The 72,089-nt window shown below is 38.6% G+C and overlaps 2 non-coding genes across 2 annotated transcripts; one reads left to right on the top strand and one right to left on the bottom strand.

The window, feature by feature from the left end:
• Positions 1-34,796: 34,796 nt before the first annotated feature.
• LOC112713883 (small nucleolar RNA R71) lies at positions 34,797-34,904 on the bottom strand. The gene has a single exon (XR_003158843.1). It is a non-coding gene; the product is annotated as a small nucleolar RNA R71 (small nucleolar RNA).
• An 8,261-nt stretch (positions 34,905-43,165) lies between these two features.
• LOC112713993 (small nucleolar RNA R71) lies at positions 43,166-43,272 on the top strand. Its single transcript, XR_003158952.1, has one exon. It is a non-coding gene; the product is annotated as a small nucleolar RNA R71 (small nucleolar RNA).
• The last annotated feature ends 28,817 nt before the right edge of the window (positions 43,273-72,089 follow it).

Below are 72,089 nucleotides of genomic sequence, written 5' to 3'. Positions count from 1 at the left end.
ATATTTTTATTAGTTTTTAGTTAAAATTCACTTTTCTGGACTTTACTATGAGTTTTTGTGTTATTCTGTGATTTCAGGTATTTTCTGGCTGAAATTGAGGGACCTGAGCAAAAATCTGATTCAGAGACTGAAAAGGACTGCAGATGCTGTTGGATTCTAACCTCCCTGCACTCGAAGTGGATTTTCTGGAGCTACAGAAGCCCAATTGGCGCGCTCTCAACGGCGTTGGAAAGTAGACATCCTGGGCTTTCCAGAAATATGTGATAGTCCATACTTTGCGCAAGATTTGATGGCCCAAACCGGCGTACAAAGTCACCCTCAGAATTCCCAGCGTTAAACGCCGGAACTGGCACCAAAATGGGAGTTAAACGCCCAAACTGGCATAAAAGCTGGCGTTTAACTCCAAGAAGAGTCTCTACACGAAAATGCTTCATTGCTCAGCCCAAGCACACACCAAGTGGGCCCGAAAGTGGATTTTTATGTCTTTACTCATCTCTGTACACCCTAGGCTACTAGTTTTCTATAAGTAAGACATTATACCATTGTATTTTTAATCTTGGTATCTTTGGATCTGAGATCATCTTGGTTCTTCTGGTTCCCTCTCTGGGACCGAAGCCAATGATCACTCTTGTTGTTATGTATTTTCAACGGTGGAGTTTCTACACACCATAGATTAAGGTGTGGAGCTCTGCTGTACCTCGAGTATTAATGCAATTACTATTGTTCTTCTATTCAATTCCGCTTGTTCTTGTTCTAAGATATCACTTGTTCTTCAACTTGATGAATGTGATGATCCGTGACACTCATCATCATTCTCACCTATGAACGTGTGACTGACAACCACCTCCGTTCTACCTTCGATTGGGTGAATATCTCTTGGATTCCTGATACACGACGCATGGTTGATCGCCTGACAACCGAGTGCTCGCCTGACAAACGAGCCAGCCATTCCGTGAGATCAGAGTCTTCGTGGTATAGGCTAGAACTGATAGCGGCATTCAAGAGAATCCGAAAGGTCTAACCTTGTCTGTGGTATTCTGAGTAGGATTCAATGATTGAATGACTGTGACGTGCTTCAAACTCCTGAGGGCGGGGCGTTAGTGACAGACGCAAAAGAATCACTGGATTCTATTCCGGCCTGATTGAGAAACGACAGATGGATAGCCGTGCCGTGACAGGGTGCGTTGAACATTTCCACTGAGAGGATGGGAGGTAGCCACTGACAACGGTGAAACCCTTGCTTAAGCTTGCCATGGAAAGGAGTAAGAAGGATTGGATGAAGACAGTAGGAAAGCAGAGAGACGGAAGGGAAGGCATCTTCATACGCTTATCTGAAGTTCCTACCAATGAATTACATAAGTATCTCTATCTTTATCTTTATGTTTTATGCGTTTATCACCATATCCATTTGAGTTTGCCTGACTGAGATTTACAAGGTGACCATAGCTTGCTTCATACCAACAATCTCTGTGGGATCGACCCTTACTCGCGTAAGGTTTATTACTTGGACGACCCAGTACACTTGCTGGTTAGTTGTGCGAAGTTGTGTTTATGCCATGGTATTGAGCACCAAGTTTTTGGGGCCATTACTAGGGATTATTTGAGTTGTGAAAAGTATTGATCACAATTTCGTGCACCAATGTGCTGGTTCATTAGTTGATTTATAAACAAGGCTGAATGTTGGCATGACTTTGTGATATGAATTTGAGTTAAATTTCATGAGACTTGACATATGAAAAAGGTCCAAAATACAAGAAAGAAAATGCAAGAAAAAGAAGCAAAAAGAAATAAACAAGATTGGGCACCAATGGCTTAAGATTTGGATATATACCTGTGATGTTCTTGTACAAAGATAAGCTTGGATAACTAGGTTCTAAGGGGTGCTTCATCACCCGGCAACTTGGGTTAACTAACCTGGGATTGCCAACCAAAAAACCACCATCAAGAGCTACTTTGAGACAAAGCATTTAGTAACCCAAAGAGGTGCTGGGCATCAATTTCCAAAAAAACAAAACAAAGCTAAATGCCTGTGATGTGTGTGTGCTAAAGAGAGGCTTGAGCAAGAAAGCCCATAGGGGTGTCTCAACACCTAGCATCTTGAACCAACTGAGGCGGGAATGCTGGCTGAAAGCTTACTCTAAAAAGCTACCTTACCACATAGCATTAAGCCTCAACCAAGAAAGAGAACAAGAAAAGAACTAAGGACCAAGCAATAACAAGTCTTATTTTTTGTGTAATTCAAGTAAGGATCCAAAAGAATGTTGATGACTCAGCCACAGAATAAAAATCCCTAAGATACCATGCATGAAAACCCCATTTATCAGTATTCAATGTCTCCCAATAAAAATCTTATACACTTCTCTGCTTCTAGAATTTTTTTCTTATGTTCTACTGCTTGCTTGGGGACAAGCAAGATTTAAGTTTGGTGTTGTGATGACAAGTCATCTTAGGCTAGTTTCACAAGCCTTTTTCATTTGTTTTTACTTGGTTTTCATTCATTCTTAGGCAATACGTAAGTGTTTGGATGAGAATTCATGGTTGTCTTGATTTAATCAAACATTGCTAATTTTATACATTTTCATAAGATTTATGCAAGAATTGATTAGTATTATGAAAGATGCAAAATCTTGTGATTATGCCAAGGCTTTTGATAAATTTGTTTGGTTGATGATTGATGACAAGTCATCATATACCCATTTTTCAAGCTAATTTCACTTGTTTCACTAGTCTTTATGCACTTTCTTACATCCTAAGTAAGTAAATTGGAATGAAAATGCATGACTTCTTTAAATCAAACAGCCACCATTAAATTGATGCTAAATCATGAGGTTTGAACTAAAATTAATTGATTTTTAATGAATTATAAACCTTATGAGTTTAGAGATACTTTGATTGGTTGTTTTGGTTTCTTGTAGGTGAAGAAAGGAAGAAAAGAAGAAAAACGTGGCTTAGGAAGTGTGGCCAAGAGATAAGCAAACACTGCCCTCCACAAGAGCACATTGCCCTCCAGGAGAGCAGCATAATGAACCAAGCCTTGAAAAGCATCACTGCCCTGCCCACAGCAAGGGCGGAGCACAATTTGATGCCAAGGACCAAAGGAAGCAAAAACTCTGCCCTGCCCTCCTCAAGAGCAATATTGGGCTGCATCCAAGAATAATTCAAAAGGAAATTGCTCCCTAGTGCTTCCTATGGGTTTCGAACCCAAGAACAAGGAGGAAAGGAGTAGCGCTCAAGCACTAGGAAAACAAGCAAAAATTGGCTTGCTTTCAATCTCCCAGGATCGAACACGGCTCCATGAGGAAGCAAGGAACTAGGCCTTACTTTGGTGCCAAGAAAACCAAGGAAAAGGAGCAGCATGTGCCTCCACCGAGTTTTGAACGTGGGACTTCACCATTGGCAACATTGCCCTGCCCTCCATAAGGGCAGGGCAGCATTTTGTGGTGCATGGCCAGCGCACAAAATTGACGCGCACCAAGGGAGTCTCGGCCAGCAGCAGCACGCACGGGCAGCACTTGGCGCACCATGGCAACTCTGCCCTGCCCTTCACAAGGGCAGGGCAGCATCCTGACGCATCACACACACCAAGCACGCACGCAATGAGCCGCATGCACCATTTCCTGCTCTGCCCTCCACAAGGGCAGGGCAGCCTCCTGGAAGCTAATCTCTCATGGGCTGAAAATTGGATTAAAAATCCAATTTAATTCATTTCTTCACCAAATCAAAAGCCCATCCAAATTCCAAAATCCAAGAATAGAAAGTGTATAAATAGGAGATAGTTTGATGTAATTAGGACCTTTTTTTATTTTGGAGAACCTTTTCTTTTGATTTTGAATTTTTACATTCGGGAACTTCATTTTCTTTGAGAGCTTGGAACTGAGATTTAGAGAATTGGGAAGGAGAATTGATCTCTCTTCTTCCTCGTTCTTGCTTGAGCACTTTTTACTTTTCTTGTTTGAGTCTTGGGTGTGAAGAATTGAGGAATTTCTGTCTCACTCTCCATTCAAGATCTCTTTAATTTCCTTTCTGCATAATTGAGTTGAATTCAATTTCCTTTACTACTTCAAACTTCAATTTCTCTTTAATTGTTTTGTGAACTTGGATCTGGGAAGGCAATTGAGATCTAGACTTTACTATCTAGTCTCTTGAGTCCTGAGACCCAATTTTCTTTTTGGTTCTTCTGTTGAACCCCTGCTGCAATTAAATTTCCATTCCTGTTTGAATTCTAGTTATTTCCAATTTATCTTCTGTTTTATTAATTGCTGCAATTCAATTTCCCTTGCTTAAATTCTGAATTCCCAGTCCTCAAATCCCTTTTCCATTCAAGCAATTTATATTTCTTGCACTTTAAGTTACTGCAATTTACATTTCTTGCACTTTAAGTTTCAGTCATTTAATTACTTGCACTTTAAGATTCAGCCTCTTTAATTTCAGTTCTCTTTAATTTCTACAACTCATCCCTCTCCCTTTACAATTTCTGCTATTTACTTACTGTTGGATACAAAATCACTCAACCAATACTTGATTCGCTTGACTAAATCAACCACTGAACTAAAATTGCTCAATCCTTCAATCCCTGTGGGATCGACCTCACTTCCGTGAGTTTTATTACTTGATGCGACCCGGTACACTTGCCGGTGAGTTTTGTGTTGGATTGTTTTCCACACATCAAGTTTTCGGCGCCGTTGCCGGGGATTGATTAGATCAACAATGATTAAGTGGGTGAGAAGTCTAGATCAAGCATTTTCTTTGTTTTTGTTCTCTGTTCTAAGTTGAAACCAAGGTGTTTGTGTTTTTGCCTCACTAAGAATTTCTGTCTCTGTGACATGAATTTCAATTTTCATTAATGTTGCATTTTACAAAGTATAAATGGAGTTCAACTCATCTTATGGTCAAACAAAATTTTACGGGATATTGCCCACCATCACCAACTTCTAATGATAGCTGGGAATACCACCAAGAGAATACACATTCTGAGCACTCCAATCCATGGAGAAATGCTTCAGAACCACAAGATGAGCAAGAAAATCAAATGGGATATTTCTCACTACCACAAAATGATTCAAGTCATTATTCTCATGGTGGCTGGGAGTATAACCAAGAAACTGCAAATTCTGAGCAGTCAAGTCTAATGAGAAATTGCCCAACCTCACCCTCCAATTCTACATTTGAAAATTCTTCATCAATTAACTATGCCTCAACACAAAATCCATCCCATGACTCACAACCAACACAAACTTCCACAAGCCAAGGACTCTCAAGGATTGAGTCCATGCTCAAAAGATGTTGGGAGGAGGAAAAGAAATTTTGGAAAAGAAAAAAGAACTTCTTCACAAACATGGAAATGCACTTAGCTCAATTGTTGAGTGCAACGAAGAAAGTGGAAAGACAAGATGAGGAAGCCTCTGTGTCAAGCAAAATTTTAATGAAAAATGAGGTGGAGGAGGCATTTGATCCTGAACTTTTACATTCACAAGAGCCACATGAGATGACAATGAAACATAAAGATTCCTTCCCAGAGGCATTAATGAAAAATCATGAAGAAGAAAGGGAGGAAGACACTCAAGAGAAGTCAAACTCAAGTGAAGCAGAAAATCACATGAAGGAAGGGGTCATGGAACCACCAATTCAAAAGGCTCTAGATGAATATGAAACTCCAATAATCACACAGCAACCAAATCTTGAATCCAAAGAAGTGAAGGCAACTAGCAAGAACACCAATTTTGTCCCTAATCTAGCAAGCAAGATCAATCAAGCCATTTGCAAAAGGAAGCTTGCTGAGGAAAGGCCAAGACAAGGGACACTAGCTGAATCTTTCCCTCCTTTGAGGTCATTCCTCTTAACAAACTGGAAGAAGAGGAAGAAAGTGAAGAACAACATGTCAAGCTAATGACACTAAAAGAGCACTTGTTGGGAGGTAACCCAACCGTAGGTAACATTTCTTCTCTGCTTTGTTTTCTTTCTTTGCTTTGTTTAAATTCAATAAATTGGCATATGGTTACATTCTAAGTTTGGTGTTGCCTTGCAACAAATTGTTTTCAATCTTTTTGGATGATTGCATCAAATCAAAAATTGAAAGCGACACACCAAGACTCTAAGTTTGGTGTGCCACTTATTTTCTATGCAATTTATTCAAGCAACACTACTTGTTTGCATAATCATAATGCCTCTGCAATTTTATTTTTCTCTTTTGGTTTAACATTTCAGTTTCCTTTTTGTTTTATTCATTTACTTGTTTTTAATGCTTTCTTTTGTCAAACTGTGTTTGTTAATACATCACCAAGAGATCCTTATTCATGACAAATCTTGGCTTGGTGATTGTATTCAACAAATAACAGCTTCTTTTGTTTAGTTTTAGTTCAAATAAATTGACATATGGTTGCATTCTAAGTTTGGTGTTGCTATGCAACAAAATTTGGTTCTAATTCTTACAAGATACTTGCATTAATTCCAAGTGAAAGTGTCACACTAAGTTTGGTGTACCACTTATCTTTTATGCAATGTATTGTGCATACCTTCTTATCTATGCAATCAAAATGTCTCTATCTCTTGTGCCTTGATTGTTATCTTTAATTTTGCTTGCTTAAAACACATGTGCTACTAACATTTCATTGTGTAAGACATTCATGATCCATCTTAGCCCCATAGCCATTGTTCTAATTGTTGCTTGAGGATGAGCAAGCATTCTGAGTTTGGCAAGGGAAAGAGGAAGAATAGAGGAAAAAGGACAACAATAGAGAAGATGGACTACAAGGTTGTAAAGTTCCTTTTCCTCTCATTTGTTTCCAGCACTTAAATTGCATGATTGTCTTCATCTTTTCTGTTTACATGTGTGTATGAATAAAGCATAGCTTGAATCTTGATTTGTAACATGTTGCTGTGGCATTATGACTACCAACTTGAGTTTTGTGAATTCAAAAGCAAAAAAGCATCATGATCATAAACAAACAAGGAATTAAAGAAGAATTTAGCATGTGCATACAAGTATTGGAAAGCTAGTATAATTGATTGTTGCTCAATTGCATTGGATTTCATTTAATTGAAGTTTTTCATCTAGTACATTTTGTGAAATCTTTTGAAATCATGAAAACCTTGAAGAATCAAATACAATTAAAGCAAGAAAAGAAAAAGGGAAAGAATGAGAAAGCTGAAGGCTCTGAGTACCAATGGCAATTTATTTGTTAAGTGCTTGTGGTGTTTATGTATCAAGCCAAATGCTTGAAAACAAAACACTTAGAAGTCAAGGCTAGGCTCAAGTGTAAAAGCACTCCCTCAAAGCTCAAGGCTCTGAGCATCAATGATTAGAGAGTCAAGAAAAGAAAAAAAATGATGAGCTTAATGAGTCCTCTAATTAAATGCTTGTGGTGCTTATGTATCAAGTGGTAATACTTGAAAACAAAGCATTTAGAAGTCGTAGCTTTGTTATTAACTCATGGGGCAAAGCACCCAAAAGGAGAAGCTAAAAAAAATCAAAAGCTTGTTTCAAGGAAGAAATATAAGTGAAAGATTTCATTAACTTGTAGTTGCTGCCTTGTTGATAGTATCCTTGATTCGGGCGATCATAGAAATTCTGAGTAGCTGCCAAGGTGTTGTCCTCATGTTGGAGTTGTGAACACTTATCAGTGTAATGACTATAATCAGCACATATTCTACATACTCTCTGAGGAACCAGTTGATGACTCTGTTGTGATGGGGGAGGCTGAGGTTGTTGTTGATTCAGGTGTATCTGCTTTAGTAATTTGGTCATCTCACATAGACTCTGTGTGAGAGCGGTAGTCTCACTGCTAGAGGAGACCTCCACCATAGCCTTGGGATGGTTGTTTCTGTACTTGTGATTCCGAGCGGACTCAGCAAGCTCGGCGATCAGTTGCCACGCTTCTTCTGTGGTCTTGTACTTTTTCAGAGAACCATTGCTTGCACCATCTAATGTAGTCTTGTCCTGAGGCTTCATGCCCTGTGTGAAGTAGCTGATCAATACCAACTTGTCAATCATGTGGTGGGGGCATGCGTTTAGGAGATTATTGAAATGCTCCCAATACTCGTAAAGAGTTTTAGATTTGCCTTGAATAATCATTTAAATTTCTTTCCTCAGTCTATCAGTAACTTCAGCTGGAAAGTATTTTTCCAAAAATTCTCTCCTGAGCGTGTCCCAGTTAGTAACAACTGCTTCAGGTTGAGTGTAGTACCACTCCCTCACCTTTCCCTCAAGAGAAAATGGGAAGGCTGCTAGCAGAATAGAAGTCTCAGTTGCACCATTGCGCCTAACAGTAGAACAGGCTGTCTGAAAATCTCTGAGGTGCTTGAGAGGCTCTTGAGCAGGTAAGCCATGAAACTTTGGCGGTAGATTGATTAGTGCAATCTTCAGTTCAATATCTGCACCCAGATTTGGATGACGTGCTTGGAAAGGTGGCAGTGTAAAGTCCGGAGCTCCAGCTTCCTGGAGAGTAATCCTCTTGGGGCTGCCATATTCTCTGCGCTCAAATCAACCAAATCAGTAGAATGGGAGCTAGTTTCTTCCTTAAATGACGTTTTATATTCTTCCTCAGACAGGACTAACCGATGCCAAGCATGCCGTATACGTGAAATAGTTCTTTCAATTTCAGGATCAAATACGGGTAAGCTCGGATCAGGTAGTGAATGCGTCATTCAATGAAAGAAACATACAGCTCATCGTAGTAAAATAGAAGAAAGGAAAATGCGAAGAAACAAATTCCAACCAATAAATTAGCACACTGTTGCAACTCCCCGGCAATGGCGCCAAAAATTGACGTGGCTAAAATTGCCCGATTAAGAATTTATAGAGAAAATAGCATTGCAAGTACAGTTCTCAACCGACTAAAATCCGCTTATCAATTTAGAAGGGGTTGCCACAAAAATTTATAAATAAAATACTGGGAGTATAAATCACAGGTCGTCTTCCAATGAGCTGACAAGCGAGTGCTATTTTATTGATCAGAGGTTTTTCAAGGATTTTTAAAAGTTGAAGAACAGAGAGATAAGTGGTTGAGAATTTATATAATTAAATAAAAAGCCTTGACCAGGGGTAGATTAATTGGAAGTTCTATCCTTATTGGAATTTCTCAAGTGTAGCTTCAAGAGGTTGTTATTTTCATTTAGTTAACCTTTACTAAATAAAGGAAAGTCAAGTGATTGAGCTAACTCTTATTTGCAAGTCCCAATCCTCTCCCTCGGGAAGAATTAGCGTTAGTAAATATAGAATTAGCCAATAACTTCCAAATTAACTAATCGCTTGGGTATTCCAACTCAAGGGTCTCCTTTTAATCAACCCCCAAGTCAAGTGCGAGTTCTACTCCATCGACATGAATATAAATTTCACAGAATTAAGAGAGGAATAAAAGTGAGACATGATAAACAATAACTAAAAATTAATTAAAAGTAAAAATAGTTCTTGCATTAATAAATTCTAAAAACAATCCAATTGTAACTCTGGATAAGGATTAAGGATATGGAAGAGTAAGGGACAAAGGAAACAAACTGGAATAGATGAAACTTTAACGGAGGTAGCAACTCTTCTCAATATCCCAATTAATATCAAAAGCAATAATGTTCTAAGAACTATGAATGTGAAGAAAACCTAGAGAGAGAAGTGGAAATCTCTCTCTAGATTCAAAACTAAAACTAAAACTATGCAGAATGAGAATGTCCCCTTGAGTCTCTGTTGTTCCCTGGCTCTAGTCTGTATTTTTAGGCCCAAAACTGGGTCTAAAACTGGCCCGAAATCGCCCCCAGCAATTTCTACAATTTCTGCAGGTCGCGCATGTCACGCGTGCGCGCCAGGTGCGCACGCGTCGATTGTGCTTTTTGCTTGTTGCGCGTCCACGCCAGGTGCGCGTGCGCGTCGATGTGTGAATGCGCTAATGTGCGCGTGCGCGCCAGGTGTGCACGCGCGCCACTCCTCGCTAGTTAGCTTCTTTGTTTCCTTGCGTTCCTTCTATTTTTGCAAGCTTCTTTTCCATCCATAAGCCATTCCTGCCCCCATAAAGCCTGAAAACACTTAACGCACAGATCACGGCATCAAATGGTATAAAGGGGAATTAAAAATATATAATTTAAATGTCTAGGAAGCAAGTTTTCAACCATAGAATAAAATTGAGAAGGAATTGTAAAGTCATGCAAATCATATGAATAAGTGAGTAAAGAGTTGATAAAAACCACCAAAATTAGCATAAGATAAACCATAAAACAGTGGTTTATCAAACACCCCTAAGAATATACTTGCACATGTCTCTCTTCTTGACATATATTCACCACAAGCATCAACTAGGATCTTTGGCTCTCTTGAGCTTTTTGTTTCTTTCTTTTGTCCTAGTAGTTGATGCTCAGAACCTTGGGTCTCTTGCTTACTACTCCTTGGTTCTATAGATATTCAAGGGACACCTCTAGCATTTACTTGTTATATCCTCTAAGTTTAATTGTTCATCATGACTTATTTTCTTTAAAATTCATTCAAGGTTCTATACTTAATTCCTATCTCTTAATTTTGAATCATCTAACTTGGTCTTAGTCTCTTTTACTCTTGTTTTTGCAACAACTCACCATTGACTAACATGCAAACAAACTTTTCTTTCATTTGATGTTAATGAAACTTAAACAACATTTTCTTTCTATAAATTAAAACATAAGCATAAAGGACTCATAAAATACTTCAAAACATAAAGAAATTAAACACAAACTATCCTAACATTGCAACTATTATCAAACTACTAACAGAAATTCAGAATTTTAAATTTTAAAATTGTCAACCATAGAACTCAACAACCTTTGATCTTCTTAGAGCAGCTTCAGTTCATTGGCCCTTTTTCCTTGTCTTTCTTCTTGGAGGAAGGGTCATCACCATCATTCTTGGAGGATCCTTCTTGTGCTTTGGTGTTCTTGGGTTTCTAAAAACCCAACCTTCTCATGTAGGCCCTCTCATCTTTTTTGTGCTTGGCCAATATCTCTTCTTGCCTAGCACTTAGCTCCTCCATTCCTTGCATGAATGTGGTGTATCCGGGGTTCAAGGCGGCCACAGCATTGCACAAATGATTCAGTTTTGCTTGTGTATTGATGTCATACTGCCTCCTTGAAGTAGTTCTAATATCATAAAGATGCCTAAACTCAGCAAGGTTCCTCTGCTGCCATTTTTCTTATTCCATGATTTTGTTGAGGATGCCTTGCATTTTCCCTAGTTGAATTGGCCGTGTTGCTCCTTCATGTACTCCATGCTTCCTTGGAGTTGTTGCATGCTCTCCTGCACTTGGTCCCAGTGTTATTGTTGTTTCTTGAGTTGGTTGACATCTTCTCTCAAATGGTGTATATCTCCCTTCATTTGGTGGATGTCTCCTTGCATTTTTTCCCAATTGAAGCCTTCATGAAATTGTGGATATGGTGGTGGTGGAAGTGGTAGGTATTGTGGTTGATCTTCAACCTCTCCTTCTTGTTGTGTTGGCCCTTGTGGTTCATGAGCATGAGCTCTGTGCTCCCTTGCTCTTTGAAGTGTGTTGACAGCCACCACTTTGGACATCTTTTTTACAGTTATAGGCTTCTCTTGGTCCACCAAGACTTCATCAATGATCTTTTCAACTCCAACCTCATCACATAGCCTTTGGATAATGCTTGGGAAGGCCAACCTTGTGTTATCCTTGGGGCTCTTCAGCACCCTATTGATATTGTTGGCAATAATCTCCCCAACATTGACATTTTCTCCTTTCATTATGAAATATATGAGCACAGCTCTTTCCAATGTTACCTCTGAAGTATTGGATATAGGGTTGAGAGACCTTCTTACAAAGTCTAGCCACCCTCTTGCTTGGGGGCTCAAATCCCTTCTTCTCAGTTGATTGGGTCTTCCATCTTTTTCATTTATCCATTGTACGTTGAGGACACATATCTCATTCAAAATCTCTTCAAATCCTAGGTCTGGTAGCTTCACCATCTCTTCATAGTTCCTAGAGGAACTAGTAGGTCATACCATCAGCATCCTATCTATGTTAGAGGGGCTATAGTCAATAGCTTTCCCCCTTACATGGCTTAGATAGCCATAAGGTTGCCCAGGTTGTGGCATGGCATTCGCATAGAAATCTTTGACCAAGCTCTCCACCACCTTCCTTGGTGGGTTGCAAAATAGTGCCCATCCTTTGTTGTTGATCTCTCTATTAATCTCTGGATGCTCATTCCTTCCAAGTTGGAAGCCTACTTCCGGAATGATTTGCCTCTCACTCACCCAACCATAAAATTAGTTTTGGTTGAATGATGAGAGGAACTTATACTTGTTAAAGCTTTGAGAGGATCCGGAAGTAACTTCCTTAGTCTTTCTTTTCTTTGATGAGGAGACTCTTGGAGGTGCTATTGGAGGAGAGAGGACGGGTTTGAAGGATTGAAGAAAGGAGCAAAGAATGAGAGCAAAACAAGGGTTTGCTCCACACACCAAACTTAGGACTTGATTGTCCCTAATCAAGTAAAAGAGAATAGCAAAGACAAAGAAAGAAAAGAGAAGGGGGAGTGCAAGTGTCTTCGGGTGTGAAGTTGGGTTTTAGTATGTGAAAAAAAAGGGAAGGTGAGTGTCTTTTATAAGGGTGAAAAAGATAGTCTGGAAGTGGAAAGGTGGGAATTAAAAAGCAATTCAATGTTTCTCACTTGGGAGTGGTGCCTAGCATGGGAAGAGGTGCCAATCCTTATCCTTTTGGATTCCTTCAGATGTTGAGTTCCAAAGTGTAAGTACACTTTGACTCCTTATCTCAGTGAACTATCAATCAAGTGGACCCCACCTTTTCCTGAAAATTGAATCTAAAACCCCATCAGTGATGAAAAAAAAATGCTTCATATTCATGCAATTAAAATGTAATTGATGAGTGTCCGTTGGGACACCAAACTTAAATCCATTGCATATAATAAATTGGTTTCATCATTGGACTTTAATGTGTTCATAAGGGGTGGAATAAATTTAATCTTTTCACATTCCTCATCTTCCACACCCTTCGTACACATTGAAGTAACTCTTTATGCATAACCAATTTACTAAATGCTTTCAAACTTAAACCATGTTGGGCTTGCTGTGTGAATTTTTTATGGTGGTGGCCACACCAAACTTAATTTTTTGGCTTACTTTTCAGAGTTAATTCAACCAATAAATTGTAAGCCTAAATTAAGTGGGTTAATGGCCACACCAAACTTAGCTGTTTAGCTAGTTTCTTAGCCCATTCAATCACCTTCAATTAGTGTGTTCAGCAACCTTGCACTTGCACTTCCAATAGATAAAAGAAAATAAACCAAAGAACTATCAACTAATACTGAAATTTAAACTACCTAAATTCATAATCATAAGCTACTTTTAGAAAACAGAAAAAAATTGAAAGGATATGAGTGTTGCGGTGCCTCCCAACTAGCGCTTCTTTAACGTCACTAGCTTGATGTTCCTTCCCCCTCAGTTGAGGTTATAGATCACTCTCTGCTCATCTAATGAGTCCCCCAAGTAGTGCTTGAGTCTGTGGCCATTGACAGTGAAAGTTCTATGTGTCTTGTCCTCCATAAGGCTACATAACCATAGGGAGACACCTTGAGGATTGTAAAAGGTCCAGACCATCTTGACTTAAGCTTCCCTGGGAAGAACTTGAGCCTTGAATTGTATAGCAGCACTTTTTGACCTTCTACAAACTCTCTTCTTGCTAGCTTTTGATCATGCCATTTCTTTGTGTTTTCCTTGTAAATCTTGGCATTCTCATAAGCTTGATTTCTGAATTCTTCCAGCTCATTAAGTTGTAGTAGCCTTCTTTCCCCAGCAGCATGATTATCAAAGTTCAACATCTTTAGGGCCCAAAATACTCTATGTTCAAGCTCTACTGGTAGGTGACAAGCCTTTCCAAACACCAATTGGTATGGAGACATACCAATGGGTATTTTGAAGGCTGTCCTATAAGCCCATAGTGCGTCATCCAGCCTTTTGGACCATTCCTTTCTTGAGTTACCAACAGTTCTTTCAAGGATTCTTTTGAGTTCTCTATTTGAAATCTCAGCTTGCCCATTGGGCTGTGGATGGTATGGGGTTGCCACTTTGTGCTTGACTCCATACTTCAGAAGGAGTGCTTCAAGTTACTTATTGCAGAAATGTGTCCCACCATCATTAATAAGGGCTCTAAGAACTCCAAATTGGCTGAATATGTTTTTTCTCAAGAAACTTATCATAACCTTGTCATTTGTTGATGTAGCTATTGCCTCTACCCATTTTGACACATAATCCACAGCCACAAATATATAATTTTTTGAGTATGAGTATGAGGATGGGAATGGTCCCATGAAATCAATCCCCCATACATAAAAAAACTCCAACTCCATGATGAACCTTTGTGGCATCTCATTTTTCTTGGGTAGGTTTCCAGCTCTTTGACATTCAATGCACCTTGTTACCAACTCCATTGCATCTTTGAATATTATTGGCCAAAAGAACCCACACTGTAGCACCTTGGCTGCAGTTCTTTTTCCACTGAAATGGCCTCCATATTGGATCCATGGAACTACCAGAGGACCTCTTGTTCTTTCTCATAGGATATGCATCTTCTCAGGATTCTATCAGCACACCTTTTAAACAAATAAGGCTCATCCCAAATGTAGTACTTAGCATCATTGATTAGCTTTCTCCTCATGTGTTTGTTGATGTTGCTGGGTAGCTCCCTAATAGCCTTGAAATTAGCTATATCCGTGAACCAGGGAGTTTCTTGGATCATCATCAGCTGCTCATCAGGAAAACTTTCATTCACTGCAATGTTGTGTGCTTTATCTTCTTCAAATGGGATTCTAGATAGGTGGTCAGCCACTTTGTTCTCTGCTCTGTTTCTATCTTTAATCTCTATGTTGAACTCTTGAAGTAGCAAGATCCATCTTATCAGTCTAGGCTTAGATTCTTGCTTGGTCAGCAAGTATTTGATACCTGCATGATCAGTGAAAACAATGACTATAGAACTAATGAGATATGATCTAAACTTATCAAAAGCAAAGACTATGGCTAGGAGTTCCTTCTCTGTAGTAGTGTAATTCCTTTGATTCTCATTAAGAACTTTGCTAGCATAATAAATAACATGTACTAGCTTATCTTTCTTTTGTCCTAGAACAGCACCAACAGCAAAATCTGAAGCACCACACATCAATTCAAAAGTTAAGTCCCAGCTTGGTGGTGCTATAATAGGTACAGAGGAAAGTCTGTTTTTGAGCTCATCAAAGGCCAGCAGGCATTCTTTATCAAAAATGAAAGATATATTAGAAACAAGTAGGTTGTTGAGAGGTTTAGCAATCTTTGAAAAATCTTTAATAAACCTCCTATAAAACCTAGCATGTCCTAAGAAACTTCTAATTGCCTTGACATTGCAAGGTGGAGGTAACTTCTCTATCACTTCCACCTTGGCCTTAACCACCTCTATGCCCTTTTTGGAAATTTTGTGACCAAGAACCACCTTTTCAGTGACCATAAAATGACACTTTTCCCATTTCAAAACTAGGTTAGTTTCTTGGCACCTCTTTAACACTAGAGAAAGGTGATGTAGGCATTTAGAATATGAATCACCAAATACAGAGAAGTCATCCATAAATACTTCAATAAACCTTTCAATCATGCCAGAAAATATGGAGAGCATGCACGTTTGGAATGTTGCAGGTGCATTGCACAATCCAAAGGGCATTCTTCTATAAGTAGAGACACCATAAGGACAAGTAAAGGAAGTCTTCTCTTGGTTTTTGGGGTCTACTACAATCTGATTGTATATAGAGTATCCGTCCAAGAAGCAATAGTACTTATGTTCTGCAAGTCTTTCTAGCATTTGGTCCATTAAAGGTAGGGGAAATGGTCTTTCCTGGTGGCTTCATTGAGCTTCCTATAATCTATGTACATGCACCAGCCAGTCACTGTTCTTTTTGGTATTAATTCATTCCTCTCATTTGGTACCACAGTGATCCCTCCCTTCTTAGGAACTACTTGCACCGGGCTTACCCAAGGGCTATCTGAGATTAGGTAAATTACCCCTGCTAGCCACAATTTCAGCACTTCTCTTTGGACTACTTCATTCATTGTTGGGTTTAGCCTTCTTTGTTGTTGTCTTGATGGCTTGGCACCTTCCTCAAGGAGGATTTTGTACATACACATTGAAGGGTGGTGCACGAAATTGTGATCATCAACAATGGCACCAAAAACTTGGTAGCGCTCTCAAACGTGAATCACACTTTGTCACAACTCAGCATAACTAACCAGCAAGTGCACTGGGTCGTCCAAGTAATACCTTACGTGAGTAAGGGTCGATCCCACAGAGATTGTTGGTATGAAGCAAGCTATGGTCATCTTGTAAATCTCAATTAGGCAGATAATAAAAGGTTATGGAGTTTTCGAATAATAATAATAAATAAATAGAAAATAAAGATAGAAATACTTATGTAAATCATTGGTGAGAATTTCAGACAAGTGTATGGAGGTGCTTGTCCCTATTGAATCTCTGCTTTCCTACTGCTTTCATCCAATCCTTCTTAATCCTTTCTGGTGCACGAAATTGCAATCACACTTCTGCAATTCCGCACAACTAACCAGCAAGTGCACTGGGTCGTCCAAGTAATACCTTACGTGAGTAAGGATCGATCCCACGAAGATTGTCGGCTTGAAGCAAGCTATGGTTATCTTGTAACTCTTAGTCAGGATATCAATAATTCTCAGGTTTAATTGTGAAAAGTAGAAAAACATGAAATAAATACTTGTTTTGTAGTAATGGAGAATAGGTTGAGGTTTTAGAGATGCTCTATCTTCTGAATCTCTGCTTTCCTACTACTTTCCTACCGTTGTCAATGGCTACCTCCCATCCTCTCAGTGAAAATGTTCAACGCGCTCTGTCATAGCATGGCTAATCATCTGTCGGTTCTCAATCAGGTTGGAATAGAATCCAGTGATTCTTTTGCGTCTGTCACTAACGCCCAGCCCTCAAGAGTTTGAAGCTCGTCACAGTCATTCAATCCTTGAATCCTACTCAGAATACCACAGACAAGGTTTAGACCTTCCGGATTCTCTTGAATGCCGCCATCAATTCTAGCTTGTACCACAAAGATTCTGATTAAGGAATCCAAGAGATATTCACTCAATCTAAAGTAGAACGGAGGTGGTTGTCAGGCACACGTTCATAGGTGAGAATGATGATGAGTGTCACAGATCATCACATTCATCAAGTTGAGGAACAAGTGATATCTTAGAATAGAAGCAAGCGTGATTGAATGAAAAACAGTAGTAATTGCATTAATCCATCAAGACACAGCAGAGCTCCTCACCCCCAACCATGGGATTTAGAGACTCGTGCCGTAGAAGATACAATAAGAAACATGTAATGTGTCATGAGGTAAAGATACAATGTCAAAATATCCTATTTATAGTGAACTAGTAACCTAGGATATACAGAATCGAGTAAATGACGTAAAAATCCACTTCTGGGGTCCACTTGGTGTGTGCTTGGCCTGAGCATTGAAGCTTTCATGTGTAGAGACTTTTTCTGGAGTAAAACGCCAGCTTTTGTGCCAGTTTGGGCGTTTAACTCTAATTTTTGTGCCAGTTCCGGCGTTAAACGCCGGGAATTCTGAAGCTGATTTGCAACGCCGGTTTGGGCCATCAAATCTCGGGAAAAGTATGAACTATTATATATTGCTGGAAATCCCAGGATGTCTACTTTCCAAATAAGTTAAGAGCACGCTAATTGGATTTTTGTAGCTCCAGAAAATCCACTTCGAGTGCAGGGAGGTCAGAATCCAACAGCATCTGCAGTCCTTTTTCAGCCTCTGAATCAGATTTTTGCTCAGGTCCCTCAATTTCAGCCAGAAATTACCTGAAATCATAGAAAAACACACAAACTCATAGTAAAGCCCAGAAAAGTGAATTTTAAATAAAAACTAATAAAAACATACTAAAAATAACTAAAATGTACTAAAAACATACTAAAAATAGTGCCAAAAAGCGTATAAATTATCCACTCATCATAACACCAAACTTAAATTGTTGCTTTGTCCCAAGCAACTGAGAATCAAATAGGATAAAAAGAAGAGAATATACTATAGACTCCAAAATATCAATGAAACTTAGCCCCAATTAGATGAGCGGGACTTGTAGCTTTTTGCCTCTGAACAGTTTTGGCATCTCACTTTATCCTTTGAAGTTTAGAATGATTGGCATCTATAGAAACTTAGAATTCAGATAGTGTTATTGATTCTCCTAGTTAAGTATGATGATTCTTGAACACAGTTACTTTATGAGTCTTGGCTGTGGCCCAAAGCACTCTGTCTTCCAGTGTTACCACCGGATACATACATGCCACAGACACATAACTGGGTAAACCTTTTCAGATTGTGACTCAGCTTTGCTAGAGTCCCCAATTAGAGGTGTCCAGGGTTCTTAAGCACACTCTTTTTGCCTTGGATCACTTTTTATTTTTACCCTTACCTTTTTGTTTAAAGGGTTATTGGCTTTTTCTGCTTGCTCTCTCTCTCTCTCTCTCTCTCTCTCTCTCTCTCTCTCTCTCTTTTTAATTTCCTTTTTCGCATATACTACTTTTTCTTGCTTCAAGAATCAATCTTATGATTTTTCAGATCCTCAATAACATTTCTCCTTTACCATCATTCTTTCAAGAACCAACAAGTTTAACATTCTTTAATCAACAAATTCAAAAGACACATGCACTGTTCAAGCATTCATTCAGAAAACAAAAAGTATTGTCACCACATCAAACTAATTCAACTAGTTTCAGAGATGAATTCGAAATCCTGTACTTCTTGTTCTTTTGTGATTAAAGCATTTTTCATTTAAGAAAGGTGATGGATTCATAGGACATTCATAGCTTTAAGGCATAGACACTAAGATACTAATGATCATGTAGTGAAGACATAAACATAGATAGAACATCAAGCATATAAATCGAAAAACAGAATAATAAGAACAAGGAAATTAAGGAGCGGGTCCACCTTAGTGATGACGGCTAGTTCTCCTTCTTGAAGATCCTATGGAGTGCTTGAGCTCCTCAATATCTCTTCCTTACCCTTGTTGCTCCTCTCTGATTTCATGGAGGATAATGGTTGCTTTTGTTGAGGTCCATGAGTGGGCTCTTTTGTTTGCTCCATCCTCTTTCTTAGTGATGGGCTTTTGAGATGAATCTCTCCATCTTTCATGACTCGGAGTTGGAAGCAACTACCTTCCCTTTCCTCTTCCTAGAGGTTTCTCCGGCCTTAGATGCCATAAATGGTTATGGAAAAACAAAAAGCAACGCTTTTACCACACCAAACTTAGAAGGTTTGCTCGTCCTCGAGCAAAAGAAGAAAGAAGGGAGTAGAAGAAGAGGAAATAGAGGAGATGGAGGGGGGCTTTGTGTTTCGGCCAAGGGGGAGAAGTAGTGTTTAGGTTGTGTGAAAATGAGGTGGTGAAGATGGGTTTATATAGGGGTAGAGAGGTATTGAGGTGATTGGTGAGTGGGTGAAGAAGAGAGAGAGTGGTGGGGTAAGTGGGGATCCTGTGGGGTCCACAGATCCTGAGGTATCAAGGATAGCTAATCCCTGCACCAAGTGGCATGCAAAACGCCCTTTTCTGCCAATCCTGGCATTAAACGCCAGGCTGCTGCCCATTTCTGGCGTTTAACGCCAGCTTCTTATCCATTCTTGGTGTTAAACGCCAGTCTGGTGCCCCTTTCTGGCGTTAAACGCCTAGAATGGTGCCAGACTGGGCGTTAAACGCCCATTTGCTACCCTTACTGGCGTTTAAACGCCAGCAGATTTTTCCTCCAGGGTGTGCTGTTTTTCTTTCTGTTTTTCATTTTGTTTTTGCTTTTTTAATTGATTTTGTGACTTCACATGATCATCAACCTACAGAAAACATAAAATAACAATGGAAAATAGATAAATATAACATTGGGTTGCCTCCCAACAAGCGCTTCTTTAATGTCAGCAGCTTGACAGTAGGCTCTCTTGGAGCCTCACGGATACTCAGAGCAATGTTGGAACCTCCCAACACCAAACTTAGAGTTTGACTGTGGGGGTTCAATACCAAACTTAGAATTTGGTTGTGGCCTCCCAACACCAAACTTAGAGATTGACTGTGGGGGCTCTGTTTGACTCTCTTTTGAGAGAAGCTTTTCATGCTTCTTCCCTTTCCTGTCTGCAAACAATGGTACTTCCTGAATGGCAAGAGTTGCTCATCTGGAAAGGTTTCAGAGATCTCAGTAGGAGGGAGGGATGCTCCTGCTATTGGTTCTATCCGGGACAAGTGATCAGCTACTTGATTCTCTGTCCCTTTTTCTGTCTCTTATTTCTATATCAAACTCTTGCAGAAGCAACACCCATCTTATGAGCCTGGGTTTTGAATCCTGCTTTGTGAGTAGATATTTAAAAGCAGCATGGTCAATGTACACAATCACTTTTGATCCTACTAAATAAGATCTGAACTTGTCAATGGCATAAACCACTGCAAGTACCTCCTTTTCTGTGGTTGTGTATTTCTTCTGTGCATCATTTAGAATACGGCTGCCATAATAAATGACGTGCAGAAGCTTATCATGCCTTTGTCCCAATACTGCACCAATGGCATGGTCACTGGCATCACACATTAGTTCAAATGGTAAGGTCCAGTCTGGTGCAGAGATGACTGGTGCTGTGACCAGCTTAGCTTTCAAAGTCTCAAACGCCTACAGACACTCCTTATCAAAGATAAATGGCATGTCAGCAGCTAGAAGATTACTCAGAGATTTTGTAATTTTTGAAAAATCCTTTATAAACCTTCTGTAGAATCCTGCATGCCCCAAAAAGCTTCTGATTGCCTTAACATTGACAGGTGTTGGTAATTTTTCAATTACTTCAACTTTAGCTTGATCCACCTCTATTCCCTTGTTTGAAATTTTATGCCCAAGAACAATCCCTTCAGTCACCATAAAGTGACATTTTTCCCAGTTTAAAACTAGGTTGGTCTCTTGGCATCTTTTCAGAACAAGTGCTAGATGGTTAAGGCAGGAGCTGAATGAGTCTCCAAATACTGAAAAGTCATCCATGAAGACTTCCAAAAATTTCTCTACCATATATGAGAAGATAGAGAGCATGCACTTCTGAAAGGTTGCAGGTGCATTACATAGACCAAAAGGCATCCTTCTGTAGGAAAACACTCCAGAAGGACATGTGAATGCTGTTTTCTCTTGGTCCTGAGGATCTACTGCAATTTGGTTGTAACCTGAATAGCCATCCAAAAAGCAATAATATTCATGACCTGCTAGTCTCTCTAACATCTGGTCTATGAATGGTAAAGGAAAATGATCCTTCCTTGTGGCTGTATTGAGCCTTCTGTAGTCAATACACATACGCCACCCTATAACTGTTCTTGTAGGAACCAGTTCATTCTTTTTATTATGAACCACTGTCATGCCTCCCTTTTGGGGACAACGTGGACAGGGCTCACCCAGGGGCTATCAAAAATAGGATAAATAATCCCAGCCTCTAGTAACTTAGTGACCTCTTTCTGCACCACTTCCTTCATGGCTGGATTTAGCCGCCTCTGTGGTTAAACCACTGGCTTAGCATCATCCTCCAATAGGATCTTGTGCATGCATCTTGCTGGGCTAATGCCCTTAAGATCACTTATGGACCACCCAAGAGCTGTCTTGTGTGTCCTTAGCACTTGAATTAGTGCTTCCTCTTCCTGTGGATTTAAAGCAGAGCTTATGATCACTGGAAAAGTGTCACCTTCTCCCAGAAATGCATATTTCAGGGATGGTGGTAGTGGCTTGAGCTCGGGTTTAGGAGGCTTATCCTCTTCCTGAGGAATTTTCAGAATTTTTTTTATTTCCTCTGGTTCCTCCAGGTCAGGCTGAACATCTTTAAAAATGTCCTCTAGCTCTGATTCGAGACTCTCAGTCATATTAACCTCTTCCACCAGAGAGTCTATAATATCAACGCTCATACAGTCATTTGGGGTGTCTGGATGCTGCATAGCTTTGACAGCATTCAACTTAAACTCATCCTCATTGACTCTCAGGGTTAATTTCCCTTTTTGGACGTCAATGAGGGTTCGTCCAGTTGCTAAGAAAGGTCTTCCTAGAATGAGAGTTTCACTCTTGTGCTCCTCCATTTCCAGTACTACAAAGTTAGTGGGAAAGGCAAATGGCCCAACCTTGACAATCATGTCCTCAATTACGCCTGATGGATATTTAATGCAGCCATCAGCAAGTTGGAGGCATATTCGGGTTGGTTTGACTTCTTCAGCCAAGCCAAGCTTTCTGATAGTGGATGCAGGTATTAGGTTGATACTTGCCCCAAGATCACATAGAGCTTTCTTGGTACAAGTACCCTCTAATGTGCATGGTATCATAAAGCTTCCAGGATCTTTAAGCTTCTCTGGTAAGCTCTTTAATATGACTGCACTGCATTCTTCAATGAGAAAAACTTTTTCAGTTTCTCTCCAATCCTTCTTATGACTTAAGATCTCTTTCATGAACTTAGCATAAGATGGTATTTGCTCAAGTGCCTCTGCAAACAGAATCTTTATTTCAAGAGTCCTTAGATAGTCTGCAAAGCGGGCAAATTGCTTATCCTGTTCCGCTTGGCAGAGTGGTGGACGAAATTGTGATCCTCAAAGTTGGTCTCTTTGTACTTGTATGAAATTTAAATATTGGCTCTATCAAAAATACTCCAAAGAGATCATGGTATGATGAATTGGGATCTTAATAATCCTTGGTAATGGCACGTGTGATCACAACTCCATTCAACTAACCAGCAAGTGCACTAGGTCGTCCAAGTAATACCTTACGTGAGTAAGGGTCGATCCCACGGAGATTGTTGGTATGAAGCAAGCTATGGTCACCTTGTAAATCTCAGTTAGGCAGATTAAATGGTTTATGATAAGTTCGAAAATAAATAATAAACAGAAAATAAAATAAGATAGAAATACTTATGTAAATCAATAGTGGAAATTTCAGATAGGCGTATGGAGATGCTGTGCTCCTCTTGAATCTCTACTTTCTTATTACATTCATCCAATCCTTCTTACTCCTTTTCATGGCAAGTTGTATGTAGGGCGTCACCGTCGTCAATGGCTACTTTTCATCCTCTCAGGAAAATGGTCCTATGCGCTGTCACTGCATGGCTAATCGTTTGGAGGCATCACCCTTGTCGATGGCTACATCCCATCCTCTCAATGAAAATGGTCCTATGCTCTGTCACAGCACGGCTAATCATCTGTCGGTTCTCAATCAGGTTGGAATAGAATCCCTTGATTCTTTTGCGTCTGTCACTAACGCCCAGCCTTCAGGAGTTTGAAGCTCGTCACAGTCATTCAATACCGGAATCTTACTCAGAATACCACAGACAAGGTTAGACTTTCCAGATTCCCGGAATCCTATTCGGAATACTGGTGGACGAAATTGTGATCACTACAACTTCGCACAACTAACCAGCAAGTGTACTGGGTCGTCCAAGTAATAAACCTTACGCGAGTAAGGGTCGATCCCACAGAGATTGTTGGTATGAAGCAAGCTATGGTCACCTTGTAAATCTTAGTCAGGCAAACTCAAATGGATAAGAATGATAATATACGAATAAAACATAAAGATAAAGATAGAGATACTTATGTAATTCATTGATAGGAATTTCAGATAAGCGTATGAAGATGCTTGTCCCTTCCGTCTCTCTGCTTTCCTACTGTCTTCATCCAATCCTTCTTACTCCTTTCCATGGCAACCTTATGCAAGGGTTTCACCGTTGTCAATGGCTACCTCCCATCCTCTCAGTGGAAATGTTCAACGCACCCTGTCACAGCACGGTTATCCATCTGTCGGTTCTCAATCAGGCTGGAGTAGAATCCAGTGATTCTTTTGCGTCTGTCACTAACGCCCCGCCTTCAGGAGTTTGAAGCTCGTCACAGTCATTCAATCATTGAATCCTACTCAGAATACCACAGACAAGGTTAGACCTTCCGGATTCTCTTGAATGCCGCCATCAGTTCTAGCCTATACCACGAAGACTCTGATCTCACGGAATGGCTGGCTCGGTTGTCAGGCGAGCGCTCGGTTGTCAGGCGATCAACCATGCATCGTGTATCAGGAATCCAAGAGATATTCACCCAATCTAAGGTAGAACGGAGGTGGTTGTCAGGCACACGTTCATAGGTGAGAATGATGATGAGTGTCACAGATCATCACATTCATTAAGTTGAAGAATAAGTGATATCTTGGAACAAGAACAAGCGGAATTGAATAGAAGAACAATAGTAATTGCATTAATACTCGAGGTACAGCAGAGCTCCACACCTTAATCTATGGTGTGTAGAAACTCCACCGTTGAAAATACATAAGAACAAGGTCTAGGCATGGCCGAATGGCCAGCCTCCCAATGATCTAAGAACTAGATGTCCAAAGATGAAAATACAATAGTAAAAGCTCCTACTTATAGAGAACTAGTAGCCTAGGGTTTACAGAGATGAGTAAATGACATAAAAATCCACTTCCGGGCCCACTTGGTGTGTGCTTGGGCTGAGCATTGAAGCATTTTCGTGTAGAGACTCTTCTTGGAGTTAAACGCCAGCTTTTATGCCAGTTTGGGCGTTTAACTCCCACTTTGGTGCCAGTTCCGGCGTTTAACGCTGGGAATTCTGAGGGTGACTTTGAACGCCGGTTTGGGCCATCAAATCTTGAGCAAAGTATGGACTATCATATATTGCTGAAAGGCCCAGGATGTCGACTTTCCAACGCCGTTGAGAGCGCGCCAATTAGGCTTCTGTAGCTCCAGAAAATCCGCTTCGAGTGCAGGGAGGTCAGAATCCAACAGCATCTGCAGTCCTTTTTAGTCTCTGAATCAGATTTTTGCTCAGGTCCTTCAATTTCAGCCAGAAAATACCTGAAATCACAGAAAAATACACAAACTCATAGTAAAGCCCAGAAAAGTGAATTTTAACTTAAAACTAATAAAAATATACTAAAAACTAACTAGATCATACTAAAAACATACTAAAAACAATGCCAAAAAGCGTACAAATTATCCGCTCATCAAATACCACAGACAAGGTTAGACTTTCCGGATTCCCATGAATGCCGCCATCTATCTAGCTTATACCACGAAGATTCTGTTGGGGAATCTAAGAGATATGCGCCCGGCCTAAGGTAGAACGGAAGTGGTTGTCAGTCACGTGCGTTCATAGGTGAGAATGATGATGAGTGTCACGGATCATCACATTCATCAAGTTGTTGTGCAACGTATATCTTGGAATAAGAATAAAAGAGAATTGAATGGAAAATAATAGTAATTGTATTGAGACTTGAGGTACAGCAGAACTCCACACCCTTAATCTATGGTGTGTAGAAACTCCACCGTTGAAAATACATAAGTGAAAGGTTCAGGCATGGCCGAATGGCCAGCCCCCTAAAATGTGATCAATAGTCTCTTAAGATGAAGAATAAAACAAAACTGAGACCAAAGATGAAACGTGGTCAAAAGACATCTAATACAATAGTAAATTATCCTATTTATACTAGACTAGCTACTAGGGTTTACATGAGTAAGTAATTGATGCATAAATCCACTTCCGGGGCCCACTTAGTGTATGTTTGGGCTGATCTTGATCTATCCACGAGCTGAGGCTTCTCTTGGAGTTGAACGCCGAGTTATAGCGTGTTTCTGGCGTTCAACTCCAGGTCGTGACATGTTTCTGGCGTTTGACTCTAGACAGCAGCATGTACTTGGCGTTGAGCGCCACTTTACATCATCAATTCCCAAATAAAGTATAAACTATTATATATTTCTGGAAAGCTCTGGATGTCTACTTTCCAAAGACATTGAGAGCGCGCCATTTGGAGTTTTGTAGCTCCAGAAAATCCATTTTGAGTGCAGGGAGGTCAGATTCCAACAGCATCAGCAATCCTTTTGTCTGCCTTTTTCAGAGTTTTGCTCAAGTCCCTCAATTTCAACCAGAAACTACTTGAAATCACAGAAAAACAGACAAACTCATAGTAAAGTCTAGAAATGTGAATTTAACATAAAAAATAATGAAAACATCCCTTAAAGTAGCTTGAACTTACTAAAAACTACCTAAAAACAATGCCAAAAAGCGTATAAATTATCCGCTCATCACGGAGTTTCTGAGGATAAGGCATCTTGGCTTTATACTCTTCAACCTTAGTTGCTGCAGGTTTATTTCCTACAGAAGTGGTTGGAGAAGCCTTCTTAGAGGGGTTACTATCAACACTCTCAGGTGTCTGATTCCTCATTGGCGTTTGAACGCCAGGATTGGGTGAGGAATGGGCATTTAACGCCAACTTTTCCCCCCTTTGCTGGCGTTTGAACGCCAGAACTGAGCAGGGAATGGGCGTTTAACACCAACTTTTCCCCCCTTTCTAGCGTGTGAATGCCAGAAGTATTCCTCTCTGGGCTCTTACTGTCCTCAGAGGGATTTTGGAGAGTGATTTGGTTATCCTCTGTCAGTTGTTCCTTTCTTAACTTTCTGCTGCTTTGAGTTGATACATTCAATGTTTTCCCACTCCTTAATTTAACAGCTTGGCATTCTTCTATTATCTGTTTAGATAGTTGCTGTCTTGTCTGATTTAATTGTGCTTCCATATTCTTGTTAGCAATTTTAGTTTCCTGGAGCATCTCTTTAAATTCTGCTAACTGTTTTGTCATCATGAGTAATTGCTGATTAAGCTCAACCATCTGTTCTTGAGGGTTAGGATCAGCAGTTACTGCCATAACTTCTTCTTTTACAGAGGGCTCACTGCTTGAGTATAAATGTTGATTTCTAGCAACTGTATCTATGAGCTCTTGAGCCTCTTCAATCGTCTTCCGCATGTGTATAGATCCACCAACTGAGTGGTCTAAAGACATCTGAGCTTTTTCTGTGAGCCCATAATAGAAGATGTCTAACTGTACCCACTTAGAAAACATTTCAGAGGGGCATTTTCTTAGCATACCTCTGTACCTCTCCCAGGCATTATAAAGGGATTCATTATCCTCTTATTTAGAGCCTTGGATGTCCAGCCTTAGCTGTGTCATCTTTTTTGGAGGGTAAAATTGATTCAGGAATTTGTCTGATAACTGTCTCTATGTTCTTATGCTTGCTGTGGGTTGGTTATTTAACCACCTCTTAGCTTGATCTTTTACAGCAAATGGAAATAGTAATAATCTGTAGACATCCTGATCCACCTCTTTATCACTTACTATGTCAGCAATTTGTAAGAACTGTGCCAGAAACTCAGTAGGTTCTTCCTGTGGAAGACCGGAATACTGGCAATTTTGCTGCACCATGATAATGAGTTGAGGATTTAGCTCAAAGCTGCTTGCTTTAATGGGAGGTATACAGATGCTACTCCCATATGCAGCTGTAATGGGGTTAGCATATGACCCCAGAGTCCTTCTGGACTGCTCAATTCCACTTAGGTCCATGATGGAGAAAGGGAATATGATAATGATTCACAAGTAAAATAAAATATTTTTTTTGAATGTAACCGAAAATAATAAAATAAAACAAATGGAAAATAAAATCAAATTTCGAAAACTATAAGAAAATAAAATCAAAGTAAATTGAAAACTAAATCAATTAATTAATTAAAAAGATTTTGGAATTAGCAATTGAAAAGATATGATTGAAAATTATTTTGAAAAAGATTTGATTTTTGAAAAGAGGAAAGAGAAAAAAAACAAAATGACACCAAACTTGAAATTTTTAGAAAATCAACACAAATTTTCGAAAATTTTAAGGGAAAACACAAAGAAGACACCAAACTTAGAATTTTTAAGGATCAAGAAAGGACTAAGAACATGCAAATTTGAAAAATTAAAAGAAAGCAAAGGCATGCAATTGACACCAAACTTAAAATATGAAACTAGACTCTAAGCCAACCAAAAATAAAACAGTCCTAATCTAAGCAACAAGATAAACTGTCAGTTGTCCAAACTCGAACAATCCCCAGCAACGGCGCCAAAAACTTGGTGCACGAAATTGCAATCACACTTTTGCAATTCCGCACAACTAACCAGCAAGTGCACTGGGCCGTCCAAGTAATACCTTACGTAAGTAAGGGTTGATCCCACGAAGATTGTCGGCTTGAAGCAAGCTATGGTTATCATGTAACTCTTAGTCAGGATATCAATAATTCTCAGGTTTAATTGTGAAAAGTAGAAAAACATGAAATAAATACTTGTTTTGCAGTAATGGAGAACAGGTTGAGGTTTTGGAGATGCTCTATCTTCTGAATCTCTGCTTTCCTACTGTCTTCTTCTTCATGCACGCAAGGCTCCTTCCATGGCAAGCTGTATGTAGGGTTTCACCGTTGTCAATGGCTACCTCCCATCCTCTCAGTGAAAATGTTCAACGCGCTCTGTCACAGCACGGCTAATCATCTGTCGGTTCTCAATCAGGTTGGAATAGAATCCAGTGATTCTTTTGCGTCTGTCACTAACGCCCAGCCCTCAGGAGTTTGAAGCTCGTCACAGTCATTCAATCCTTGAATCCTGCTCAGAATACCACAGACAAGGTTTAGACCTTCCGGATTCTCTTAAATGCCGCCATCAATTCTAGCTTATACCACGAAGTTTCTGATTAAGGAATCCAAGAGATATTCACTCAATCTAAAGTAGAACGGAGGTGGTTGTCAGGCACATGTTCATAGATGAGAATGATGATGAGTGTCACGGATCATCACATTCATCAAGTTGAGGAACAAGTGATATTTTAGAATAGAAGCAAGCGTGATTGAATGAAAAACAGTAGTAATTGCATTAATCCATCAAGACACAGTAGAGCTCCTCACCCCCAACCATGGGATTTAGAGACTCATGCCGTAGAAGATACAATAAGAAACGTGTAATGTGTCATGAGGTAAAGATATAATGTCAAAATATCCTATTTATAGTGAACTAGTAACCTAGGATATACAGAATCGAGTAAATGACATAAAAATCCACTTCCGGGGTCCACTTGGTGTGTGCTTGGGCTGAGCATTGAAGCTTTCATGTGTAGAGACTTTTTCTAGAGTTAAACGCCAGCTTTTGTGCCAGTTCCGGCGTTAAACGCCGGGAATTCTGAAGCTGATTTGCAACGCCGGTTCGGGCCATCAAATCTCAAGAAAAGTATAAACTATTATATATTGCTGAAAAGCCCAGAATGTCTACTTTCCAACGCAATTGAGAGCTCTCTAATTGGGCTTCTGTATCTCCAGAAAATCCACTTCGAGTGCAGGGAGGTCAGAATCCAACAGCATCTGTAGTCCTTTTTCAGCCTCTGAATCAGATTTTTGCTTAGGTCCCTCAATTTTAGCCAGAAATTACCTGAAATCATAGAAAAACACACAAACTCATAGTAAAGCCCAGAAAAGTGAATTTTAAATAAAAACTAATAAAAACATACTAAAAACTAACTAAAATGTACTAAAAACATACTAAAAACAGTGCCAAAAATCGTATAAATTATCCGCTCATCACTTTCCATGGCAAGTTGTATGTAGGGCATCACCGTTGTCAATGGCTACATCCCATCCTCTCAGAGAAAATGGTCCAAATGCTCTGTCACAGCACGGCTAATCATCTGTCGGTTCTCGATCATGTTGGAATAGAATCCCTTGATTCTTTTGCATTTGTCATCACGCCCAGCAATCGCGAGTTTGAAGCTCGTCACAGTCATTCAATCCCGGAATCCTACTCGGAATACCACAGACAAGGTTAGACTTTCCGGATTTCCATGAATGCCGCCATCAATTCTAGCTTATACCACGAAGATTCTGATTAAGGTATCCAAGAGATATGCACCCGGTCTAAGGTAGAACAGAAGTGGTTGTCAGTCACGCACATTCATAGGTGAGAATGATGGCGAGTGTCACGGATCATCACATTCATCAAGTTGAAGTGCAACGAATATCTTAGAACAAGAATAAGTCGAATTGAATAAAAAATAGAAGTACTTGCATTAAGACTCGAGGTACAGCAGAGCTCCACACCCTTAATCTATGATGTGTAGAAACTCCACCGTTGAAAATACATAAGTGATGAAAGTCTAGACATGGCCGAGAGGCCAGCTCCCAAAACGTGATCACAGGATCAAAAATACAATCCAGAATGAAAATATAATAGTAAAAAGTCCTATTTATACTAGACTAGCTACTAGGGTTTACAGAAGTAAGTAATTGATGCAGAAATCCACTTTCAGGGCCCACTTGGTGTGTGCTTGGGCTGAACTTGAACTTTACATGAGCTAAGGCTTCTATTGGAGTTGAATGCCAAGTTGTAACATGATTTTGGTGTTCAACTCTGGTTCGTGACGTGTTTCTGGCGTTTGACTCTAGAATGCAGCGTAGAACTGGCGTTGAGCGCCAGTTTGCGTCATCTAATCTCGAATAAAGTATGGGCTATTATCTATTGTTGGAAAGCTCTGGATGTCTACTTTCCAACTCCATTGAGAGCGCACCATGTGGAGTTCTGTAGCTCCAGAAAATCTATTTCGAGTGCAGGGAGGTCAGAATCCAACAGCATCAGCAGTCCTTTGTCTGCCTTTTATCAGAGTTTTGCTCAGGTCCCTCAGTTTCAGCCAGAAATTACCTGAATCCAACAGCATCAGCAGTCCTGTAGCTCCAGAAAATCTATTTCGAGTGCAGGGAGGTCAGAATCCAACAGCATCAGCAGTCCTTTGTCTGCCTTTTATCAGAGTTTTGCTCAGGTCCCTCAATTTCAGCCAGAAATTACCTGAAACCACAGAAAAACACACAAACTCGTAGTAATGTCCAGAAATGTGAATTTAGCATAAAAACTAAAGAAAACATCCCTAAAAGTAGCTAGATCCTACTAAAAACTACCTAAAAACAATGCCAAAAAGCGTATAAATTATCCGCTCATCAAAGGGCTAATCCCCTTTAGATCTGCAAGTGTCCATCCTATAGCATCCTTGTGTTGCATCAACACATGGATTAACTCTTCTTCTTGTCCTTCACTTAAGCTTGAATTTATGATTACTGGGTATGTGTTGTTTTCACCCAAGTAGGCATACTTCAAGCTTGGAGGTAGGACTTTCAACTCTAGTTTTGGTGCTTCCACTTCCTTGTTACTTGTGTGGTCCAACATGATTTAGTCTTCCATGGTTTCTTGTGGTAGTTCTTCATATAATACTTGTTGATCTTTGATGAGCGGATAATTTATACACTTTTTGGCATTGTTTTCATATAGTTTTTAGTATGATTTAGTTAGTTTTTAGTATATTTTTATTAGTTTTTAAGTAAAATTCACATTTCTAGATTTTACTATGAGTTTGTGTGTTTTTCTATGATTTCAGATATTTTCTGGCTGAAAATGAGGGACCTGAGCAAAAATCTGATTCAGAGGCTGACAAAGGACTGCTGATGCTGATGGATTCTGAACTCCCTGCACTCGAAATGGATTTTTTGGAGCTACAAAATTCCAAATGGCAAGTTCTCAACTGCGTTGGAAAGTAGACATCCAAGGATATCCAAAAATATATAATAGTTTATACTTTGCCCAAGTTTAGATGACACAAAATGGCGTTTAACGCCAGCTTTCTGCCCTATTCTAGCGTTAAACACCAGAAACAAGTTGCAAAGCAGAGTTAAACGCCAGAAACAAGTTACAAATTGGTGTTTAACTCCAAGGAAGACCTCTGCACGTGAAAGCCTCAATGCTCAGCCCAAGCACACACCAAGTGGGCCCGAAAGTGGATTTCTGCATCATTTACTCATTTTTGTAACCCAAGTAACTAATTTAGTATAAATAGAACTTTTTACTATTGTACTAGGGGTCTTTTTCCCTATTTTTTTGAATTCATATGTCATTTGGGGAGGCTGGCCATTCGGCCATGCCTAGACCTTGTTCTTATGTATTTTCAACGGTGGAATTTCTACACACCATAGATTAAGGTGTGGAGCTCTGCTGTTCCTCGAGTATTAATGCAATGACCACCGTTTTCTCTTCAATTCATGCTTATTCTCATTCTAAGATATTCATTCACACTTCAACATGATGAATGTGATTATCCGTGACACTCATCACCATTCTCACTTATGAACGCGTGCCTGACAAACACTTTCGTTCTACCTGCGAAAGCTAGAGTGTGTATCTCTTGGATTCCTGCTCCACGACGCATGGTTGCCTCTCCTGACAACAGAGCCTTCCATTCCGTGAGATCAAAGTCTTCGTGGTATAAGCTAGAATCAATTGGCAGTATTCTTGAGATCCGAAAAGTCTAAACCTTGTCTGTGGTATTCCGAGTAGGATCTGGGATGGGATGACTGTGACAAGCTTCAAACTCATGACTGTAGGGCGTGGTGGCAGACGCAAAAGGATAGTAAATCCTATTCCTACACGATCAAGAACCAACAGCTGATTAGCCATGCGGGAAACCGTAGAGGACCTTTTTCACTGAGAGAATGGGAAGTAGCCATTGACAACGGTGACGCCCTACATACAGCTTGCCATAGAAAGGAGTATGAAGGATTGGATGAAGGCAGTAGGAAAGCAGAGATTCAAAAGGGATAAAGCATCTCCATACACTTATCTGAAATTCCCACCAATGATTTACATAAGTATCTCTATCTTTATTTTACGTTCTATTTATCTTTTAATTATTAAAACTCCATAACCATTTGAATCCGACTGACTGAGATTTACAAGATGACCATAGCTTGCTTCAAGCTGACAATCTCCGTGGGATCGACCCTTACTCACGTAAGGTTTATTACTTGGACGACCCAGTGCATTTGCTGGTTAGTTGTGCGAAGTTGTGAAAAAGAGTTGAGATTACAATTGTGCGTACCAAGTTGTTGGCGCCATTGAGATCACAATTTTGTGCACCAATCTTGCTCCACAATTTCTTGGCATTGTTCTTCTTCCAGAACCCCTTGCACTATCTTCTCAATTGAAAAGTTTTTGGCGCTGTTGCCTAGGATTGTTCGAGTTTGGACAACTGACGGTTCATCTTGTTGCTTAGATTAGGTAATTTTCTTCTTATTTTATTTTCAAAAAAAAGTTTTCAAAAATCTTTCAAAATTTTTCTTCTTTTTTGTTTTTCTAAATATAATTTTCGAAAAATCCAAAAAAAATTTATAAAATCATAAAAAACAAAAATATTTTGTGTTTCTTGTTTGAGTCTAGGGTCAATTTTTAAGTTTGGTGTCAATTGCATCTTTTTAATTTTCTAAAAAAAATTTCGAAAAGTCATGCATTGCATTCTTCATGATCTTCAAGTTGTTCTTGACAAGTCTTCTTGTTTGATCTTCATATTTTCTTGTTTTGTGTCTTTTTCATCTTGATCTTCAAAGTGTTCTTGGTGTTCATCTTGACATTCATAGTGTTCTTGCATGCATAATTTGTTTTAATCCAAAATTTTTATGTGTTGAGTCATATTTGTGTTTTTCTCTCTCATCATTAAAAATTCAAAAATAAAAAATATCTTTCCCTTATTTTCCTCATAAATTTCAAAATCTTTGGGTTGACTTAGTCAAAAAATTTTAAAATAAGTTGTTTCTTGTTAGTCAAGTCAAGATTTCAAATTTTAAAAATCTTATCTTTTCAAAACTTTTTCAAAAAAAAAAATCTTTTTCATTTTTCTTCTACATTTTCGAAAATTTTTTAAATTGATTTTAAAAATCTTTTTCTTATCTTTATTTCATGATTTTCAAAAACTTTACTAACAATTAATGTGATTGATTCAAAAATTTTAAGTTTGTTACTTTCTTGTTGAGAAAAGTTCAATCTTTAATTTCTAGATTCATATCTTTTAATTTCCTTTTCAAATCTTTTTCAAAATATCTTTTCAATCATATCTTTTTAATCATATCTTTTTCAAACTTTAATTTCAAAATCTTTTCTAACTTCTTATCTTTTCAAAATTGATTTTCAAATCTTTTTCAACTAACTAATTGACTTTTTGTTTGTTTCTTATCTTTTTCAAAACCACCTAACTACTTTTCTCTTTCTAATTTTCGAAAATTACCTTCCTCTTTTTCAAAAATCTTTTTTTATTTAACTAATTGTTTCAAATTTTAATTTTAATTTTATTTCTTCTCTTAATTTTCGAAAATCACTAACCTTTTTCAAAAATAATTTTCGAAATTTTCTCCCTTTCATCTCTTTCTATTTATTTATCTAATCACTAACACTCTCCTCTTCTTCTTATAATTCGAACCCTCTCTCCCTCTCTATGTTCAAATTTTTCTTCTTCTATTCTTTTCTTCTTCTACTCACATAAAGGAATCTCTATACTGTGACGTAGAGGATTCTTCTTGCTTTTCTGTCCTCTTCTTTTTCATATGAGCAGGAGCAAGGACAAGGACATTCTTGTTGAAGCAGATCCTGAACCTGAAAGGACTCTGAAGAAGAAGCTAAGAGAAACTAAAGCACAACAATCCAGAGAAAACCTTATAGAGAATCTCGAAAAAGAAGGAGACATGGCCGAACCCAACAACAATGCAAGGAAGATGCTTGGTGACTTTACTGCACCAAATTCCAATTTACATGGAAGAAGCATCTCAATCCCTGCCATTGGAGCAAACAATTTTGAGCTAAAGCCTTAATTAGTTTCTATGATGCAACAGAATTGCAAGTTTTATGGACTTCCATCAGAAGATCCTTTTCAATTCTTAACTGAATTCTTGCAGATCTGTGATACTGTTAAGACCAATGGGGTTGATCCCGAGGTCTACAGGCTTATGCTTTTTCCTTTTGCTGTAAGAGATAGAGCTAGAGTATGGTTAGACTCTCAACCTAAAGATAGCCTAAACTCTTGGGATAAGCTGGTCACGGCTTTCTTAGCCAAGTTCTTTCCTCCTCAAAAGGTTAGCAAGCTTAGAGTGGATGTTCAAACCTTCAGACAGAAAGAAGGTGAATCCCTCTATGAAGCTTGGGAGAGATACAAGCAACTGACCAAAAAGTGTCCTTCTGACATGCTTTCAGAATGGACCATCCTGGATATATTCTATGATGGTCTGTCTGAATTGTCTAAGATGTCATTGGACCATTCTGCAGGTGGATCTATCCACCTGAAGAAAATGCCTGCAAAAGCTCAGGAACTCATTGACATGGTTGCAAATAACCAGTTCTCGTACACTTCTGAAAGGAATCCTGTGAGTAATGGGACGCCTCAAAGGAAGGAAGTTCTTGAAATTGATGCTCTGAATGCCATATTGGCTTAAAAGAAAATGTTGACTCAGCAAGTCAATATGATTTCTCAGAGTCTGAATGGATTGCAAAATGCATCCAACAGTACTAAAGAAGCATCTTCTGAAGAAGAAGCTTATGATCCTGAGAACCCTGCTATGGCAGAGGTGAATTACATGGGTGAAGCCTATGGAAACACCTATAATCCCTCATGGAAAAATCATCCAAATTTCTCATGGAAGGATCAACAAAAGCCTCAACAAGGCATTAATAATGGTGGAAGAAACAGGTTTAGCAATAGCAAGCCTTTTCTGTTATCCTCTCAGCAACAGATAAAGAATTCTGAGCAGAGTCCCTCTAGCTTAGCAAACATAGTCTCTGATCTATCTAAGGCCACTCTAAGTTTCATGAATGAAACAAGGTCCTCCATTAGAAATTTGGAGGCACACGTGGGTCAGCTGAGTAAAAGAGTCGCTAAAACTCCTCCTAGTACTCTCCCAAGCAATACAGAAGAGAACCCAAAAAGAGAGTGCAAGGCTATAACCTTACTTGGTGTGGCCGAATGCACAGAGGAGGAGGAAGACGTGAATCCCAGTAAGGAAGACCTCTTGGGACGTCCTCTGGACAAAAAGGAGTTTCCAATTGAGGAACCTAAGGAATCTTAGGCTCACCTAGAGACCATAGAGATTCTATTGAGCCTCCTTTTACCATTCATGAGCTCTGATGACTATTCATCTTCTGAAGAAGATGAAGACATTGTTGAAGGGCAAGTTGCCTAGTATTTAGGAGCAATCATGAAGCTGAATGCCAAGAAATTTGGTAATGAGACTTGGGAGGATGAGCCTCCATTGCTCATTAATGAACTGAATACCTGGGTTCAGCACACTTTACCTCAAAAGAAATAGGATCCTGGTAAATTCCTAATTCCATGTACCATAGGCACCATGATCTTTAAGAAGGCTCTGTGTGACCTGGGGTCAGGCATAAATTTAATGCCACTCTCTGTAATGGAGAAACTGGGAATCTTTGAGGTACAAGCTGCCAAATTCTCATTAGAGATGCCAGACAAATCCATGAAAAAGGCTTATGGATAGGTAGAGGACGTGCTAGTAAAGGTCAAAGACCTTTACATCCCTGCTGATTTCGTAATCCTAGATAGTGAGAAGGATGAGGATGAATCCATTATCCTTGGAAGACCCTTCCTAGCCACAGCAAAAGCTGTGATTGATGTGGACAGAGGAGAGTTGGTCCTTCAACTGAATGAGGACTACCTTGTGTTTAAAACTCAAGGATCTCCCTCTGTAACCATGGAGAGGAAGCAAGAAAAGCTTCTCTCACTACAGAGTCAACCAAAGCCCCCAGAGTCAAACTCTAAGTTTGGTATTGGGAGGCCACAACCAAACTCTAAGTTTGGTGTTGAACCGTCACATTCAAACTCTAAGTTTGGTATTGGGAGGTTCCAACAATGCTCTGAACAACTGTGAGGCTCCATGAGAGCTCATTGTCAAGCTATTGACATTAAAGAAGCGCTTATTGGGAGGCAACCCAATTTTATTTATCTATGTATTTTCCTTTTTTAGGTTGATGATCATGTGGAGTTACAAAAACAATTACAAAAATTCAAGAAAAATAAAAAATAGCATTGAAAACAGCACACCCTAGAGGAGAAACTTACTGGCATTTAAACGCCAGTAAGGGTAGCAGAATGGGCATTTAACTCCCAGTCTGGCACCATTCTGGGTGTTAAACGCCAGAAACAAGCACCGGACTGGTGTTAAACACCAGAAACAGGCTACAATCTGGCGTTAAACGCCAGAAACAGGTTGCATCTTGGTGTTTAACGCCAGGAAAGGAATAAAAGCTGGCATTTAATGCCAGAAACAAGCAGCAGTCTGGCATTAAACGTCAGAATTGCACAGCAAGGGCATTTGTATGCCTAATAGAAGCAGGGATGATACATCCTTGATCCTTCAGGATATGTGGACCCCACAGGATCCTCACCTACCCTCCCACAACACTCTTCCCCAAAAACCCCTCACCAATCAACTAATTCACTCTTTCCCATCACCTCTTCACCAATCACCTCCAAATCTCTTCCCCAAGAACCCCACCTACCTCACTCTCAAATTCAAACACTTTTTCCCCCAAACCCAACCCTAATGACCGAATCTCAACCCTCCCCTCACCCCTATATAAACTCCTCACTACTCCTTTATATTCACACAACACAAACACCTTTCCCCCATCTTGGCCGAATTCATTTCTTCCTCCATCTCCTCTATTTTTCTCCTTCTTCCCCTTCTTTCTTTCTTCTTTTGCTTGAGGATGAGCAAAACTTTTAAGATTGGTATGGTAAAAGCATTGCTTTTTATTTTTCCATAACCATTTATGGCACCTAAGGCCAGAGAAACCTCTAGAAAGAGGAAAGGGAAGGCAAAAGCTTCCACCTCTAAGTCATGGGAGATGGAGAGATTCATCTCAAAGGTCCATCAAGACCACTTCTATGAAGTTGTGGCCAAGAAGAAGGTGATCCCTGAGGTCCCTTTTATGCTAAAAAAATGAGTATCCGGAGATCCGACATGAGATCCGAAAAAGAGGCTGGGAAGTTCTCACCAATCTCATTCAACAAGTCAGAATCTTAATGGTTCAAGAGTTCTATGCCAATGCATGGATCACTAGGAACCATGATCAAAATATAAACTCGAATCCAAAGAATTAGCTTACAATGGTTCGGGGAAAATACTTAGATTTCAGTCTGGAAAATGTAAGGTTGGCGTTACACTTGCCAATTATGCAAGAAAACGCACGCCCCTACACTAGAAGGGTCAACTTTGATCAAAGGTTTGACCAAGTCCTCATGGACATATGTGTGGAAGGAGCTCAATGGAAAAGAGACTCAAGAGGCAATCCGGTTCAATTGAGAATACTGGACCTTAAGCCTATGGCTAGAGGATGGTTGGAGTTCATCCAACGCTCCATCATTCCTACTAGCAACCGATCTGAAGTGACTGTAGATCGGGCCATCATGATCCATAGTATCATGATTGGAGAAGAAGTAGAAGTTCATGAGATCATACCTCTAGAACTCTACAAGGTGGCTGACAAGTCATCCACCTTGGCAAGGTTAGCCTTTCCTCATCTCATTTGTCATCTATGCAATTTAGATGGGATTGACATAGAAGGAGACATCCATATTGAAGAGGATAAGCCCATCACTAAGAAAAGGATGGAGCAAACAAGAGAGCCCATTCATGGACCTCAACAAGAGCATGAGGAAGACCTTCATCAAGAAATCCCTGAGATGCCTCAAGGGATGCAATTTCCTCCACACAACTATTGGGAGCAACTCAACACCTCCTTGGAAGGCGTGAGTTACAACATGGACCAACTACGGGTGGAGCACCAAGAGCATCCATCATTCTCCATGAGATTAGAGAAGATCAAAGAGCTATGAGGGAGGAGCAACAAAGGCAAGGAAGAGACATAGAGAAGCTTAGGCGTTCCATTGGTTCTTCAAGAGGAAGACACCACCCACACTAAGGTGGACTCAGTCCTTAATCTTCTTGTCTATTTATTTTTCTGTTTTTGGTTTTTTATTCTTATTGTGTCACCTATGTTTGTGTCTTCATTACATGATCATTAGTGTCAAGTGTCTATGTCTTAAAGCTATGAATAATTCCATGAATCCTTCACCTCTCTTAAATGAAAAATGTGCTTACTTACAAAAGAACAAGAAGTACTTGGATTTCAAATTTTATTTTGAAATTAGTTTAATTATTTTGATGTGGTGGTAATACTTTTTGTTTTCAGAATGAATGCTTGAACAATGCATATTTTTTATCTTGTTGTTTATGAATGTTAAAATTGTTGGCTCTTGAAAGAATGATGAACAAAGAGAAATGTTATTGATAATCTAAAAAATCATGAAATTGATTCTTGAAGCAAGAAAAAGCAGTGAAAAAAAAGTGGAAAAAAAAGAGAGAAAGAAAAAGAAAAAGCAAGCAGAAAAAGCCAATAGCCCTTTAAACTAAAAGGCAAGGGTAAAAAGGATCCAAGACTTTGAGCATTAATGGATAGAAGGGCCCAAGGAAATAAAATCTAGGCCTAAGCGGCTAAATCAAGCTGTCCCTAACCATGTGCTTGTGTCATGAAGGTCCAAGTGAAAAGCTTTAGACTGAGTAGTTAAAGTCGTGATCTAAAGCAAAAGAGTATGTTTAAGAGCTCTGGACACCTCTAATTGGGGACTTTAGCAAAGCTGAGTCACAATCTGAAAAGGTTCACCCAGTTATGTGTCTGTGGCATTTATGTATCCGGTGGTAATATTGGAAAACAAAGTGCTTAGGACCACGGCCAAGACTCATAAAGTAGCTGTGTTCAAGAATCAACATATTGAACTAGGAGAATCAATAACACTATTTGAAATTCTAAAGTTTCTATAGATGCCAATCATTCTGAATTTCAAAGGATAAAGTGAGATGCCAAAACTGATCAGAAGCAAAAAGCTACTAGCCCCGCACATCTAATTGGGACTAAGTTTCATTGATATTGTGAGATTCATTGTATATTCTCTTCTTTTTATCCTATTTTGTTTTCAGTTGCTTGGGGACAAGCAACAATTTAAGTTTTGTGTTGTGATGAGCGGATAATTTATATGCTTTTTGGCATTGTTTTCATATAGTTTTTAGTATGACTTAGTTAGTTTTTAGTAAATTTTTATTAGTTTTTAAGCAAAATTCACATTTTTGGACTTTACTATGAGTTTGTGTGTTTTTCTGTGATTTCAGGTATTTTCTAGCTAAAATTGAGGGACCTGAGCAAAAATTTGATTCAGAGGCTGACAAAGGACTGCTGATGCTGATGGATTCTGACCTCCCTGCACTCAAAATGGATATTTTAGAGCTACAGAAATCCAAATGGCGCGCTCTCACCTGCGTTGGAAAGTAGACATCCAGGGCTTTCCATACTTTGCCCATACTTTGCCCGAGTTTAGACGACGCAAACTGGCGTTTAACGCCAGCTTTCTGCCCTATTCTGGCGTTAAACGCCAGAAACAAGTTGCAAAGCAGAGTTAAACGCCAGAAACAAGTTACAAACTGGCGTTTAACTCCAAGGAAGACCTCTGCACGTGAAAGCTTCAATGCTCATCCCAAGCACACACCAAGTGGGCCCGGAAGTGGATTTCTGCATCATTTACTCATTTTTGTAATCCTAGTAACTAGTTTAGTATAAATAGAACTTTTTACTATTGTACTAGGGGTATTTTTCCCTATTTTTTCAAATTCATATGTCATTTAATGGCATGCCTAGACCTTGTTCTTGTGTATTTTCAACGGTGAAGTTTCTACACACCATAGATTAAGGTGTGGAGTTCTGCTGTTCCTCGAGTATTAATGCAATTACTACTATTTTCTATTCAATTCATGCTTATTCTCATTCTAAGATATTCATTCGCACTTCAACCTGATGAATGTGATGATCCGTGACACTCATCACCATTCTCACTTATGAACGCGTGTCTGACAAACACTTCCGTTCTACCTGCGAAAGTTAAAGTGTGTATCTCTTGGATTCCTGGTCCATGATGCATGGTTGCCTCTCCTGACAATAGAGCCTTCCATTCCGTGAGATCAGAGTCTTCATGGTATAAGCTAGAATCAATTGGCAGCATTCTTAAGATCCGGAAAGTCTAAACCTTATCTATGGTATTTCGAGTAGGATCTGGGATGGGATGACTGTGACGAGCTTCAAACTCGCGACTGTAAGGCGTGGTGACAGACACAAAAGGATAGTAAATCCTATTCCTACACGATCGAGAACCAACAGCTGATTAGCCATACGTGAAACCGTAGAGGACCTTTTTCACTGAGAGAATGGGAAGTAGCCATTGACAACGTTGACGCCCTACATACTGCTTGCCATAGAAAGGAGTATGAAGGATTGGATGAAGGCAGTAGGAAAGCAGATATTCAAAAGGGATAAAGCATCTCCATACACTTATCTGAAATTCCCACCAATGATTTACATAAGTATCTCTATCTTTATTTTACGTTCTATTTATCTTTTAATTATTAAAACTCCATAACCATTTGAATCCGCCTGACTGAGATTTACAAGATGACCATAGCTTGCTTCAAGCCGACAATCTTCGTGGGATCGACCTTTACTCACATAAGGTTTATTACTTGGACGACCCAGTGCACTTGCTGGTTAGTTGTGCGAAGTTGTGAAAAAGAGTTGAGATTACAATTGTGCGTACCAAGTTGTTGGCGCCATTGAGATCACAATTTCGTGCACCAATCTTGCTCCACAATTTCTTGGCATTGTTCTTCTTCCAGAACCCCTTGCACTATCTTCTCAATTGTGTCCACCATCAGGCATTCACCAATGGATTCCTTGGGGTAACTCATTTCCTTGAAGATATTGAAGACCTTCTTCTCTTCATGTAGTCTTAAGACTAACTCCCCTTTTTGAACATCAATTATGGCCCCAACAGTAGCTAGGAATGGTCTTCCTAGGATGATTGATGTGCTAGCCTCTTCCTCCATATTAAGCACAACAAAACTAGCTGGAAAGATAAACTCCACTACCTTCACCAACAAATCTTCCACCACCCCATGAGAAAACTTGAATGTTCTATCAGCCAATTGAAGTGCCATTCTCGTTGGCTTGGCCTCTTCAATCCTCATTCTTTTCATTATGGCCAAGGACATGAGGTTTATGCTAGCTCCTAAATTATACAGTGCTTTCTCAATGTTGATATCCCCTATGATTCAAGGGATTTGAAAGCTCCCAGGGTCTTTTAATTTCTGGGGAAGCTTCTTTTGTATTATAGCACTACATTCCTCAGTGAGCTCCACAGTTTCCTTCTCACCCCAGTTTTTCTTCCTTGTCATGAGCTTCTTTAGGAACTTGGCATAGAGTGGCATTTGTTCTAATGCCTCAGCAAAGGGAATGTTGATTTGGAGTTTCTTAAAGATCTCTAAAAATCTAGAGAATGACTGTCTTTTCCATCTTTCCTTAGCCTTTGTGGATAGGGTACTTTTGGTACATAGGAGTCTCTTCTTCCTTCTTGATTTCGGATTCAGTTGCAATTTCTTCTTCTTGCTTGTCTTGATATGGAGATGCTCCATCCACAACCTTCCCGCTTCTTAGTGTGATGGCCTTGCATTCCCCTCTTGGTTTTACCATGGTGTCGCTGGAGAATGTATGTGTAGGCATTGGCATTTGCTTAGACAAGGTTCCTAGTTGTGCTTCTAGTTTTGAGATTGCTGCTCCTTGGTTTCTTATGTTGGATCTGACCTCCTCTTGGAGTGCATCCATATTTCTGTCAGCTTCCACTTGTCTCTCTGCAACAGTGGTAATGGTTCTATTCATTTATGCTATGGCAGCTTCCAATCTTGCAAACTTACTGCTAATATCACAAGATTGCATGGTTGGGGTTGATGCATCTTGGGGTTGGCTGGTCTATGGTTGTTGGTTAGAATGGTAGGATATATTTTGTAAGTTGTGGTAGGGTCTATTGTTGCTTGATTGATTGTTAGAATTGTGGCTGCTGTGTTGGTTAGACTGGTATGGTTTGTGGTCTTGGTTGTGGTTTTGCTGGTTTTTCCACTCAAATTTTGGGTGGTTCCTCCAACCTGGGTTGTATATATTAGCATTGGGGTCATATGGTGGTCTAGAGGAATTGTTCACATAGTTGGCTTGTTCCCATGCTTCTTCAACTTCTGGGTATTCTTCCTCTTGTGGAGGTGCTTGAGCTTAGATGATGGAGACTTGATTCTTCTCCATTTGCTTGGTTAAAGCTGCTAGTTGAGCTGTGATCATTTTGTTTTGAGCTAACAGAGCATCCATGGAATTGAGCTCCATTACTCCCTTCTTTTGGGTCCTTTCAGAGACATAGAAATACTCGTTGCTGGCAACAGTTTCTATTATATCTCTGGCCTCTTCGACTGTCTTCTTCTTGTTGAGTGAGCCTCTTGAGGAGTGGTCTAGAGCCTTCTTAGAGTCATATGACAACCCCTCATAGAAGATATGCAGTTACACCCATTCATTGAACATATCAGGGGGGCACCTCCTTGTCAAATTTTTGTATCTCTCCCAGGCTTCATAGAGAGTTTCCCCATCTTGTTGTTTAAAAGTTTAGACCTCAGCTCTCAGTCTATTGATTCTCTGTGGAGGGTAGAACCTTGCTAGAAACTTGTTAACAACATCTTCCCAAGTGGTAAGGCTTTCTCTAGGGAATGATTCCAACCACTTTGATGCCTTATCCCCAAGAGAGAAGGGAAACAAGAGCAGTTTGTAAGTGTCCGAGTGAACATCATTGAATTTCATGGTGTCACAAATCCTCAGGAATGTAGTTAGCTGTTGATTAGGGTCCTCTTGAGCACTTCCTCTAAAGGAACAATTATTCTGAACAAGAGTTATGAGCTGTGGCTTGACCCCAAAATTGTTGGCGTTTATGTTGGGCCTCAATATGCTACTCCCACAATTCCCAGGGTTGGGGTTTATGTAAGAGCCTAGCACCCTGCTCTTTTGTGGAGCACGGTTGCCAACAGCTTTTTCATGGTGGTTGTGTACTTCTCCATCCATAGTTTGAGTTGGACCTTCTACTTCTTCTTTACTAACTACTCTTTTAACTCTTGCCACTGCTTCTCTTCTTAGTCTTAAGAATGTTTTCTCTGGTTTAGAGTCGTAGGAGATGTCAATTCATCTTCTCCCTGTCATACAAAACTCACAAAAGAAAAAAGGTTATCACCCTTTGGAATAGGGGTGGGTAAGTAAAAAACTAATAGATGCAAAATATCAAATAGTTAGTGTGCTTTTGTTAGTGTTAGTATATAGACAATGAAAAATTAGAATACTGAAAGAAAGAAAGAAAAATGAAATGATAAACAAAGGGCTAACAAAGATAAAAGAATATGCTTAATCTAATTGCTCATCCACTTAATCACTGTCAATTCAAATCAATCTCCGGCAACGGTGCCATAAAACTTGATGACCAAAATTCACTCCCCATATAAAATGAATCCGTTCTTTGGCAAGCGCACCAAATTATTGTCAAGTAATAACCCACTAGGAGTGGGGTCGTATCCACAGAGATTGATTGATTGAGCAGTTTTGGTTAATGAGTTAATTAGTTAAGCTAATCAAAGTAGTGAATATTGAGTGCTGTAAATTAAATTGCAGAATTGTAAATAGCTCAAAGGTAAAAGAAAGCAATAAAGTGCAGAAATATAAATGGCAAGAATGCAAAGAACAGAAACATAAATGACTGAATTGTAAATGGGAGTGGGGAATTAGCAGAATGTAAAAGAAAGCTATAAAGAATGTGGAAGATAAGAATAGGGGAAATTCATTGGGATAGAGATGTTGCTCTCTTTGGATTAAATTCAGCTCATCTCATCTTCAATCATGTAACTCATTGATCTCTTGGCAATCATGATTGATTGAGTCCCAATCCCTTGGTAACCCAATCTCTCAAATCTTGATAATCAGCCAATGCCTTGGTCTAATTGCTCATGAAGAGAGATATGCTTGGTCCCTGATTATACCACACATTATCATAGATCCAAATAATGGGTGGATTATATGTCACCATATCCAATCCCAAAACCAGATTCTACTCAAGTGTGAGAAGGGATTTCAAGCATGGTTTCATGTTTCCTTTTTCAAGGTTCCCATGAAACCCATTTTGCATTCAACCTCTTTCGCAAGATGATTGAACACTAGCATGAAAAATGAAATTCCTTCTAACAAATGAAAGAGAAGATGAAGAGAAGAAAAAATTCACAATCATTAATCCATCAAGTACAATAGAGCTTCCTCTCCCAATGAGAGGGAGTTTAGCTACTCATAACTAAGAGAAAAATAAAAGAGATGGAAGAGATGAAGTGTAAAGTGAAAACTAAAACTAGACTTGCCAATGCCAACCCCCTTTTCAGTACTTCCAGGGGATATTTATACTACTCCTATCACTAGAATTAACAAAATACAAAAGAGAAAAGAAAATTACAGTTGGAGGAAAAGGAAAAACTCATAAAACGTGGCCCTTTATCTTGGCGTGTGGCTGGCGTTTGAGTGGCGTGCCACGCCTAGCCACTCAGGTTGGCTTGGCGCACCACGCCCAGCTCCTTAAGTGGTACTCTTCATGCATCAACCTCTTTGGCGTGCCACGCCTTCGATCCCAAGTGGCACGCCCAGCTCTTTCCTCTCACTTTTTTTCTCTGGGTTGTTGAACTGGCGTGGCACGCCCTAGGTCTAGCGTGCCATGCCAATTGGGTGCTTATTCTTCCTCTCTGGAAAACATAACTGGCGTGCCACACCCAGTAGGTGGCGTGCCACGCCCATTGTGTATGCTTCATCTTACTCTCTGGAAAACATAACTGGCGTGCCACGCCCATTATGTGTTTTTTGGTTCCAATAGCTGGTGTGCCATGCCTAGCATTCGAGTGCCACGCCCATGGTCTTCTAGCAATGGCATGCCATGCCTTAAACTTCAAGTGGCACGCGCAGTCTACTTCTCCTTTGAGTGATGGTGTTGGCGTGCCACACCTTCGATATCAAGTGGCACGGCCAAGGTTGGTGCTAAGCCTTCTTCAGCATTGGCGTGCCACGCCTAGAACCCAAGTAGCACGACCAAGTGTTGCTTTAAAGCTGGCATGCCACGCATTCAACACTAAGTGGCACGCCCAAGTGTTGGAACTTCAGCTCCTCTTCTGGAAATTTGAACTGGCGTGCCATGCCTTGGTGTTCAAGTGGCACGCCCAAGTGTTGGTTTAAAGCTGGCGTGCCACGCCTTCGATCCCAAGTGGCACGCCCAAGCGTTCTTTTCTTTCTGAATTGGTGAACTTGTGTGCCACACCTAGTGGCTCAAGTGGGACGCCTATAGTGAATGATGGGGTTGGCGTGCCACGCCCAACCTGGCGTGCCACGCCCCCTTTTTGGCTTCCAACCTTGCTCCCTAGAAAGTGTAACTTGCATGCCACGCCTGGCCCCTGGCGTGCCACACCCTTGTTAAGGTTTTAAGAACTCTTCTCTGGAAATTGCAACTGGCGTGCCATGCCCTGATGCTGGCGTGCCACACCCATACACATTCTTGGTGTTTATTCCAAGTGGCACGCCCAGCTTCACACGCCCAACTTTCTTTGTTGTTTCCTTCCCATTTTTGTTGCTCTTCTCGCCTAAAATTCAACACAAATCCATTCCAAAGTAATGTACTATAATATATATCCTTTGTTCATGAAAATGCATTGATTCAATGGGATTATGCTCTTTTTATGGTCCTTTTAGACAAGAGAAAGGAGTAGATGATGCAAGTCATCACAACACTCAATGTGAATTATTCTTAAATGGATTGAGACTTGACCTTAGAAAAATGCATTCATCACCAAGGATAGGGCTAAGTGTTAACTCATGCATGAATTTTATTGATTTAATGCCACAATGAACTCCTAAACTCTTGAGGATTCTTTCAAGTTTTTGCCTTGGGAGCTCCTTTCTATTGATTGTCACCTTGAAGCAGCAAGAATGGCTTCTTGTTCTTTCATTTTAAATTTTCTTTTCAATTGACTATGACTCTAAGTGTTTTGTCTCAAGACGACCTTTTAGATTAGGCTTTTAATTAACACTCCCAAACCAGTTGGTTTTAGGGTACTAGGTGTTGAAACACCCCTAAGAATATACTTGCCCAGGTCTCTCTTCTTGACACATATTCACCATAAGCATCTATTATGATATTTGGCTCTCTTGAGCTTTTTGTTTCTTTCTTTTGTCCTAGTAGTTGATGCTCAGAGCCTTAGGTCTCTTGCTTACTACTCCTTGGTTCTATAGATATTCAAGGGACACCTCTAGCATTTACTTGTTATATCCTCTAAGTCTAATTGTTCATCATGACTTATTTTCTTTCAAATTCATTCAAGGTTCTATACTTAATTCTTATATCTTAATTTTGATCTAACTTGGTCTTAGTCTCTTTTACTCTTGTTTTTGCAACAACTCACCATTGACTCACATGCAAACAACTTTTCTTATATATATATATATATATATATATATATATATATATATATATATATATATATATATATATATATATATATATATATAAAGTTATTGAAAATAGTGAAGAAAGATGCTTGACGTCGAAATTGCCGAATATTATCAACACTATGAGGAATGTTCCCATTCCTGAGGTATTCTATATAAGGCTTCCGCCAATCGTCTTCCTGATTGACACTTAAACCCTCGGTTAAATTAATACTTGGTTTAAGCAAAATAGATTGATAAAGTGAAGAAGTATGTGATTGTGTGCTTGTGAGTTTTGATAAGATATCAGCTCCGTGATTTTCTTCTCGAGGTATAAGGTGAATTTCAAATTTTGAAAAATTAGATATAAGAGACTTAATAATAGCTAATTATTTTTCCAATAAAGGGTCTTTTACTTGGAATAGATCATTTACCTGTTGTACGACTAGTAGAGCATCGCAATATACCTTTAGTTCTAAGTTTTGTAGGTCCATTGCTAACCTTAGACTAGCAATCAGAGCTTCATACTCTGTCTGGTTGTTGCTTGCTTCGAAGGAAAAATGTAAAGAATGTTCAAGTACAAATCTGTTACTATCTTCGAGGAGTACTCTGACGCTACATCCTTGAGGATTAGATGCTCCGCCCACATAAAATGTCCATTTCATTGAATGTTCACTGACGGAGGAAAAATATCGGTAAAAAATTTCTCAATAAAATCATGTTGCAAGTCTCTAAACTAACAATTAAATCTCAATCAATGTTTAATTTGTTTGTCACTTAAGCAAACCCAATAAAATTAACTGAACTATTTAAACCTCGAGTCGTCTCTCAAAGGAATTACAGGAAAGTGTAGTTTATTATTAGCTATGAGGTATATTTTTGGGTTTGTAATAAGAAACAAGAAAGTAAAATGGCAAGAAAATAAACTAATAACTAAGAAAGCTCTAAGCAAGGAAAGAGAATTAGAAGTCATATCCTCATTATCGTCGTCAGTTGTGATGGTAAATGTAAATTGCCTTCACTTAGTTAACCTCTAACCAATGAAGGAAATTCAAGTGCATACAATCAACTTGACTTCACAAGTCCTAATCAACTCATAGTGAGAGACTAGATTTAGTGAAGTTCAAGCTAACCGGCAATCTTCGATTACCAATCAACAAGAGACTTTGACAATTCAAGAGTCTCCAAATCATCAACCCAAGACAAGAACACAAAAATCTATTTTAAAATCCAACCAAGCATTTCATCAAACACTTGGAAGGCACAAAATAAAAACATAGAAAATTAACAAGAGATAGTAAAATCTAAGACTAACAAATGCAAGGAATCAATAACCAACAATTAAAGAAAGAAGCCATAAACATGAAACACTTCAAATTGCATTAAAAAAGAATTAAATCTAACAAGAAGAGTTCATAAACTAAATTGGAAAAATAAAAAAATCAACAAGAGAAGATAAACTAAGATACTAGAACAATAAAAGGTAGAAAATAAACTAAATTAAAGCAAGATAGAAATATGAATTTGAGAAGAAATAAAACTAAAAGAAATCTTAAAACCTAGAGAGAGGAGAGAGCCTCTCTCTCTCTCTCTAGAATTCTACATATAAAACCTAAAGTGTGTAAATGAATGAATGATTTGAATGATCCTTCCAGCTCTACTCTACAGCCTCTTGTCTTTATTTTCGCGCCTGAAACTGGGCCAAAAGTAGCTTAGAAATCGCACCCAGCGAATTCACTTTACTGAGGCACGTGACGCTCGTCACACGTACGCGTCGCTTGGACTATGCATTGGCCACGCGTAGGCGTCAACTACGCGTGCGCTTCATTTGGTTATGGCTTGGTCACGCGTACGCATCAGCCATGTGTACGCGTGGACACCAGCTTCTCAAAACTTCAATTTCTTATGTTCCTTCCATTTTTGCATGCTTCCTTTCCATCATCTATGCCATTCCTGCCCTATAAACCCTAAAATCACTTAACAAATGCATCACGACATCGAATGGTAATTTAAAGGCCTAGGAAGCATGTTTTCAATCACAGTACAAAATTCAGAAGGAAACTTAAAAACATGCAAATTTAGTGAATAAGTGTGAGAATAGTTGACAAAATTCACTTAATTCAATACAAAATAAATCATAAAATAGTGGTTTATCATTCACCTGATGTTGGAACTGTAAACTCAGCCACAAATTTTGCTAAGTATTGTGACTTGAACAGTCCTCGGGTTTAGTATCTGATGTCGAACTCAAAAAGTTCAATCAACCATTTAATAAATCAGCCAGCTAGTTCCAGTTTCTGGAGGACTTGCCGAAGTGGTTGGTCAGTTCTCATATTGATGACATAGCTTTGGAAATTTGGTCAGAGATGTTAGGATGAGAATACCAGAGCAAGTGCGAGCTTCTCTATTTTCGGATAGTGAAATTCAGCATTCTGCAATGATTTGCTTATGAAATAAATTGGTTGCTGTGCTTTTTCTCTTTCTATAATAATAACAGAGCTTACAGCTCAGTCAGTAACTGATAAGTAAAGATAAAACTCTTTCCCTTGAACAGATTTTTGTAAAATTAGGGGGTTTGAAAGAGCATTCTTTAGATCTGAAAAGGCTTTTTCACATTCGTCAGTATGTGTAAAATTTTTTTTCTTTTTTAACGTTTGGAAAAGACAAGAAGATTTATATGCTAAGCATGGAAAAAATCTAGATAGGGCAGCAAGTCTCCCTGTTAACCGTTGGACTTTCTTTATTATCTTTGGGTCTGTCATGTCTAGCACAGCTTTGTATTTTTTGGGATTGGCTTCTATTCGTTAGTTTGTAAGCAGGAACCCTAAAAATTTGCCTCCTTGTACTCCGAAGGCACATTTTTTGGGGTTGAGTCTCATGTTGTAGCATCTAATTTGAGTAAAGATTTTCATAAGGTCATCTACGTGGTCTTTGCCAAGCTTCATTTTTGCAACCATATCATCGACATAGACCTCCATGTTTCTGCCAATTTAATTAGCGAATACCTTGTCCATAAGATGCTAATATGTTGCTCCTGCATTTTTAAGTCCAAAAGGCAAAACCTTAGAGAAATAGTTACCATAGTCAGCAATAAAGGCAGTTTTATTTTGATCAGAAGAATGCATTAAAATCTGATTGTAGCCAAAATCTACATCCATGAAGCTTAATGTTTTATAACCTAAAGCATTATCAACTAAAGAATCAATATATGGTAAGGGATAACATCTTTTGGGCATGCTTTGTTGAGATCGGTGAAATCAATGCACATGCACCATTTACCGTTGTGCTTTTTTACTATTACCACATTGGCCAGCCATGTTGTAAACTTTATTTCCTGTATAAAACTGGCATTGATGAGCTTTTTGGTTTCTTCTAAGGATACTTGCTTTTTCTCAAGGCCGAGATTGCATTTTTTCTAAGGTATAGGTCATGCAGATGGGTTGAGTGCCAAATTGTGAGAAATGATCGAGGGATCAATCCCAAGCATATTAGCAAGAGTCCATGCAAAAAGATTGGGATGTTGTTGTAGGAATTATTGAATTGAACCTCTTTCCTCCGGGCAAAGAGTCGTGCCTACATAAGTAAATTTGTTAGGATCATTACTAAAATATAGTTTTTGTAGCTCCTCCATTGGTGTTGGTCACTCAAGGAACTTGGCTCTTAGGTCGAGGTCTGCAAGTGTTGAGAGCTCAGAGGAATTATGGACATTGTTCACTTGCTATCTTATAGCTCGGTTTGGCAGTTTGAGACTGATGTTGTAACACTGTCAAGCTTCACGATGGTCACTGTGAATGGTTGCGATAAGATCATTCTGCATAGAAAACTTAACACAGAGATGAATTGTAGAGACAATAGCACTGAACTTATTTAAAAAAGACCGGTTGAGTATTGAATTATAAGGATTAAAGCAATCAACAACTAAATATTACACGTCCGAAGTTTTAGATAAAGGATGCTCACCCAGTGTAGTTTGTATCCACACAGATCCCAATACCGGGACACGTTCATTTGCGAATCCGACCAGGTCTCTAGTAAAAGGTTGGAGTATATTATTGCTCAGTTTTATTTTCTAGAATGTTGAATAGAATAGAATGTCTGCACTGCTTCTATTGTCTAATAACACTTTCCAAACCAAAGGTCTCCTAGCTGGATAGAAATCACAATTGGTCATCTAGATTTGTTGTGTTTGTATTGAAATCAGATTCTCAGAATGTCATTTGTGGAAAATGTGGAGTTGTTTGGGTTTTATTTGAATTGCCTTCTACCGAGAGCATAGCTCGATATGTACGCTTTCGTGCCGAGTTGGTTGCTCCTCCACATGCGAAACCATCAAAAATATAGTTAATAACTCCTCTTGATTGGTCAGGATGATTATGAGTCATCTTCTCTTTATCTCAGGAGTATTACCCTATAAAGGTGTGGTCGGCAGAGGATATGGCATGCTTTTGTATGTGGCCACTGATGTATTTGTGTAAGTGACCGTGTCGACCTAATCGCTCTATCAGATCTTTAGCTATCACACACTCATCAGTAGTGTGCCCATGCTTCTGGTGAAAGGTGAAATATTTGAATTTTATCCACATTATTCGTTTCCTGATAATTGTCGGCCTTCCGGGGAGGTTTGACGAGCTTTGAATTTAGGATCTCTTTGATTATGTCGTCCCTTTTTGTGTTAAATTGCGTATATGAGTCATAATGCGATGTTAATTTGAAGGCCTTTCTACTGTCTCGAGCTTTATCATTGTCTTTGTTAGCATGAGTTTTTTCTGACTTCCGAGCTTGGCAGAGCTCTTCAATTTCCATCTGGCCTTTAACTTTCTCACGGAACTCGATGAGAGTTTTCAACTTGGAGACGTGATTGCTTCTTGAAATTTTTTTGGTTGAAGTTTGCTCTTAATGGCAAGCAGGTGTACTTTTGGGTGAAGATCTGGTATGGTGATGGCCACTTTTGTAAAACAGGAAATATAGTCCTTCAGGCTTTCATGCAGGTAAATGGAAGAAGCAACAAAGTGATCTTCAAAAAGTTTTGCGAGTTCTTATAAACGAGAAATTGAATCTGCAGGCAAAGAACAAAACCAATCAAGTGCAAGACCGTCTAAAAAAGTAGGAAAACAACAACATAAAATAGGGTTAGAAGCACCATTTACTATCATTATAGATCGGAATTTCTTGATATGCTTTCTGGGGTCGCCTAACACATGTAAGGGGTTAAGGTCGTTGGTAGCGTGAACATCCCAGGCATTTAGAAGTTCATGATTTCGGTAGTAAATGGCCCAACAGCATTGTCATGTTTATTGTCTTCATCAGCTCGTCGGCCTTCTTCATGCGGCTGAGTTTTAGAGACACGTGTTGGATCAGAGTTCAGCTCTTCATCTTCAACTCGTTCATCATTATTGTTATTATGCTCAACACGAGCATTGGTTAGCTCAGCATTTGGTTTGCCTTTCGTTGATTCTCCTCTGCCATGCGCTGATTGGCCTGCTGTAACTCCGTTACCATCCAAAAAAGTTCAGATGGCGTGGGAGGAGGTAAGTCAACCATGATTGTGGGAGAGAGTTTCAGGACCTGTAGGAAAAAAGGGATTTTTATTTCGAGTCCTCACGATGGGTGCCAATTGTTCTTGTGCGAGATAACTGGATATAGCTTGTCATCCCAGCAGCCGACTCTGAGCTTTTTAATCTTAGCTCAGAGCTTGTGGCTTGAATGTCCGAGATTTTTCGTGCAGTAACTATATCTTGGGGAGGAGAGAATAGAGGGGAGTGTACCTATAAAATGCACTCCGATACTTAAGTTAGTCAATGTATATTCATATGAGTATACTCAAATAATACAGCTTACTTTTTATACGTGTGAGGAGGCATTAGTAGTTATGCTCTGACAATTATTTTTCATTGAAGAGTAGTAATACCATATCAAAATGGTATGATATTTGTTTTTATGTATGAATCCGAGTTATAACGTCAGGATGAATTATAACGCTTTGAGCCGAGTTATAACGTTGGAAATCGATTTATAGCTTTTAAATTAGGTTATAACAACCATATCAGATACCAATTATGAATTATGAATTAAGAGCATCATTATATGCAACAATATACTATCCCATACAAACTCAATTGTAAGATATATGCACAAAACTACAACAAAATATTAGAAAAAAAGCTTATTAATTACCATTTTAGTAGTCGCTATCAAGCCATTCAATGAATATGAAAAATATATATCTAATGCCAAGCCTTACATCAGTCTCACCTCGGGGTGGCCCTGTTCTTCCCTGTCTCGCTTAATAAAGTCGTCTCAAATCTCTACTCCACTCTTTTTAATAGTGGTTTGATAGGTCAGCGGGTTAAGTCCACCTATTTTCTCTTTTTTAAAAAAAAATTATCAAATTATTAAATATTAAAAAATATATAATTTTATAAATATTTTAATAAATATATAATTTTTAAATTTATATAATTTTAAATTTTAAAAATATAATTTTTAATCAATTTTTTTAAATAAAATAATAAAATAAATATTATCTAAAGTATTTAATTAAATATTGTCTAAATCTGTAATTAATCAAACATTATTCAAATTATAATTTAAATAAAATAAATAAACATTTTAAATTCAAACGTGTGAATTGTGAGTAGGATTAGGGGCAGGTGGGAAGGCTAATGAGTAGTGGCAAAACTTGAAAAAAAAATGACGGAAAAATTTTTTTTAAACAAATAGTATTCGTATTAAAACAAAATTTGTAAATCTAATTATTTTTCAAGTTTGTTATTAATATGCAGGACTACACATGATTAAAGTTAACAAAACAAAAAATTAAACCTAATTTAGTTAATTAAAAATTTAGTTTATGTTGATAAACAAAATTTATTTTAAATGATAAAATTAGTTAAAATAGTGAATTTGTAGTTTTTACCTCGACTCGTTAAGTTAATTTAGAGTTGTACTTCATTGAATTGTAAGACGGAACGTAAATATGACTCATAAAATATAAAAATTTATAAAAATTTTATAGCAAAAACTAATTTCATAGATAATAAAATAAATCTCAAATAAAATAAAATACCTATAAGATTATAACTAATATATATACCATAACAAGTCAAAAGTCATAAAAACACAAATTCACAACTCAACTCACAAATCAGAACACAAATTCACAACTCACAAGTTTATATGACACTAAAAATAAATTCAAGTAGCAAATAAACTAACCAAACTACTAGAATGAACAACTAATTAACTAAAATCTAAACAAGTCATTTAATAGTCCTTCTATTTTTCATCAATCATAAAATCTTCACAAGTTTCACAAACTTTCGCATTACCATCTTCAGTATCAGAAGAAGGAAGAAGAGGTCCTTACAAGTCAGTTTAACATCACAACAAACAGTCAACAATTTAACAAAAATTATAGAATTTTGTTCAATGCCAATTACAACCATCAAATTTAACAACAAAAGTTCAACAATCCCATTTGAACAAAAAATACAAGCATAACAAAAATTCAAGAATTATATTCAATGTCACAACAACAATTCAACCATTCAGTTAAAAGAAATTCAACCAAAAAAAATCCATAAAATATTTTAAGTAATTCAGAACAAAATAAAATAAAACAAATTTAAGCCACTAAGATAACTAAAACACTATTTAAGTCATAGCATCATATTCATATCAAAACCAATAAACCTTGTCACGTAAAGTTCCAAGTATAAGTAGGTAAAAATGTAGAGTGCCCTCAAATCTTATGTTTTATAAAATTCTAATGCTCATAGATAGCTACTAAGCCAATGGAGTGCATCAAAGCCTCCTAACAAGATTTTAAAATTTTTAATCATAGATAGCTACTGTCTCAAAAAATTTTGTGTTAAACATCATTGGGCATAATAAATTAAGGTAAGACATGATGCTCAGAGATTAAGCATGTATATACATAGAACAAAAAGATAAAACAAAGATTCACAATAATCAACATCTAAAATAATAAAACAAAATAATAGCAATTTTCACCAAAATAAAAAAAATAATTGTTAACAGTGAAATCAAGAGGCCTTGAATCTTGTTCAATGTTCTTGCTTGCAATAAGTAGTAGAAATATTTACTTTGAAGTTTGATCAATTATACTTTTCAATTGAAGTTTGATCAATAAGTAGTAGATTGAACATTGAAGACTGAAGAGGATAAAAAGGTTTTAACTTACCTGATGAACTAGCAGCAAAGAGGAGGAGAAGAGCAACAATCCAGATTCTAGAGCTGGAGAGGCAGAATCAGAGAACCAGAGACAGAGAGGCAGAGCTAGAAAGTCTCGCAAGTTGCAATCGCAAAGTGATTCTCACACAGTCCAGCCACCACCAGTCTGATTCCACAATACCAGCGGCAAACCTCACGGCGAGTCGGCGACACTCCAAATTGGAGATTCTGATCGCACACCTATTCTCCTTGATTTGATCTTGAACTTGTTTCCTCACAACATACACAATCTTTTTCATCTTATGCCAATTTTTTAGGACAAAAATTTTTGTAAGGTGGGTAGAATGTAACTGATGCACAAAAACTTGTCTCTCAACAAATTTCCCTTCGACAAGTATACCGAATTGTCGTCAAGTAAAAACTCACAATAGAGTGAGGTCGAATCCACATGGATTAATGGATTAAGTAATCAATGGTTAATTTATTATCCTAGTTAGATGAATCATATTTGAGTGATAAGTAACAAGGAAATATAAATGGCATAAAAGTAAAGAAAGCAATAAAGTGCAGAAAAATAAAATGGCAAGAAAAGTAAATGTAAGAACTAAAAAAAATGAACATTGGAATCAAGAGATATTACAATCCTCCAGATCAAGTTCATTCTCATCTCTTCCTCAATCAATGCATTCATTGATCTCTTTGGCAATCTTAAGTGATTGGATCCCAATTCCTTGGCAATCCAATCTCTCTAAGCTTGAACAATTTTCCGATTCCTTGATTTAATTGCTCATGGGAAGAGATGAAGTTTGGTCACTGATTATACCACACACATTCATAGATCAAAGTATTGGTATGATTAAATGTCACAATATCCATCCAACCCTCAACCTAATCCTAATGTGAGAGAGCATTTCTAGCATGATTTCCTCATTCCTCTTCCAAGGTTTAGGGGAAATCTAAGTATGAGCAATTTCTCTTCCGAGACAATTACCCAATTAGATGAAGATCGAAAGCTCTCTAGTAAAATCAAGAGAAAAGAAAGAAGAAGAAGAATAAAAACTACAATTGATCCATTAAATCACAATAGAGCTCTCTAACCCAATGAAAAGAGTTAGTTGTTCATTGCTCTACCAAAATAGAAAAGAAAGAAAGTGCAAAAAAATAAAGATGAAGATTAAAACTGAAATTGAAACTTCCAAGTTCATAAATGTAAAGTACAAACTAGAATTTAACTACTACTAAGAAAAGAAAAAGAAGAGAAAAGGAAGAAGAGTGTAGGAGGGAAGGGAGTCCGAAGACCCCTCTTCTCTGGTGTGTGCAGCCCCCAGAATACCCCCTTTCCAATTCCTGGGGTCCTTTTTCCCTTGAATGTAAAAAACTAAGGACTTTATATAGGCTCTCCTAAATTACAAAATGAAATTAAAAGCAAATTACAATTAGATGAAAATTCCTATTCTAGATGCTTCTTGTGGCCTTGATTGGTTGACACTTGTGGGCTTGCTTGCTTGTGGTTAGGTGGTCCTTGAAAGAGAAGTGAATAAAGTTGAGGTCCTGGTGGTAATCGTTAGTGTTACCATTAGCCATACCAACGCTACAACTGTGGCGTTAGTGCTGAAGTTAGTGTGGCTAACATCACACTTGCTACCCAGTTGGTGTTTTCGGGGCTTAAAAGATGCCTATTATTTGTTCTCTAATTGCATGCCCACTATATACCATTATATATCCTTGGACATCTCTGTATTTCAGATTTCTAACGCAACTGGAATCACCTCAATTGGATCTCTGTAACTCAAGTTATGTTCCTTTGAAAGGGACAGGGTCGCTGGCATAGTCGCTGGCGTTATTGGCAAAAGTGAGTGCCAATAACGTTAGCATTCAAGGGATTAATATTGCCAGGTTCTGGATGTCTACTTTCCAACGCCTTTGGAAGCGCATCATTTAGAGCTCTACAACTCAAGTTACACTTCTTGGAAGGTGAAGAGGTCAGCTGGCCTTACTACAGGTTGATACCATGTTCATCTTTGCACTTTTAGGACAGGTTTTCTCCCTCAAATTTAGTGTCCACCATGTAGTGCCATATATTCTTGGAAAGCTCTGGAATCCTACTTTCCAATGCCACAAGAATCATCTCAATTGGAGCTTTGTGGCTCAATTTATTCTTGTTTGAAGAAGGCATGGTGATAAACCCATATTTCATGGTTTATCTTGTGCTCAATTGAGTGGTTTTTATCAACTCTTTACCCACTTATTCATACTATTTGCATGGTTTTACATTTGCCTTCCTAATTATGTGCTTTGATTGAAAACATGTTTCTTTGGACTTATATTTCCTTATTATTAATCCTCTCTTATTACCATTAGATGCCTTGATATGTGTGTTAAGTGTTTTCAGATATTATAAGGCAGGAATGGCTTGGAGGATGGGAAGGAAGCATGCAAAAGTGGAGGGAATACAATAAGTTGGAGAAATTGCTAAGCTGTCCAGCCTGACCTCTTCGCACTCAATCGGCTATAACTTTAGCTACAGAGGTCCAAACGACGCGGTTTCAGTAGCGTTGGAAAGCTAACGTCCGAGGCTTCGATTTTATATATAATTTGTCATAGCTGCCCTGACGCCAGGCGACGCGAATGCGTGAGTCACGCGGACGCGTGACCTAGCAGGAACGCAACCCGCGTGGCCGTGTGAGCCATGCGGCCGCGTCACTTTTCCACGACCTGTACGGATCAGAAAGCGCTGGAAGTGACTTCTGGGCTGTTTCTGACTCAGTTTTCGACCCAGAAAACACAGATTAGAGTTTATAAAGTGGGGGAATGCATCCATTCATAATCATGCTCTCATAATTCACTTTTCATATTTTTAGATGTAGTTTTTAGTGAGAGATTTTCTCTCCTCTCTCTCTTAGGATCAGGATTAGAATTAGGATTAGGATTTAGGACTTCTCTTAGTTTTAGGAGTGACTCTCAATCCCAGGTTCTTTATTTTTATTTATTTTTCAATGTTCCATGTTTAGATTGATTTTCTTGATTAATGTTATTTGAGATATTTCAGATTAATGACTGCTGTCTTTTATTTATATAAATAATTTGGATTTTCTTGTTGCCCAATTGGCTTATGAATGTCTTCCATGTTAGATTTTACTGCTTTGAATGAATTGAAGGTATTCCAGATATTTATGATTTTAATTTAGCTTTTTACATTCTTGGCTATGGTTGATTAATTGGTGACCCTAAGGTTATTAGCTCCATTGTTGATTGAAAATTGGATTTCTTCATTTCATTAATTCATATTCCAATAACTCTAGCCTTTCCCAAGGAAAGACTAGGACTTGAGGATTCGAATTAATTCATCCACTTAACTTACCCTCATAGTTAGAGGTTAACAAAGTGGGAGAAAAATCCAATTCTCATCACAATTGATAAAGATAACTAGTATAGGACTTCCAGTTCTTATACCTTGCCAAGATATTTTATTAGTATTATTTTATTTTACTTGTCATATAACATATTCCCACCTTACTTCCAAAACCCCAATTTTACCTTTTTCATAGCCAATAATAAGAACATACCTCCCTGCAATTCTTTGAGAAGACGACCCGAGGTTTAAATACTCGGTTATCAATTTTAAAGGGGATTGTTACTTGTGACAACCAAAACGTTTGTACGAAGGGATTTCTATCGGTTTAGAGACTATATCTACAACACGACTATTTTTATGAAATTCTTTACTGGCAAAAATCCTAACGTCAAAATGGCGCCGTTGCCGGGGAGTTGCAAACGTGTGCCTTATTATTGGTTATTGTAAATATTTTTCAAAAAAAAAATTTCAGACTTTTAATTTTAAATTTATATCTAAAAATTTTTCAAAAATCATCTCTTTTTCAAAATATTTTCTTTTTGTTAGTTTTTATTTTTATTTTCTCCTACTACCATGAACTCTCACCCCTTTGGCTATGAGTCAGACCAATCAAGGATGGATGGAGCCAAGAGGATCTAATCAACCCTTTAGGCAACAACACCCTCCAAGATATCATGGACAACGACCATTCTACAATGCAAACCCAGCTGAAAGATATGGTGGACAACCTTGTAACTACGAACAAGTCCCACCCCATGCCTATAGACCATCCTCTCAACATAACTTTGAACTGCCACACTCACGAGCCCCTTTCTGCCATTCACCTCCATATGACCCTAACCCTCAACCACCATACCAACCACCTTATGAGCCATATGAACCATATATAGAACCACCCTAATACCAATCCAATTACTCCCACAAACCACCACTCCTCCATACACATTACCCATATCCATCAAAGTCAGAATCACAGGTTAGCCTCGAAGAATCAATGAAACAATGTACTGCAATCCTTCATCATCTGGAGCAAGCAATAGTGGAGAAGTTAAAGCAATTAGCTTCCCGACGTTCGGATACTCAAGAAACCCCCATGGCTTCATGTGGGCAATCTAATGAAGAACGTAGTATGAAGGAGATACTACAAACTCCAGAGGACAACGAGGAACATGGCTTTGTATTGGAACAAGTGGAGGAAGCCAAAATTATTGAAGAAGAAGAGGAGGCAGTGGTTGAAGACTTAGGAGATGCTGAACCTCCATGGGAAAGTCAAGTTATAGAGCATCCTTCAAAGACGATTGAAGCTGATGTTGAGGAGGGTGTACAACCTCCAAAGCATATCATGGTTGAAGACTTTGAAGGAGACGATCAAGAGATGGATTCAATCATTAATGAATTCTTATCTACATTTGAATCCTCTCCCATTGGACTTGACATGGAGATTACAGAAGAAGAAGCACAACCTCCTTTACCCTTGGTGAACACTGAAGAAGAGATTGAATTGGAAGAAATCCACCAAGAGGAAGAGGTTGATATTGAAGAAGATTGCCAAGAGGTGGAAGACATCGAAGAAGAGCACAAGGGAGTGGAGCTTGCATGTTCATTAGAAACACCTCCCCCTAAGTTGCCATCATCCTTCACAACATTCAAGTGGGTGAAATTCATATCCCTTAGCTTTCTAATTCCACTTGAATACGGGCTACTGGAGACAGATGGTCAACTTAGAGCTCTCTATGGCATTAAGAGTAAGAAAAAGATGGTTAGAGATAAGATTTATCCTGCAAGGTTCAACTCGGTTGCGTGTTCAACATTCAAACGCAAAGGTTGGTTTAGAGCTCAACTGAATGGGTCTAGGAAGTTGTCTGGCTGCTTCGGTGAGAATTCAGACTGCTTGCCACCCGGATGGAACAATATTGCTCAACAAGAAGACAGGTGCAAAAGCAAGATTTGGGACCCCGGAATTCACTCTAGAAATCAACAATCTTGGGGCCTTATCACTTGCTTTAACATGCTTGAAGGCTTTCTGCGCCTTGTTTGGGACCCTAGAGGCCACTGGAATCACAAACATTGGTGGAGATTCCTGGATGAGTTCAAGTACAAGCCACCATAACAGGAAGCTCACCAAATGTTCAACTTAAGGACTTTAACTAAAAGTGCTAGGTGGGAGACAACCCACCATGGTATGGTCGTTCATTTTTCATTTTTATTTAGTTTTATTTGTTTTCGAGTTTTATTTTATCTTATTATATTGAACCTGGAGTTTTGCATCACATTCATATTAACACTAAATTCTACATTTTTTCATATTATCAAAAAAAAAAGGAAAAGAAATAGAGCACGCGACGCGACCGCATCAGCGACGCGTCCGCGTCGCAAGGAGATGAGAGAATAATAAATTGAACAGAAAGTTACGCAGGAGCAGCGCTGGAGGCGTGCCAATGGCACAAATCATCCCACGCGACCGCGTCGCTGACGCGACCGCGTCATATGGGAATACTAGCCTCACACGCGACTGCGTGCCTCACGCGGCCGCGTGACCTGAAAATCGACGTCAAAAGGGTGCATGGCCGAAAGATGAGCTGGAGTGAAGCTGGACTGGCGCTAGAAGCATAGACCCTTCCACGCGGACGCGTGACGGATGCGACCACATCATATCCTCATAATGGCCACTCACGCGATCGCATGCCCTCACGCGACCGCGTCACCCTGGATTTTGGCAATACTAAGTTTTAAATAGAGAGTTGTGCGACCGCGAGGCTGCACTCGCGCCACCAGCACAAATCGAGTCACGCGATCGCGTGCCCCACGCGTCTGCGTCGCCTAACCTTATTTGCGCACCACGCGACCGCGTCGCCAGCGTCGCACAACCAATCCAAATTAGTGCCAATTTTCTTATCTTTTCTTCTCCGAATCCTTATTCTTCTTATCTTTTCTTATTTCTTTCTTCTTCCTTTCTTATTTTCTCTTACTTCCAATTATTTAATTTATTTGCATACTTTTATTCATTGCATTTTTTATTTTCCTAAAATTATTATTGGTGTTCAAATATTCTTATTCAACGGTTACATCTTTTCTAGTATTTTATTGATGCTTAGTGACTTGTTTAATTCTGATTGAGTAATATTATTTAAATCAATGCCAATCTTTTATATTTGTATTACTTTTGCATTGACATAAAATTATATTATCTCTCTTCCCCATTGTTGCAAACTTTGCACCATTGATTTGCCATGTACTTCCACTATTTTCTCACTTGCATGTTGTAGCTACCATGTAAATGAGACGCTTATCATTTGGCATTAACTCAATTATATTTTATTTATTTTCTATCTTTATTTTTGGGTTACTTTTTCTTTTCCCTCTTCTTTCAGGATGGCCACCACGAAGGGAGAGGAAAAGCTTCTTAATGGGAAGACAAGCAAGTCCATCGGCACAATCCTTGGAGAAAAGCATCAGTTGCATAGACCCTTCCACTTGTATATCTTAGCATGCACCAAGGACGGTGCAATCTTTAAGTGTGGGGAGGTCGATACCGATCTCCATGGGTTAGTTATTTCCTGACTTAACACCAAATTTTTATTTTATTTGTTTGTTCATTGTTGCATTTGCATGTTTGATTGCATATTTGTTTAATTTTGTGCATATTTTACCACTTGGTTAAAGTAATATCTCCTTTTTCAAGAAATTTTTATAGTATTTCACTAATTTGAATAAAATTTTTTGAAAAACTTGTTTGAAGAAATATTATTTTGGAACATAGTTTAGAGCTCGAACACAAAACCAGTGAGATTTTGAGCCTATTTGATTGGTTGCATTTTATCAACCAATATTTTATTTTTGGTGTGTGTTTTTCTCTCTAAAATTATGATCTTTGTCTTGCTTAATTCTATATTTCCATTATTTGATGTATGCATACACTTATATGATTGAGGCCTTTGTTTCACTGAGCTTACATACCCATATGACCTTAACCCTTCATTATCCCTTGCAAACAAATTTGAGCCTATTTTTACCCCTCTGTTCTTTATTTTAGCACATCATTAACTCTAAGCGAAAAACAATAATGTCCTTAATTTGAATCCTTGGTTAGCTTAGACTAGTGAGAATGCTTATGATTTAAGTGTGGGGAAAAGTGGGTTTGGAAACATTTGGTTTGAGAATTGAGTATGTTAGAATTTTCTGAAAATGTGAAAGAAATGTTTAGGACATGTTCATGCATTCAATAAATTAATCATATGCATTGAGAAAAACAAAAGAAAAAAATATATATATAAAAAAAAGGAGCAAAATAAGTGAAAGGGGACAAAATGCCCCAAAGTAAGTGGTGAAAGCAATGCATATGAGTTGTACTTGAAATTAGAATGCATGAATATGTGGAAAACATAGTTAATGGGAAGTCGGATTTTATATTAGATTACATGGATTGTCCTAAGTTAGGTGGAATAGTTTATGTTAATTAAGGATTCAAATTTTAGTCCACTTGGCCAAATACAATCCTACCTTGACCCTAACCCCATTACAACCCTTAAAAAACCTCTTGATTTGTGTATTGGTGCATTAAATTTTTGTTGATTGTTAGATGAAGAGCAAGCTATAGAAAGCAAGATTAGTAGAGAATTGAGAGAATTGACCCTAGACACTTGAGAGTTAGAATGATATACACTAGTAGTAAGGGTTCAGTGCTCAATTCTATGTTCCCTGCTTTCATGAGCTATCTTCTTCTTGCAAGTTATTTGTATTGTATTTTGTGATTTGAATTAGTGAAATCCAGTTCATATTTGTCTTGAAGAACTTATTTATTTTTAACCAAGTAGGTAGAAACATTTTGTATTTAGTTGCATTCATAGGTTGCATCTCATACATTCTATCATTCCTCTTCATTCCTTTATAGCTTCTCTTGAACTTAGCATGAGGACATGCTAATGTTTAAGTGTGGGGAGGTTGATAAACCCATATTTCATGGTTTATCTTATGCTCAATTGAGTGGTTTTTATCAACTCTTTACCCACTTATTCATACTATTTGCATAGTTTTACATTTGCCTTCCTAATTATGTGCTTTGATTGAAAACATGTTTCTTTGGACTTATATTTGCTTATTATTAATCCTCTCTTATTACCATTAGATGCATTGATATGTGTGTTAAGTGTTTTCAGATATTATAAGGTAGGAATGGCTTGGAGGATGGGAAGGAAGCATGCAAAAGTGGAGGGAATACAATAAGTTGGAGAAATTGCTAAGCTGTCCAGCCTGACCTCTTCGCACTCAAACGGTTATAACTTTAGCTACAGAGGTCCAAACGACGCGGTTCCAGTTGCGTTGGAAAGCTAATGTCGGGGCTTCGATTTGATATATAATTTTCCATAACTGCCCTGACGCCAGGCGACGCAAACGCGTGAGTCAAGCAGACGCGTGACCTGGCAGGAACGCAACCCGCGCGGCCGCGTGAGCCATGCGGCCGCGTCACTTTTCCGTGACCTGTACGGATCAGAAAGCGCTGGAAGTGACTTCTGGGCTGTTTCTGACTCAGTTTTCGGCCCAGAGAACACATATTAGAGTTTATAAAGTGGGGGAATGCATCTATTCATAATCATGCTCTCATAATTCACTTTTCATATTTTTAGATGTAGTTTTTAGTGAGAGAGGTTCTCTCCTCTCTCTCTTAAGATTAGGATTGGAATTAGGATTAGGATTTAGGACTTCTCTTAGTTTTAGGAGTGACTCTCAATCCCAGATTCTTTATTTTTATTTATTTTTCAATGTTCCATGTTTAGATTGATTTTCTTGATTAATGTTATTTGAGATATTTCAGATTGATGACTGCTGTCTTTTATTTATATAAATAATTTGGATTTTCCTGTTGCCCAATTGGCTTATGAATGTCTTCCATGTTAGATTTTACTGCTTTGAATGAATTGAAGGTATTCCAGATATTTATGATTTTAATTTAGCTTTTTACATTCTTGGCTGTGGTTGATTAATTGGTGACCCTAAGGTTATCAGCTCCATTGTTGATTGAAAATTGGATTTCTTCATTTCATTAATTCATATTCCAATAACTCTAGCCTTTCCCAAGGAAAGACTAGGACTTGAGGATTCGAATTAATTCATCCACTTAACTTACCTTCATAGTTAAAGGTTAACAAAATGGGAGAAAAATCCAATTCTCATCACAATTGATAAAGATAACTAGGATAGGACTTCCAGTTCTTATAACTTGCCAAGAGATTTTATTCGTATTATTTTATTTTACTTGTCATATAACATATTCCCACCTTACTTCCAAAACCCCAATTTTACCTTTTTCATAGCCAATAATAAGAACATACCTCCCTGCAATTCCTTGAGAAGACGACCCGAGGTTTAAATACTCGGTTATCAATTTTAAAGGGGTTTGTTACTTGTGACAACCAAAACGTTTGTACGAAGGGATTTTTGTCGGTTTAGAGACTATATCTACAACGCGACTGTTTTTATGAAATTCTTTACTAGCAAAAATCCTAACGTCACATGGTCAGGCTGCCGGGTGAGATTTTGCCCACGTTAGTGTCCACGTAGGCCTTTTTTGCTTCGCAAACATTAGTGGCGTTCACTTTTTTCACTAACTTTCACAGCTGCCTCCTTTCTTCCACGTTAATGCCCACGTTAGTGGCACTAACGTGGGTGTTTATGGCTTCGCAAACGTTAGTGGCGTTCACTTTTTCCACTAACATTGGAGTTTCCCTTTCCTTCCACGTTAGTTCTCACGTTAATGTAACTAATGTGGAAACTAACGTAGGTCTTCTTGTCCTGTCCTTTGCTAACGTTAGTGGTGTTTACTTTTACCACTAACGTTCCATGCTCTCTTTCTTCAAAGTTAATACCATTAACTTTCTCACTAACGTTGGGGCTTCTCTTTTCTTCCACGTTAATGGCCACGTTAGTGGCACTATCGTATCCACTAACGTAGCTCTTCTCTGCTTCTTGTTACCTGAAATCAATCAAACAAAGTGCATCAAAGTCTTGCCCTTAATCATGGGATCATGCATCATCCATTTTATCATTCAATTCATGCATAATTCTTATGAAATCATTCAAAATTTACAATGTTTGCTTGAATCATGGTATGATTGCATTTTCAACCAAATACTTGCTTATTTCCTAAGAAAATGCATGAAACCAACCTAAAGCATACAAAAAATGGCTAGTAAAACTAGCCAAGATGCCCTGGCATTACAACACCAAACTTAAATCTTGCTTGTCCCCAAGCAAGAAAAGAACTATGCACAAAGAATTCTCTTAATTTGGAATGTATTGAAGAATTGCTTTTGATGCCTTAATGGGTGAAGTGAATAAGTGACAGTGGGGTGAACTCTAATTTGTATGCTTATGCAAGGATTCCAGTGCTCATTAGTCCTCACATTTTGGAAGTCTTAGATCTTAGGACTTCCATTTAAATGATATTATGGAATCTTCTTTATAGATTGTCACCTGAAAGCAGCACTTATTTTCTAGCATTTTTCTTTCTTTGTGGAATTTGGCCTCGACTCTAGGTGTCATGTATCAAAGCGGCTTTTTAAGATAAGCTTTCAATCAATACTCCCAAACCAGTTGGTCTAAGGTATTGGATGTTGAAGCACCCCTTAGGATTTACTTGCTCAAGCCTCTCTCTTTGATACAAATCCACCACAAGCATTTAACTAGGACAATAACTCTTTGAGTTCTTGTTTCTTTCTTTTTCTTCCTAGTAATTGATGCTCAAAGCCTTGGGCTTGTTCTTTGTTTTTATTCTTCTTTTGTTTTCTTTTGTTACTGCTTCTTGGATCAATAGATGTCTGAGAAATTCCATAATACTTCTCCAAACTTCATTTCCTGTCTATGAGCTTCCATGCAAGTTTTCACAAACATGCAACCTCAATACACAATCATACAATCAGAACCTCCACTCCTCTTAATCTTTTGCTTGCCCCAAGATTTATAAAATTCTTCAACATTTTTCTTTCAAAAGAATGATTTCTTTGTTGCATTCTTAGAGATATTGGGTGCAAGTAAAATTCAAGATGATAATCATGATATCATAGCAACATGTTACAAATCAAATATCAAATTATGCTTATTCACAAGGAGTAATCACACATGCATACAAAGAAAATAGAAGACAATCATGCAATTTAAAGTGCTGGAAATAAGTAAGAGGAAAAAGAAACTTTATCACCTTGTAGTTCATCTTCATTGTTGTTGCCCTTTTCCTCCTATTCTTTCCCTTCCCACACCAAACTTAGAATGATTGCTTATACTCAAGCAACAATTAAAATAGTGGTGATGGGGTCTATGATGGATCATGAATGTCTTAGAATGAAGTGTGAGTATGCATGTGTTTCAGCAAGCAAGATTAAGGATACAATAAAGGCACAAGAGATACAAACAGAGACATTTTGATTGCATTAATAAGTGGTGTGCTTGGTACCTTGCATAAAAGATAAGTGGCAACACCAAACTTAGTGTGACACTCTCAATTTAGAATGTTGCAAGTACCCAGTGAAGATTGAAAATCAAATTGTTGCATGGCAACACCAAACTTATAATGCAATCATATGCCAAATTATTGAAAGTAAACTAAGCAAAGCAAGGAAATGTTACCTACGGTTAGGTTGCCTCCCAACAAGCGCTCTTTTAATGTCATTAGCTTGACATGTTGTTCATGACTTTCTTTCTCTTCTTCCAGTTTGTTAAGAGGAATGACCTCAAGAGGAAAGAGGAGCCAGTTAATGCCCCTTGTTTTGAGTGCCTCTCCCCAGCAAGCTTTCTTTTGTTGTTAGCTTAAGGAAACTTACTTGTTGGGGTAGGGGTGGGATGGCATTTGGTTGACCTTTTATTTTTCATGGATATTCTCCTTCTTTTCTTGGTCATCATCCTCTTTTTAGTGCTCATGTTGATTGCCTTCACCACCTTAATTTCAGAACTTGGGTGTTGTATGATGGTCGGAGTGTCTTCTTCTTCAAGAGCTTCTTGAATTGGTGGTTCAACGAACTCACCCTTTATGCAACTCTCTGTGTCATTAAAGTAATGTGGACTCCCTTGATTGACTTCCTCCTTTTCTTCTGCATGGTGTTGCATTGAGCCTTTTGGGAGTGAGTTTGCATGTTCCTTTGTCACCCTTAGTAGCCTCTGTGGGTATGAAGCTTTGGGCTAATATACTCTCATAACCTCCTCCTTCTTCACAGAAATCTCACTTGGTATGGGTGCCTCCTTTTCTTGTTCTTCTGATTCCTCCCTTGGATTTTGATGAGCGGATGATTTATACGCCTTTTGGCATTATTTTTATATAGTTTTTAGTATGATTTAGTTAGTTTTTATTATATTTTTATTAGTTTTTAAGTAAAATTTACATTTCTGGACTTTACTATGATTTTGTGTGTTTTTCTGTGATTTCAGGTATTTTTTGGCTGAAATTGAGGGACCTGAGCAAAAATCTGATTCAGAGACTGAAAAAGGATTGTAGATGCTGTTGGATTCTGACCTCCCTGCACTCGAAGTGGATTTTCTGGAGCTACAAAACTTCAAATGGCACGCTCCCAATTGCGTTGGAAAGTAGACATTCAAGGCTTTCCAGCAATATATAATATTCCATACTTTGAGCGAGTTTTGATGATGTAAATTGGTGTTAAAACGCCAGAACTAGCATAAAAGTTGGAGTTAAACGCCCAAACTGGAACCAAAGCTGGCGTTTAACTCCAGGATCAGCCTATGCACGTGAAAGGTCCAATGCTCAGCCCAAGCACACACCAAGTGGGCCCAAGAAGTGGATTTCTGCACTACCTATCTTAGTTTACTCATTTTCTGTAAACCTAGGTTACTAGTTGAGTATAAAAACTACTTTTAGAGATTTATTTTGTACCTCGTGATATTTTACATCTGACTTTGTATCTTCTATGGCATGAGTCTCTAAACCCCATGGTTGGGGGTGAGGAGCTCTGTTGTGTCTTGATGGATTAATATAATTACCACTGTTTTCTATTCAATCACGCTTGCTTCCGTTCTAAGATATTCATTCGCACTTAAACATGATGAATGTGATGATCCGTGACACTCATCACCATTCTCAACTTATGAACGCGTGCCTGACAACCACCTCCATTCTATCTTGGATTGAATGTGTATCTCTTAGCCTCCATTCCGAAAGATCGAAGTCTTCGTGGTATAAGCTAGGATTATTGGTGGTCATTCCTGGGATCTGAAAAGTCTAAACCTTGTCTGTGGTATTCTGAGTAGGATCTGGGAAGGGATGACTGTGACGAGCTTCAAACTCGCGAGTGTTGGGCGTAGTGACAGACGCAAAAGGATCACTGGACTCTATTCCAACATGATCGAGAACTGACAGATGATTAGCCATGCGGTGACAGCGCACATGGACCATTTTCACTGAGAGGATGGGAAGTAGCCATTGACAACGGTGACACCCTACACACAGCTTGCCATGGAAGGAGCCTTGCATGCGTGAAGAAGAAGACAATAGGAAAGCAGAGATTCAGATGACAGAGCATCTCCAAAACTCCAACCTATTCTCCATTATTGAATCACAAGTACCTTTTATTTCATGCTCTTTTATTTTATTGCACACAAAACCCTTTTCATTGATAATCTCCTGACTAAGACTTACAAGGTAACCATAGCTTGCTTCAAGACGACAATCTCCGTGGGATCGACCCTTACTCACGTAAGGTATTACTTGGACGACCCAGTGCACTTGCTGGTTAGTTGTGCGGAATTGCAAGTGTGATTGCAACTTCATGCACCAGGTTTGCCATGGTACCACCGAGAGAATTGTGGGTAGTGATTTGCTTTGATAGATATCTAACTTGTGCCTCAAGCTTCTTAAGGGTAGCCCCCCGGTTCTGCATAATGGATTTTACTTCCTCTTTGAACGTCCTCATGTCATTAGATTCTTCCAAGAGAATTGCCAATAGGTTCTCTATCCTTGATAGCTTATCCTCGAGAGGAGGGTGTACAACTGGGTTGGAATTTGGAGATTGAGGGTGGCTATTTTATGAATGGAATTGATTGTTTTGTGGTTGTATGTTCTAAGAGTGGTATGACTCTTGTGGGTAATGATATGGGTTTTGTGGACTGTGAGAAGAATTTTGTGTATAATGCAATGAATTGTGTGAGTGGTGAGATGAATTATATGGATGTGGGAAGGAATTTTGTGTTGAGGCATATCCAAGTGTTGAAGGGTTTTGATGCGGAAAGCTAGGAGGTGAGGTTGAATAATTAAAGGATGATGGCTCTTGATGAATGGGGTGTGAATAAGTGAAATTTCTTTGGTTTTGATCTTCCCAGGAACAGCTTGAGTAGTGATCAAAGTTATCAAAATATGGACCATTTTGTGACCCTGGGAAGCACCCCGTTTCATGTTCTTGATATTCCAACCACCATTATCATAATAGCATGAATTATTTTGTGGTGGTGAGAAGTATCCCAAGTAACTTGATTGACCAAAAGATGATCTATACTCCATTTTTCTTCAAATTACTCTGTATCAAACAACAATCACCAAGATAAAAGAGATTGGAATTCCCCTTGTCACAGATGAGGAAATTCCCAGTGAGGCAATATCACAAACAGTTAGTTAGCAAAAGAAAATAAAGAAACAAAAGAAACCAAAGACAAAAGAAAAGTGTCTAATCTAGTAAATCAATCAACCGGTAGTTTGTTAATCACAATTAATCCCCGGCAACGGCGCCATAAACTTGATGCACGGAAACCTGTCTCTAAACAAGTTTCCCTTCGGCAAGTATACTGAATTGTCGTCAAGTAAAAACTCACAATAGAGGGAGGTCGAATCCACAGGGATTAACGGATTAAAAAATCAATGGTTAATTGATTATCCTAGTTAGACGAATCATATTTGAGTGATAAGTAACAAGGAAATGTAAATGGCATAAAAGTAAAGAAAGCAATAAAGTGCAGAAAAGTAAAATGGTAAGAAAAGTAAATGTAAGAACTAAAAATAAAATGAACATTGGGATCAAGAGATATTGCAATCGTCCGGATCAAGTTCATTCTCATCTCTTCCTCCATCAATGCATTCATTGATCTCCTTGGCAACCTTAAGTGATTGGATCCTAATTCCTTGGCAATCCAATCTCTCTACGCTTGAACAATTTCCCAATTCCTTGATTTAATTGCTCATGGGAAGAGATGAAGTTTGGTCACTGATTATACCACACACATTCATAGATCACAGTATTGGAAGGATTAAATGTCACAATATCCATCCAATCCCCAACCTAATCCTAATGTGAGAGAGCATTTCTAGCATGATTTCCTCATTCCTCTTCCAAGGTTCAGAGAAAATCCAAGTATGAGCAATTTCTCTTCCGAGACAATTACCCAATTAGATGAAGATCGAAAGCTCTCGAGTAAAATCAAGAAAAAAGAAAGAAGAAGAAGGATAAAAACTACAATTGATCCATTAAATCACAATAGAGCTCTCTAACCCACTGAAAAGAGTTAGTTGTTCATTGCTCTACCAAAATAGAAAAGAAAGAAAGTGCAGAAAAATAAAGATGAAGATTAAAACTGAAATTGAAACTTCCAAGTTCATAAATGAAAAGTACAAACTAGAATTTAACTACTACTAAGAAAAGAAAAAGAAGAGAAAAGGAAGAAGAATGTGGGAGGGGAGGGAGTCCGAAGACCCCTCTTCTGTGGTGTGTCCAGCCTCCAGAATACTCCCTCTCCAATTCCCAGGATCCTTTTTCCCTTGAATGTAAAAACTAAGGCCTCTATATAGGCTCTCCTAAATTACAAAAATGAATTTAAAAGCAAATTACAATTAAATGAAAATTCATATTCTAGATGCTTCTTGTGGCCTTAATTGGTTGACACTTGTGGGCTTGCTTGCTTGTGGTTGGGTAATCCTTGAAAGAGAAGTGAATAAAGTTAAGGTCCAGGTGGTAATCGTTAGTGTTACCATTAGCCATCCCAACGTTTTTGAAAGCGAATCATTCAGAGCTCTACAACTCGAGTTACACTTCTTGGAAGGTGAAGAGGTCAGCTAGCCTTACTACAGGTTGATACCATGTTCATCTTTGCACTTTCGGGGCAGGTTTTCTCTCTCAAATTTAGTGTCCACCATGTAGTGCCATATATTCTTAGAAAGCTCTGGAATCCTACTTTCCTATGCCACTAGAATCACCTTATTTGGAGCTTTGTGGCTTAAGTTATTCTTCTTTGAAGAAGGCATGGTCAGGCTGCCGGGTGAGATTTTATCCACGTTAGTGGCACTAACGTGGCCACTAACATAGGCCTTCTTTGCTTCGCAAACGTTAGTGGCATTCACTTTTTCCACTAACTTTCACAACTGCCTCCTTTCTTCCACGTTAATGCCCACGTTAGTGGCACTAACGTGGGTGTTATTGGC

This window comes from Arachis hypogaea, chromosome 9 (assembly GCF_003086295.3).
Source record: "Arachis hypogaea cultivar Tifrunner chromosome 9, arahy.Tifrunner.gnm2.J5K5, whole genome shotgun sequence".
In the NCBI taxonomy this organism is placed as follows: Eukaryota; Viridiplantae; Streptophyta; class Magnoliopsida; order Fabales; family Fabaceae; genus Arachis; species Arachis hypogaea.
This window is presented reverse-complemented; position numbering and strand designations above follow the sequence as displayed.